Here is a 67818-nt window from a genome sequence, read left to right as displayed (position 1 = left end):
GTTTAGTTTTTAAGTAAACTTTTTACATACTATACACATAAATTTACTAGACTCAATTCAGGGCTTTTTGGGGGGACATAAAAAGATCAAAATATCAACCTTTCCCATAATTATGATAGTCTGTAGAACCCTTCAGGTTTTTTTTTCTGTGATGTTGACTGATTTGTTCTTTTGATGAAAGGTGAAAAGTGCTGGGATGACCTGGGCTGTTCCACCCGTCTTCCTTCTGTCTGCGCTAAGGAAGTCTGATCAGTCTGATGTTCAAAAAGATGCTTAAAACAGAATCCAGTCGAAGATCATTGTTACATGTTTCTGTTAACCTGCCTTTTTACAGCTTCATTGCTATCCTAAAAGCTCTTTCTGCTTCTTTGACTTAATATAATTTCTCATTAATGTTACCCAGTGAATACAGCCACAAATAAACAGCAGGTGGTTTTCTTCTTTCTAATTAGAGCAGACTGGGGGTAAAAATTATCATTTAAAACAAACTTTCTTGTTTTCTTTGGCCTTGCAAAAATAAACCTTTGAAGCATGAAAATGATTGTGTGTGGTTTATTTCCCCCTTTGATTTATGATTTTTTTTACCTATATTATTATTTCACCTTTGCACACAAACAAAACATTTACACAAATATTTTGCACCTGTGTGGGTAAACGCCACTGACTTAACCTTTTTTTTATCCCTTTCAGTAACCAAAAAAGAAAAGAAAAAATCACAATATCTCCTTTTAGTTTAAACTATTAGAAAATATCTACTAGTTTCAAAAGCCTGTTTTACAATATTGGATTAATTGAAGGGTTCACTGTTCTCACGTGTAATACAGGGGCCAGGGGGTCCGTTCTTCGTACGTCGCTAACTCAGTTAGCTGGATTTCATTGTTGACGATTTGGCATGATCTTGGATCGTTTGGTTCTTCGAAAGACATCCTGCACTTGTTATCATAGCAACATGTGCGCCAGTTTAAGCCTGCTCGAGAGCAGGCTTATTTCATGTAAACAAGATTAGATCACGGCTGTATAAGCGGAGGAGATGGGATGTCTGTCGTAGCCATGTCTTGTCCATTTTTACGACAGCAACCTGTTGCGGAAGGTGCAAGAATAATTTCAGAGCTTTATGAATTAATCGCGTATTGCGCAATAGACAGGATCCTTTAGCGCAGCGCAACAGTGTGATTTTGTGACAGAGAGATTTTTTCTTGGTGGCTGTTATAAACAGACAAACATCATTTAACAGTGGCTTTTAAAGAGGAAAAAGTTGTGTTGGAGCTATAAATCTAAAATACTTGTTATTTGTATGATGGTTTGCTTTTTATTTTTATCATATTCAGTAAGAAGTTTTGTTCAGGCTTTTTTATTGGGAAGTTTAGTTTTACTTTGAAAGGCTTGCTTCCTGTCCAGCCGTATATTGTATTAGAAAAAACTATGGATGGATTATCTAGACACGGAGCAATACAGTTTTACCGTGTAAACTGTGTATGACTTGGAAAAGGAAGAACTTCATTTTTTATAGATAAAGAATTTTTTTGGTAAAATTCCCAGTTTGCACGTGTCCTTTACTTCCCACGTCTAAAGAATGACACTGAAATTTTGATCTCTTGACATAACAAGTGCCTTTTTGTGGAGGCTCTGATATAAAAGAACAAAGTAAATATGAAATTATTAAAATGCTAAAATTCATACTGTAGAAAGTAATAGAAACATCTACCATGGACAGCACTTATGCATTAATTTGTCTGCTACTTTTTGCCAACCCTCTCTCCTGGCTTTAGCAGACTTTGAGGTGTTACCTGTCGTTTTAATTAATGACTCAAATTCGGCATAACCTTCCATTAAAAGCTCATGTTCTGCTAGGGAGAAAAACTGTTGGCATTCTTTGGCCATGCTGAACAGCCAATAGCAGCGTTGCTGATCATTGTTTCTACTATCGATACATTTTCCCTTGTAAAGTGACGCATGAACTCAAAGTTATCTCATATAACTCAATCCAGCCATACTAATCATAAACAACAGGTGTGTTGGAAGAACCCAATTAGCCGGATCATGATTAGCCGGATGAAGTCATCTTGGATGTGTCATTTGATCCCGGATGTTTTAAGCAACGTACGAAGAACGGGCCCCTGGTCAGGGAAAGCAAGGAGGTTCTCCAAGGTTGTTTCCAGATGAGGTGCGATATGGAGGACCAATCCTGCCATAATTCAGAAAACATACACAAATAAAGAAAATGACTCAATAAAAAAAAATCATAAATAGAACACATTTATTCAATAGTTGATCAATTAATAAGTTACCAATGAACATTTCTATTTCAATATTTACCGCCCTATTTTGTCTTTTTAACTTTAGTACATGTCGTTTATTTAAGCCACTCGTTTTTATTCATCTGTTTTTCTTGAACACTGTGCATTTATAACAAGTAATTTTTTTCTTTACACCTTTTTAAATAACCAACCCATTTTCAATCATTAATTTTTTGTGAACAATTTATTTTCTTCTACTGTAATTATGAGAAGTGTGTTTTCCCCCACTCCTTTATAATTTAAACCACTTATTTTCAATCATCCATTTTGCTTGAACATTTTATTTTCACATGATTTCCCCCCCCACCTCTTCTATTTAACACTCATTTTCAGTCATCAGTCTTTCTTGAGTCATTATTCACTCTTAGTATATTTACTACATGTTACTTTTCCTCCCCTCCATTTATTTATTTTTTTAAACCAAATATTTATAAAATAAATGTTATTGTCCCTTTAAAATTTACACACTGACATAATTGCACCTCCAATATATCCCTGGGTCATTTTCTTCCCCAATAGATTTCTTCCATCCCTTTTATTACTGTCCCCTCTTTTTCCTCTTGGACTTTTCACACTTTGTCTTTTTATACTCCATCCTACATGCACGACTGTGCAGCTGTAGATGTAAAAACAGAGGGGGCGGTGTTTGGAACAGCGTCACCGCTTCAGCTTGTTGTCTCTTGGCTGAGCTCAAGCCTGTAGGAAGCAGCCTCATTCCTGTGCTGCATGGAAATGTATCCGGGCTGATTTCACTACTTGTATCTACCTTCTACTAACTAAGGCTGCACCTTTTTCAAGGTTTTTAGCTTGCATACAGTACAGACTATTGTATTTAGACATAGATGTGCACTTATATGTGATGCTTTGCTTAGATTGAATCCAATATAAGCCAGACAGGGAGCTAATGCTTAAAGGATTTATTAAGGAGATGATGGGTCATCCAGGCAAAAAACAATCCACAGAGGTACAGAGCAGACATTCAGATAAAAACAAAAGCTGGGGCAGACTCAAAAACAGGTCGGGCAACAGACAGGTAATTTAACGAAAAAACTGAGGCTGGAATGCTCTTACCATGAGCTTGCGAGTAGAGACATTCTGGCACTGGAGACTGATCAGAACAGAGTTTAAATGGATGTGAGAACAGGTGAAACCATTGAGAGTTAATTGCAGGCAGGGTGGAGACTGAACAGGTCTGCTGAGTAGTAATTAGATCAGCTCCAGTGTCAGAAACGTTTTATATAAATTAGGGGTGTCAATCGATTAAAAAAATTAATCTAATTAATTACATACTCTGTAATTAATTAATCTAAATTAATCACATATAATTTTGCTGTAAAAGTATTTTAAATATTTAAATTCAAATGATTCAATGAGTAATCTGTGATGTGTTTGGATGGACCCAAGGACTACCCGAAAACAGGTTAGAAAACTTAAATAGTTTTATTAAGAGGTTGGCGGCGCGGACTCCCGGTTAGTGCGGCTGCACTCAGCTACTGGTGATTCCTGAAGGCAGAGTGGAGAATTAGTGACCAGCGTAGGCAGGCAGAAATGAGAACTAAAAGCTGAGTCACTAACATGGGGTGCGGGATGGTTTGAATGGACAACGTCCCGGCTTTAGGAAGCAGCAGAGTCCGTGAAGGGGTAATCCAGCGTTCTTTGTCCAGGTACGGTCCGGGTCTTGGAGAGGGGGAGATCCGTTCGATCCAGCAGAGGTATCCAAGAGGGGGATCCAGAGGTGGGTCCAGGTCCAGGTCCAGGTCAGAGTCCACAAAGCTTGAACAGTTAAAGGGGCGAGCAATCTCAGTAACTTACAGGCAGGCGAGGGTCAGAAGCACAGGAAGGCAGTCCAGATCTCAGAGACTGATGAACAGGACTCAGGCGGGCAGACAAATCCAGAGAGGGGTCAGACTGGCTCAAAAAACAGGGGCAAAAACAGGTCGACAGGCAGACAGGTATTCAGGAAAGAAGGCTGGAAGTTCTCACCGTGAGGATCAAGACGTTCTGGCACTGGAGGCTGCGACGAACCAAGCTTATAAGCAGGTAGGGCAGAGACAGCACAGGTGTGCTGATTGCAATTAGCAGCTCCAGTACCAGAAACGTTACATAATCAGCATTAGATACATTAAAGTTCAAAAACTATTTTATTCACATTTTATGCCTTCAGACGTTTTAACATGTGTCGTTGTGGCATGTGTGGCACACAGTAATGTAGGGGACACAATGAAAATAAATGAACACTCCCCTCAATATCAACACTTTACAACAGTAAAGTTACGTCCACGCTACTTCCGGTTTACGCCGGTAGGCAAAAGCAGGACTGTTCTCGCCAAACACCGTGACAAAACAGGTAAATTAGAGCGTGCTTTTAGTTTGTTTTCGAAATGTAAACAATGCCTAAGACTTGTGCTCCCGGTTGCACACAGAGGCATTCCAAATCGTCGGATGTACGTTTCTTTCGTTTACCAAAGGACGAAGAAAGAAATGGATATTTTCAATGAAAAAGGACCCAGGCAGACAATCCCAATGGACTGTGGGAGCCATCATACCCCGACAGAATCTGCAGTCTACACTTCATCTCCGGTAAATACAACTTAATTTTGCACTGGTCATTGTTCTGCTTAAATAAATAAAGCCGCAAGCGGCGTCGATCGGCCCTGCAGCCAAGCGCCTTTGTGCACCGCCGGCCGCCAGCCACCGCAGAAGCTGTCACGCATTTTCCCCGCCCGTCCACACGATACACACGTCCACACGATACACACGAACGTGTTGGGCAGCGCTCGCCCACGACTCACAAAAAATCTAGTGCAGATCGGTCGATGCAGCGAGGAGATACAGCCGTTGAATAATGATAATGCTAGATGGTGGAGCCCCTGAAACCACTGGACGGCTACAATTATTTTATATCGGGAAAAAGGCTTCAGCAATGCCCGCGACGCCATGAGGGATTAAGCGGGTCAGAAAATGGATGGATGGATGGATGGATGGATGTTGTTCACACGTTCGTGCAACAGCACAAAGCGGCGTCGGACACAGACCGCATCTCAGCAGAGAGGAAGACCTGCCCAGTAGGTTTAAAAAAAAACATTGTTCACTACGGATTATTTTGGTGTTTTTGTCTTGTTAAAATGGGTGGGGGTGTCGGCAACATTGCAGCGTAAACACAGAAGTACTAGCGCCCGTGAACGGGGGCGTAATGCAGCCGCTGTCTGGAGCAGCAGCCTGCTGCTCCAGACAGCCGGAGAAGCGATCGCCACCTCCCCTCCGCCGCTATTTAAGTAGAACAATGACTAGAGCAGAATTAAGTTGTATTTACCGGAGATGAATGTAGACTGCAAATTCTGTTGTAGTATGATGGCTCCCCCAGTCCATTGGGAGTGTCTGCCTGCGCTCTTTTCATTGAAAATATCCATTTCTTTCTTCGTCCTTCCTCCTTCGGTAAACAACAGAAACGTACATCCAACGATTTGGAATGCCTCTCTGTGCAACTGGGAGCACAACAAGTCGTAGGCATTGTTTAGATTCCAAAAATAAACAAACTAAAAGTACGCTCTAAATCACCCGTTTTGTCATGTAGTAGACGAGAACAGTACTGTTTTTTGCCTACCCGCGGGACCCGGATGTAGCGCTGACGTCATGCGTGAACTACCCTATAGGTAAAGATAACCACCCCCCCCCCACCCACCCACCCCATTCCCAACCACAAACCTACCCCACACAGGTCCGTGCAGTAAATGCATCTTTCTTTTGTGTTCCTGGAATGCTGTGTTTCAAAAACAACTGAAAGCCCAACACATGTTTTTTTTTAATTGTATTTCTTTTAACAAAGTACATTCATAAAAAAGGCCTATTCATAAAATATCCATCCAAATATTTCCATCTTACATGCTACTTTTACTGAAACATCACGGACAGAGGGCTTAGTTTTAAAATTGAGCTGTCATTAGAGCAAATTCATAAAGAATTGTTTTCAACAGCAGACAAACTGAACTAAACAGACGCCAATGTCAAACTGAACTCATATCAACAGGAGACATTAACTGAAATAATAATAAAAAAAAGATAACCTGAATTTAACAGACGTTAACATATTCCATATTCCAATCTACTTTTTAGGCTAATTATACACAATTTAGACCTATTGCTATTTTAACAAACAAGAATTTTATTAGTTATCTCTTATCTGATGTATTTCTGAGGTTTGGCACTTTGTTTTACCTCGTGTTAAAGTGCTCTTTAAATAATGATGACATTCATGATGATTATGATCAGAATAAACTTTTCCATCACCTCCAAGAAGCTGGAAAGAAAAGAGACAAAAACATTTAGTCTCTTTTTCACACCTCACTTAGTAACTCTAATATTTTAGTCTAAATACTTTAGCCTAAATATTTTAGGCTAAAATATTACACTTTTTATTTGTTTTTCTTCATTCCCTCGGTGATGTTTAGTAATTTCTGCCGAAGGCTGCAGCATTTTGATTTAATTCATCTTAATGCAGTTTGGATGAAAAAAAAGCTGTCTGTGGTTGGCTTTAACAGCCGAGCGAGCGCACAGCTGGTGTTGAGCATGGAATGAGCAGGTGTGCGCGAGGACAGTGGGTTGAGAAGAGTTTTCAAACCGTGCCAGACCCGTTTTGAGTGATGAAGCTGAAACGAAAGTTCAATCGAAGAAACTCATCGCCTGCTTCCAATGAGAGGCCGATCAGCCTCTGATGTGAGCCAATAAGCTTCGGACCGCACCTCCATGAAGCCCAATCAGCACTATGCGCTCATCTTAAAAGCAACTTCAAATCCACGTCTCAGCCTGCTAACCAGCAAGCAAACAGCATTGCATCATGTCTGATTTCAAATCAGATGTCTGATTTAACCCGCCCCCAACCCCTTCTCCACCATCTAGCTCCATGACGTTCCTCCATCCTCAACCCATCAGAGTGTTTTCTCCCAGTGTTCAACACTTGCTATCTCCTCGTTATTGGCAGAAGACCACCATGTTGGGCCCGGTTCTGCCAGAGGTTTCTTCCCAAAGGGGAGTTTTTCTTCTCCACAGTCGCTTCAAGCTTGCTCATCATGGACAGTTCATGCAAACCTGTGTTTATCACGTTGGACATTTCTCTTAAACAGATCATCATATGGACTGAACAAACTTCTTCTATCTCCACTCCACCACCAGTTTCAGACCTGGGGGGAACATCCCTGTTCTCATACATCTACTTATGCATATTAAAGTATAATTCAGCATTAATGTTCCTGCCGAGGTCTGAGCGCCAAAGACTTAAATTATTGTGTCAATAAAATTCTTCTAATTGCCATTTCTTTCTCTGTGAGTTTTTCAGATTGAATTGAGAGTTGTCTCACTGCGTGCTTGGATTGGTTCCTGCGCGCTCAAACAGAAGGCACGAATATCGCTACACTGTTTCACAGAGTTGAGCGGCAGCGCTTTCTTCTTCTTTGTCTTCTCGCGCCTCCCCTGTGACTCTTTGCCCCCCCCCCCCCTCCAGGGGAGGCGCACCTCACAGATTAATCTGCGTTATTTTTTTTTAACCGCTATTTTTTTTAATTAATTAATCGAAATTAACGCGTTATTTTTACAGCCCTAATATATATATATATATATATATATAAAACGTTTCTGACACTGGAGCTGATCTAATTAGTACTCAGCACACCTGTTCAGTCTCCACCCTGCCAGCAATTAACTCTCAATGGTTTCACCTGTTCTCACCTCCATTTAAACTCTGTTCTGATCAGTCTCCAGTGCCAGAACTGGAGACTATATATATATATATATATATATATATATATATATATATATATATATATATATATATATATATATACACACACACACACACACACATACATACATACATACATACATACATGTATGTATGTATTATTCACAATCTGTAGCACCACGGAAAACTTCTCATTGTGACTGAGGTCTGCGGTGCTGTCCATGATAACAGCATAATATCTAGCTTTCTTTACTTTCTCCACAGTTGTATCCATTGTGCACTTTACCACAAGGTAGACAAGTTATTTTGAATGCGTTTATAACAGGTTTTCCCTTCCTGTTAGTGGGGAGTTTTTCTTTCCACTGTCGCTTCATGCATGCTCAGTATGAGGGATTGCTGCAAAGCCAACAACAATGCAGACGACTGTCCACTGTGGCTCTACGCTCGTTAAGGAGGAGTGAATGCTGCTTGTCAAGACTTTGATGCAACCAACTGGGTTCCCATATCCTCCTGGATATCCTCCTGGACATGTTTGACCAATCTGTATATTCTGACCCAATCTGTTGAATATGATTGATTTTGACTTTGAAAAGTGCATTGAGATGACATGTTGCAGGAATTGGCGCTATATTAATACAATTGAATTGAACTGAAATTGTAACTCATGTTTTGCGGATGAACCTGAACATAACACACACAGAGCTTAGTTTAGAAAGTTTTTTGAAGGTAGTGGATAGTGGAGGATGAAAAACCAACAGTCTGTACTGGGCTGGAGCAGGAGGGTGGTGATGGCAGGAACTGGCAAGATAGACGGACCAGGTGGATGGGCAGGAGCTGAAGGACTGGAGAGAGAATACTTGGAGCCCTCGGGTAGCAGGAGAACCAGCAGCAAGGCAGAGAGAATACTTGCAGGCGGAAACTGGGAGTTGGTTCGACAGATGAACTCTGAAACTGACTTCAAATCTTTAAACAGGTCAATGCTAATACTGCTAATACTAACGTTTTCCAGCATTTTCTAAATACACTGATTATGCATAGATCTGTAATAGGTGTGGGTCTTGTTCAAGAGGACTTTTTTAAGTAAAGGCTCAAATTAAGTAACCCTAAAACAGAATTATTCAAATGAACCAATCTTTTAATTAGTAATGATATAAAGTTAGCTTCAAACTGGCTGTTTAATTTTGCAGGTTAACATTTTTTGAATGCTTGCAAAAAATTACTCAAACTTCAAATATGAAGTATGATAAATGTATTAAATATGCACACTCAGATGCCACACCATGTAGACCTTAGTAAGGATGATTTAGCGATTTGGAAAACCATCAGATGAACAAGCATAAAATGACAGTTCTGAATTAATATTTTCTTAACCTTACACCAAAACATAAAGGAACCAACTGTAGATAAGCATGTAGAGAATTCAACAAAAAGTTACCAAAATTACCCAAAGGGAAATTATTCCAAATGATTCTGTTTCTGACAGGACACTTTTCAAAGATTAACAGATATAGCTCAGAGTTACCTAAGCCACTCGAACTATAAGCTTTGTAAGAAAAGGAAAGTTTTAAGTCTAGTCTTAAAAGTAGACAGGGTGTCTGTCTCATAGACCAAAACTGAGAGCTGGTTCCACAGGAGAGGAGCCTTATAACTTAAGAATCTTTTTTCCATTCCACTTTTAGAGACTCTGGGAACAACCAGCAGACCTGCAGTCATCCACAGATTCTGGAGGAATACACTTGGCAGAAGCGACGTTTATTAAAGAATAACATCATGTTGTTATTTTGTCATGCCAAAAGTCCCTCGTTGGTAAAGGGTTGGTTGCAGTAGTGATATGCAGCTCTACTAAGTTTAATTCATGCTGACTGGCTACAACCATATTTGGAAAACTGGTCAATCATGCCCCCCCCCTGCCCCCCAACCCCAAAACCTCAGAAAATTGAATATTGCCATTGCCCATTTAAAGAAACCTGTGGGTAGAACATTGATACAGCAGAAGGAGGAACTAAATTGGTCTACAATTTATTCTACATTTTTGTAATTTATTTGGCTTAATTTGGACATTAGGTCAAGATCAGCTTTATAGTTTTGGTACATGGTTGTTCAGACTGCCTCTCTAATCTTTTGGATTTTCTCAGTAGAGAAGTTAACAAATTTGTTGCAGGCCCTGGTGGAGTGGAGTTGAGATTTCACATGGTTTTTTAACCTGTTGATCGCAGCATATAAGGCACAAGATTACTGATACATGTTAACATCAAGCCTCCTGGTTAATCGGTCACTCTGCCATAATAATTATGAGAATAATCTTCCCTTGCATTTTTAAGTTGTAAATTATGTCTGTAAAATATTTCTTTATAAGTGTAACAGTGAACCTGGAGTCCAGTTTTTCGCCACCTTCGTTCTGCTTTTTGACACTCCATTTTTACACTACAGACTTGTGGAGCCCTTATCCACGGGTGTGACAGTACACTTGTTTGTCCTGAAGAATTCCAGTTCAACACTGCCATTTTTCTATGCACACTTAGCAAACAAACACAGCACTGATTGTACTCAAACACATCCAGAATTTTTATGTGAAGAAATATCTGTGCAGAGCAAAAATCTGTAGTATAATTTTAAAAAGTGACACCAATACAAAACAGAGAGAACCAGCAATCACTAAACTCGTCTATTTGGGAATTTTAAGGTTTATCATATGTCTATAGTGTAAAAACATGGTGGACTGAACTAAAGTTTGTATCAGCTTTCACACTTGTCAACATGAAAAGTGTTGGTCCCTGTTTCCCTCTTGTCATCAGACTGTTTAACTCTATACTGGACTCTGCACCACATTTGCATCATTATTTTGGCACTACCAACGCTGCCAAACATTATCCATTTGAATAGCACATAACTCAATGTTTACAGCATTTTTAAACATATTATTTTGTACTGCACTATACTTTTCCATACAAATGCCTTTTTGCACCATTAGTTTTGCACATGGCTGTAAAAGTTGCACAACAACCTTCACAGCCATGACAGGCACAAATTATAAGGTTTGGATTTTGGTCTATGTTGGATTATTAAACAAGTTCAGAACCAGATCTGATCAAGGAGTGAAATTCTATAGAATTAATTTGTGTCATTTCCTCATTTTGTGGAGGATTGCATGTTTAGAAGCTGTATAAGTAGCCTGTGATTCCATGGTCAAGGCAAGCTGGTGCTGGCTGATTCAGGAAACAGATCATTCTGCATCAGGTTGGCTGATAACATTTCTGCTGATCTTTTTCATTCCATTATGAGATTGAATGCTTAACATGTTTGCTTGTTTTCAAATCTGCATCATCTCATCACGTCATCATGAAGCTGCTGGCTGTGTGTGTCCTGGTTTTCTCTGTGATGGCTCTGACCAGAGCTGACCGTGAGCATTTCTTAAGTATTCAACTTATGTAGCGAGACTAAGACACAAATAATCTCACTAACTCCTGTTTATAATGTCCACAGCTGAACCAGATGATGGTTCCACTGATCCAGGTCAGTGGGTCTTTTTTGTCATTGTTTTATTTCCTCAGAGTGAGGATTAGGAACCCTAACTAATCCATAATAAATAGAACATTTGTGTCTCCTTGTGTCATCTTCAGATTATGCAGTAGATTTATCTTAAAATGTATTCTCTGATGCTTGCAAACAACATGCAAACTACTGTGTCTCTGGGTTCTTTGCTTTAACTGAGAGATCATTTTAAACAAAACAAATTAAGTTGTTTTATTATTGATTGTGACTAACTAATTTAACCTTATTTTTATTATTACTATGCAATCTCTTTTATTATATTAGATTTTATTTTGTGACAGGATGTCATAACCTGTCACAAAATAAAGTCAATACAAGACTAATGGAACATAAATTTTCTTTAACCGAGAATCTCCATCTTTTTATCATCAGAAGCAGTTGACTTGGTCCAGAGATCTTCTTGTCCTCCCGGCTGGTCTCCAATCAACAATCGCTGCTTTCACTATGTTGCCAAACCCATGTCTTGGGCTAGAGCTGAGGTGATTGTGCTTTCATTTTCTTTCACTCCCTTTTTTCAAAGTTCTTTATGAACAACACCCAGCTACTAATTCACCACATCATGGTGTGTTTGTCTGTAGAGACACTGTGTGTCCATGGGAGCAAACCTGGCATCAGTTCATGACACGAGCGAGTACCATCAGGTTCAGTCTGTGATAAGAATGGCAACTTACGGGTCTGGAAGAACATGGATTGGAGGCACTAACGCACAGGAGGTATTTTAACCAGTAAAGTTTATATATTAAGTATTTTGTGAAACATTTGATGAAACATGTCATCTACTGAATTCTTTCTTTCAGACGAGCGTTTGGTTTTGGAGTGATGGAAGCCCTCTGCACTATACAAACTGGTGTCCCGGAGAGCCTAATAATTGGAGAAACAATCAGCACTGTTTGCAGATGAAATATTCTGGTAAAGGAACGTCTCACATGACTGTTTTTTTAGATGGTAAAATGACTGGTTTAGCCTTTACGTAAACTTTTTATAAACCATACACATTTATTAGATTAATTTCATAGGCTTATATTGATTTTTGGGGGGACATAAAATGTTTCAGTATATCAACCTTTCCCATAATTATGATTTTGTTTCTGTGATGTTGACTGATTTGTTCTCTTAATCAAAGGTGAAAAGTGCTGGGATGACCAGACCTGTTCTGTCCGTCTTCCTTCTGTCTGTGCCAAGGAAGTCTGATCAGTCTGAGGTTAACAAAAATGCCTAAAACAGAATCCGGTCGAAGATCATTGTTACATGTTTCTGTTAACCTGCCTTTTTACAACCTTGTGGCTATCCTAAAAACTCTTTCTGCTTCTTTGACCTAATATAATTTCTCTTTAATGTTACCCAGTGAATGAAGCCACAGATAAACAGCAGCTGGTTTTCTTCTTTCTAATTAGAGCAGACTGGGTATAAAAAATTTAATTTAAGACAAACTTTCTTGGACTTGGAGTTTTGTATTATAATCCCCACAGTGTGAATATCAAAACATGTGTGCTGATCCCATTAAGTATTTTTTGTACCACCCGCCATTTTGGGTTACCGTGGCGACGTTATACATGATGTATTTTCTCCCTATTTGAGGCACATCCCTTTACAGGATTTGGACCAAACTGACAGAGTACAATCACCCGGTGATACTGAACACAACCATGCTAGTGGCTAACAGTTAGCATGTTGCTAACCGGAAGTAGCTCTAGGAAGCTCCTACAAACTTCTGCTTTACAGATTTGGTGAATTTTAGGATTTTCTCTCTTTGTAGGCACTTCTCAGTACAGGATTTCAACCAAACTAACAGAGTAACATCACCCGGTGATACTGAACACAACCATGCTAGCGGCTAACCGTTAGCATGTTGCTAACCAGAAGTAGCTTTAGGAAGGTCCTATCAACTTCTGCTTAGCCAGGGTTCTTCTGCCTTTACAGACAGAGAGAGGGCTGTCAGTGAGTCTCCATGACAACGCTGCTAGCAAGAGGCTCCTAGAAGGTCCATTAACTTAACATGGCACCTTTCAACGGCCGCTGCGGGGGCTGTGAAGACCGTAGGAAGCTGAAATTCGCAGTGTTGCTTCCTGTTGCTATTTCTGATGGTACGGTACGCACCAAGTGGCAGGCACCTTGCTAAATTTCTTCAAAAACTTTCTAGTTTCTTTGGCCTTGCAAAAATAAACCTTTGAAGCATGAAAATGATTGTGTGTGGTTTATTTCCCACCTTTGATTTGTGAATTTTTACCTATATATTTATTTCACCTTTGCACACAAACAAAACATTTACAGTAATATTTTGCACCTGTGTGGGTAAACGCCACTGACTTAACTTTTTTTTATCCCTTTCAGTAACCAAAAAAGAAAAGAAAAGAAAATAACATTATCTCCTTTTAGTTTATCGTTTAAACTATTAAAAACCATCTGGTAGCTTCAAAACCCTGTTTTACAATATTGGATGAAGTGAAGGGTTCACTGTTCTCACGTGTAATACTGGTCAGGGAAAGCAAGAAGGAGGTCCAAGGTTGTTTCCAGATGAGGTGCGATATGGAGGACCAATCCTGCCATAATTCAGAACACATACAGACATAACGAAAATGACTCAATAAAAATAAATACAATGCCAACAAGTAGCTAAAATATAAAATTGTGTGCCATTAAAGGCAGAAAAATGATAAATAGAACACATTCATTCAATAGTTGATCAATTAATAAGTTACCAATGAACATCTCCGCCGTATTTTATCTTTATAACTTTAGTACATGTCGTTTATTTAAGCCACTCGTTTTTATTCATCTGTTTTTCTTGAACTCTTTATTTATTTTTTGTGCATTTATAACAAGTGATTTTTTTTCCTTACACCTTTCTAAATAACCAACCCATTTTCAATCATTAATTTTTTGTGAACAATTTATTTTCTCCTAGTGTAATTATGAGAAGTGTATTTTCCCCCACCCCTTTTTAATTTAAACCACTTTTTTTCAATCATCCATTTTGCTTGAACATTTTATTTTCACATGATTTTTCCCCCCACCTCTTTTATTTAACACTCATTTTCAGACATCAGTCTTTCCTGAGTCGTTATTCACTCTTTGTATATTTACTACATGTTATTTTTCCTCCATTCCTTTTTTTATTTATTTGAAACCAAATATATTTAAAATAAATTGTATTATCCTTTTAAATTTTACACACTGACATATTTGCACCTCCAGTATATATTTAGGGCATTTTCTTACCCAATAGATTTCTTCCAGCCCTTATTACTGTCCCCTCTTTTTCCTCTTGGACTTTTCCCACTTTGTCTTTTTATACTCCATCCTACATGCACGACTGTGCAGCTGTAGATGTAAAAACAGAGGGGGCGGTGTTTGGAACAGTGTCACCGCTTCAGCTTGTTGCCTATTGGCTGAGTTGGGATAGACATAAACATTATATACATAGACGTATCATTGGGCGCAGGATCGCACGTCACCGTCACCGCCATATTGTATGTGGCAGAAAAAAGTTAAGTCCTGTTGTAGTGAACGTGGATCAGAGAAGATGCCTCATTCCTGTGCTGCATGGAAATGTATTCGGGCTGATTTCACTACTTGTATCTGCCTTCTATAAACTAAGGCTGCACTATGTTGCAAAACTGGACACACTAAAGCTGCAGAGTGGCAACACTAGAAAAAAGCTGTGCAAGACCATTCTTTTTCAAGGTTTTTAGCTTGCATACAGTACAGACTATTGTATTTAGACATAAATGTGCATATATAGATTTTCAAGTATTACAAATAAGCCAAATAAATAGCTGTGTGATTATATATAACTATAGGCCAAGATTATAGCTGTCTATACATATCTATATGTTGTGAACCTTTAGGAACAGACTTTTTGGGGGAGTATTACTCCTGGAGTAATAGGGCCAGGTTAGATTATTTTAATTATTTTTATTCTTTACGAGAATAAATTCAGGAGAATCAAGCTAAAGGGATATGAAAATAAACTTGTAATATTACAAAAATAAAAATATTACGAATACAAAGTATAATCTGAGATTAAAGTCCCTCTGATACTGTTTAAGTGACTGAGTAGTTGCAGATTTGCCACATCTAACATGGCGGACGCTCTGACGCATCGCAGCATAGGCAGAACCCGCCAAACGACGCATCTACGTATATGATGTCTATGGGGATAGAAAGGAGCTAGCTGTAGCGGGTAACATCTCTCACGACTGTTAATGGATTTAGAAGCGTTGGATTTGGCAGTAGAGTAGCACAGTCAGCAGCAGATAGTGCAGTTGGTCGCTTTCAAAATAAAAGCATACAGTTAGCCACAGACTTTTTTCACATCTAATCAGACAAAACATTATTTTCATAATCAGCTCAATGACTATCTTAAAGCTTTGTGAATATATAAAAAATACCAATTAATGCCATCATTCAAGGATGATTCCTGCCCTGATAGCCGAAAGAGTTTAGTTTTTAATACATATTTCATATGGAATTTTATGATTGTCATGGTTTTCAGGTGACGAGTCCACATGCAGATACGAACGAGAGGCAATGCACAGTTTTAAGATATTTTATTTGAAAAACAGGCAGGTCTACGGACGGAACTACAGGTGAATCGGCTGGGTCAGAACATCACGGCTGGAAAGTCTGCAAGAGAGAGTGAGTGAGTACTCTGAAGGAAGAACCCGGAGAATTGCTAGAAGTAGCGCAGCTTACCATTAGGCTGGGCGGACCTAACCGGGAAGGAGTAGCGTCAGGAGAACTCTATGATACTACTCTGCTGGAGATAGGCGGCTAGTGGCTGAGGGCGGCTGATGTAGCTGGCGAGGAATCCTGAGCGAGCCTCATCGGCAACGGTTGACAGATGGATTGACCAGAGTGAACACAGAACCAACAGAACCCGGGAGAGGGGATCTCAGGCCTCGCTGGGTAACTTCCAGGAAGTATGAGGGGAGCGCCAGAGCAAAATCTGAGCAGGCAGGTTCCGCTGGTCTGTTTCTTCGGACGAGACGTCAAGACAGGTGAGTGCATCCAAGCACCAAAATCTGAAGCAACAGAGAGGTTCAAAAATTAATCCAAAAATGAAGAGTAACAAAAACTCACAAGCTGGTCTCCGAGAGTTGGGACTGAGGCCACGTCGTACCACGACTGGTTAAGGCTCCGGCGTCTTCCATCTGTCAGCGCTCTGCTTAAGACGCCAGAGGAAGCCGCCTGCAACGAGCTGCAGGTGTGGACCACGCCTCCTCAGCCAACTAGACACACCTGAGGAGTAGAGTTAGAGCAGCCAAAACACAGAGAACCCTGACAATGATTATATAGATAAGGTACGAAGTACAAGTGTACATTTGCAACGTTGACTTTGCCCCACGGTCCATGTTCTCTCTGTGGTTGTAAATAACAACACAGCAAAGAGAGGGGGAAGTTTTCCTTCCATGCCTATCACTGAGTGGGTCACCGGTGCTGAATTCACAAGAAATTCAAAATCTCTCTGATGGTCTATATTGATATGGAAGTTTGGTTGTGTTTTCTTTGTCCCTTGATCATGTTGACTCTCTCCCATTTAACCTCAGTCCCTTTTACTCATTGTCTTCTCTTTTTTTCTTTCTACATATTCTCTTCCAGTCTTTTTCTCTGTCTTTGAATTTCTCTCCCTTTTGCCCTTAGGCCCAGTTCCACTGGCTCGTGATGGCCATGCAGCGGATGGCTCCGCTCACTTATGAGTGTTTCAAGAGCACTTTTTTCAGGGCCAGCCCCGTTCCTGTGACTCTGCAGAAGACCAGGATCTAGCTGTGCTAACTCGAGGGGAGTGAACGCCCTTGTTTTCGGTGATTGGTTCAGGGGCAAGGAGAAATTAGGTTTTCTCTGAGGAAGTCAAGAAAAACTCAACGTTGACGACTTTAATATTAAAGACCACTATAAACAGAGAATGTCATACTGAAATACAAAACCCATGGACTGCGGAACGCATTTCAAATTGGTCGGGCCCATCAGGCAATACTCACAATACCACTACCCATCACATACGCACGTGCCAACATACACATAAAACACCAGCATGCCCTTGATCACGCAACTGATTAGCGTCACATGACATTTATAAGAATTATTATTCTGAAGTCACTATAGCCTCACGCCACTCGGACATTGGAGGCCTGGAGACATGATGGCTGTGTATAAGATCCACTGTTTGCTGAGTGCAAGGCTGAATGCTGCGTAGAATGATTATTGTCTATGATAGACTGTCTTTGTTATGTCTCAAACCAAGGCCATGGGGCAGTATTAGGGGAAGCCCGAAAAGCGAGGCAGGCAGAGACAGGGCAGACGCCGACCGCAGCAGAACCGTGGGGTGCGATTACTTTCCATCTATGTGATCTCTGTTTCTCAATAAAGGTGCTGGAACGTCATTACCACCGTCTCGTCATTTAGTAAAGATGGGAACTCAGTTACTATTGTTTAGAATTCCACCAAGAACTCCCATAACAATTTGGCGTCAACGAACAAGATCTCCGACCGACGGGCCGGGGAGTCCGAGGACAGGAGCTGCTTTGGCCGGCCCGAAGAGGTTATCCGGCCTCTGGTACCCCAAATGGATTTTCAAGGGATGTGGAGGAGCTCCTGGTCTCGGAGCGTATCTGGGACGTCGGCTCTAACATCCAAACCTTTCTTTCATGAGACGGTAAGGGGATTATTTTCCAGCTCTTTTAAAAAAACAAACGCAATTGCTCAAAAATGCTTGCAAGCTTTTAAAATTTAAACCCCATTTTAAAGAATACCTCAAGAAATTTTCAAATTTAAAACTGTAAACCTAAAAGGTAGTAAAAGTAAAAGCCGGTAGAAATAATTAATTATATTATATAAAACAGGATGCGCAACACAGAACAGTGACTAAGGTTTTAACATTAAACTAAAATTCAAAATTTAATTAAAATACGTTTTCAGCTGAAATGCGGACTCTCATACTGGGAGGAGGAGGGGCAGAGTGATTTTCACCTGGAGAACGGGTGATCGGCTGAGCAGTTTGCAGCTGGTCAATTAAAGTCCTTTTGTCTTGGTTTTTTACAAGAGGCTGTCCACTTCTGTTGTGGATGAAAGCGGCAGGGATGCTTAAGTTCTTGACTGTTGCAAAGACGTTCGCAGCTTTGATAAGTGGGGACCTTGACCATTATACCAAAAAGGCGACCATCAGATGTGAGGCCTTTCATTTTAGTTGGTCGATCGTGCCAAGGACAAGTAGAAATAATAATAAAAAAAGAATAAAATAAATAAAAATAAATGAAAAAAAAGGCTGGATGCAGAAGAGTCCGTGTAATGGGTCAAAGGCAGATTTCTCAGGGTCAAGCCTAGCCCCAGGGTGGGACGTTCGATTTCATGCTGAAAAAATAGGGGCCCAGAAGCATGACATGCATAAATGATTTGAAATGATTTGATTAAACATGGACATTTCTCACATAGGGGTTATCATTACTATTACTATTATTTTATTTTCTTGCAGTACTGCTACTAAATAATAAAAATAAAATTAAGAGAAAAAAAGAAAAGCAAAAATTGAATAAAATTAATAAAAACAGGAAACGGAAATGGAACTAAAAGGACGTTGCACCGGGGAAGCATTTACAGGGGGACTGACAAGATACACTTCAGTTATGGGTAAAAGTGTTCTGAACTGCTAATAACGACATATAACTTTCAAAAATGGGTAAGCGTCCAGGTGTCTGCGTGACACAGAGTTGTATTCTTGCGGGACTGAAGCGTAAAACTGTGTGTGGACGAAACATTCGGGGGTCGTAGCCAGCGCACGCTCTCCACCTTTTAAACTAAGCGGGAATTTAACACGTTGAAAACATCTTTCGGCATTGCCATAGACGTTTAAAAAATATGAAAAACACAGATCTGTGTAAGATAGTGAAAAAAGCAGGCCTGCACGTGTTTGTCTGTCTGAATGTCATCATTTCTATGTAACTATGTATGTATCGCATGTAACTAAACGTTCATCTGTGGGAATTAATTCGGTTAAAATTAATGTTCATGGTTTCAAAATGTTGATTTGTTTTGGGAGAACTGCAGCTCCGTAATTCAAATGACATTTTAAGCATGGACTACGTTAACAAAAGGTAAAGAAAGAGAGACTTCAATAACAACGTTTGTTTTTTCACATTAAATATCCAGACAAAATTAAATAGATACAAGGAGAGATTAACATGGCTTGAACGGAAATATTTCAGCTTTGTTAGTAAATTGGAACTGGTAATAAGCTTTACATAAAGCTTGTTCAGTTTACTGTTTTACAAATTTAGGCAGAGATACTATACCTTGTTTTTAGCCCTAAAGTTATTTAAAATTACTGAGCTCTCATTGCTTGTAATAATAATGATTCATCACAAACCAGTCCATGTGAAAGAAGTTTAGATATACATGATCTTTGATTTAAATGTATGTAAAAAAACTGTGTTTTGGCTTTGAACAAATTGTATGAAACTAAAAATGGTTGCTTTTCTAAGGGTTTTCATTTATTTTATTTCTTTTTACTTGAAATTTGAATGCAACTAATTAGAATTTTGAAAACCGTCAGAGTATCAGAAGGCCACGTTACACGTGTCATCAGTTACAAAATCATCTGATGTTATTAGTTATGCTGAGCTGAGGTGATCCTCGGAGGGACAGTTTAACCTGAAACAGGACAAAAGATATGATAAACAAATCTGACCATGATGTAAACATCTGAATGCTTATGGCGAGGCTGGGTCTGTGTGTTCTGGCCTGGGAGCACGAAAACTATGTCAGGGGGAGAAATAAAATAAAGCCAGCTTCTGAAGGGTTAAATTCTAATTCTAATTCTAATATCGGTTTGTTTTGGGTAGCCTTCTCAATGTGCTGAATTACGGGGAAAACTCTTATCATTTACAGAAAAACACTAAAAAGTCAAAAACCTAAAAGAGAAAATCATTGCTTTAAAGTTTCACCCTTGACCAATTTAGATTGAAAAGTTATATATGAATAAAAGTATTACTAATAGCAAATACACATGGTCAAAGGACCAGAAGGATATCAAAAAAGTTTGTAATAAGTCAAAAACCCTATGTCATATTGGAAAAGACATAATTGTGCTCCTTGCAAGACAATTTTGTTTTAGTTTTTTGGTTAATTTCTTTTTTTTCTTTCTTTCTTTTGGAGGTGTTTTGAACAAAGTTTCAAAGGAAAGGTGAGAATAGATCTAAGAACAACATCACGTTAAAGTGACACTAAGGCAGTGCTTCTCAATTATTTTCTGTTACGCCCCCCCTAGCAAGAAGAAAACTGTTCGCGCCCCCCACTCCCCACCCTGACTATCCATCCCTGCGTAACATTTTATCCTTATTAACATTAAAGAAAAAAAGAAAGACATATGGTCAAACTTACAAAGAATAACTTTATTAAATCGTGTTTTAAGAAATTAAAAATAAATAAATCCTTGTTTAAACTGTAAACATGTTTGACATACTAATTGCACCATTGCAAAATTAAATCAGATCAATAAATATTTAATTATTATAATAACTAATAAACTACAAAAACTATATACTATATATATACTATATATAGTATATACTATAAAAATAATAACTAATGTATATTCATTTCAGCAACATTAACTCAGGAGCACAATATATAAAACACTTGAACCTACAAAACCAAAATTAATTAAACAATTTGTGCTCATTTTTTCTTTCTTTTTTTGATCAAAATGAGGAGGCAGTATCAGCTCCTCTGCTATGGTGTGGGGCTGTTTGCACTGCGCAATTTGGTACGCCACCTTATATGATGCTAACAGCGCTCAATGGTTTACTGAAGTAGCCTTCACAAAGCGGGATAACCGTTGGCAATATTCAGCACGTTTTCGCTGAAAAAACTCTAGCGGCTTATTGGCGTGATTGGGGTGTAACGTATTTAGGTGACGCGCTAATTTATTTGGCTTCATGCTGTCCGCTGCGAGCATTTTTAGAGACCAAACACAGCGGTCTTTCCTCTTCTCCAACTGTAGTCACCGTGAAGCCAAGCGCTAAATACGCTTCGTCGTATTTCCTCGTCTTAGCTTTCGGGTGACTTTCTTTCGTCTCATTATCTGTGTCTCTCTCCGCTTTCCTTTTCATCCCTGTTAAAAACTTTTTCATGTTGGCGGTTGTTTTGTTGAATAACGGAGGCTGTAGACAGAACGCAGACGGAGCTTTCTGTTGACTCAACACTGGTAACCAAGGCAAACCTGTAAGTCGTAAAATGTTGCACTGTCGCAAACGTGACAAAAGTAACAATGAGAGCGCCACTGCCCCTACTAGTACGGCCAAAAAAAAAAAAAAAAAAAAAAAAAAAAAAAAGCCTGTTCCCCAGGGTCACACGCGCCCCCCCAGGTATTGCACCACGCCCCCCCTAGGGGGCGCGCCCCACCATTTGAGAAGCACTGCACTAAGGGAACCAGGGTTTTAACTGCATGCTATTAACACTCTTGTTTTTCTCTGAGTTATTGCTTTCAGATTAAAGGAGACGCCACCTTTCTGCCAACAGAAGGCTCTGAGAAGACAGTTTTAGCAGTGCGGTAAAGAGTCATAATTTTGACACTAAATTATACTTAGTTTTGACCACGTTATGCCAGAAGATCTTCCAGCGGGAAAGGTGGTGTCTTAAAATTGTTGCTTTCTGCTATTAACAGCTCTATCTTTTTGCTTCTTTTTCTTTGCAAAGAAACCTGGTCAATATGTTACGAATGTGCTAACATGGAGATTTAGTCTCATTTTAGACATTCTCAGATGCGAGAGAATACAGAAACAGTGCCGCAGTGCCATGGGGACTGATCCTTGGGACAAGGAGAAAAGGTGATGTCATTGACTTCAGTCTGGTCCAGTTCTGAGTTTTATTTTGTCAGAGACAAAGTTTTATTTATTTGTTTTTTATCCTTTTATTTCTTTTATGGTTGTCATTTTAGAGGGAACACTGTAGTTAAAATGTTTGTGACTGCTTTGCTGTAATTTCTTTTCAACCTATGGAGCGTTTCTTTGGCAAAAAATGCTGGCAGAATTAATTCTGTTTGCAGGCGTGAGGACTGGAGGATGGACTCTTGAAGGGAAGGAGAATGTTGGGCTGCTGAACACAGACATGAGTTCAGCAATGAAGGACTATGACTGAGGCATCGGACAACCTTCGACAAAAACACAGATGAGTTCTGCAGACACGACTCCATGCATTTCACTTCAGATTTTGTTGTACACAATTAAAACAAAACACACATTACGAAACACATCAAGATTATGTAAAGGTGAAAAAACTTTTAAAGAAGCAGCTTGATTGAATTAGAGAGCAACTTAATAAATTAAGTGGGTATCATATCAACAGTTGAATAAATAAATGAATTAATTAGTTTCACTATATACATAGAGTAATCTGAACTATTAAATAGCATTTCATTTAATGAACATCTTAGAGTAAGCTGATTTCTGCTATTCTGGCAGGCTTCAATAAAACGCAAAGAAAAGGTTACTGGCTAAAGTGGATAAGGTTGCAATAAAATTAGCATAATGACACATTCTACTAATTAACATGGGTAAATTTAGGATTAAAGCATCAGTGTACAATGGTTACATTATTTAAGAGATTTAATATCTCTCGGCTAGAACAAAAACACATAACACTGAGTTTTAGCTAACTGTTAACCTGAGGGCTTTTAGATCAGGATAATTTAATGGTTATTGTCTTACATACAGAAAATAAGTAAGATTCATTTAATTAGATTAAATTATGGGGACATTTTGGATCTGGTCAGGATGGTTGGGGGGCTGTGATGATAAAAGGGTAACAGCTTGAAGATGTATCAGTGACTGAAGGTTTTCTCTGAGGAACATCAAAGCAGTAAAGACACCCCACATTGGAACTCCTGTTGTGTAAAGAACATCTTGAACGGGACATAAGGTGAGATCCTTACAACGAGAGACGTTCCACACACACAGTGGGGTGTGGAGACCCCTGGGGCATGACACCCAGGGACGAGCTGCTGTGGTTTGACGCTGTTGTGGACTTGACACAGCTGGTGGAACCAGAGAGACGACAAGGTGGTCCCACAGGTTACCTGACACCTAACGCTGACTGTAAAGGATTCGGGGTTTTCAGGGTTGCTGAAAACAGAAAGCTTCAGAGAACCTTAACCCTTCCTGACCGGGCACTCAGAATACATAGATCATAGATCAGATTGCAGAGGCCTAGACAAATAGGAACACAGAGACGCGTTCATCCAAGAACTTCTTAATCAAAGTCATCAATCCTCAGTTTAAGAAGGTAAATAAATAAATAATCACAATGTACACAATGTAAGGTTTACTTTATTTTAGGATTAATTTGGGAACTAATTCTGATTTGCTTAAGTAGCTTTGGTTGTTCCACAATGTTATAACATTTTCAAAAAGCTCCTGTTCTCTCCTGCTCACTGCTTTGTTTTGTTTTGTAGAACCTTGGCATCCTTGAACAGTAACAGCATGGTGTAAATATTTTGTCTTTTCTGTGCAGAACAGCACCTCACTTTCTTTCTTTAAAAAAAAGAGAGAGAAAGAGGGAAACTTTCACAGGGAAAGGCTTTCTTTTTCTCAGTTGGGTTTTCAAAATAAAATGGGAAATGTCATGAAACAATTATGTTGATGAAATTATGTTGCAGAGAACTTCAACTGTCAGGCAACAGCAGTTAAGACACACATTGAAAGCATTCTGTTAAGAATTATTATGATTTTACTGCAGATACATTTAAAATTAAAGATTATACTTTTAACTAATAATTAAATTGAAGAATTCTGGGAGCTAATTAATTGTGCACAGAAATATCTTGAATGTGAAAGTGCTTGGAGGATGTTTTAATAAATGACACATGACTGGGGGTTTTGATAAGAGCACTAATTACACCTTTTTTCTGTTCCCCAGTGGGAACAAGGACTCGTGTCTGCAGACCATCTTCACAAAGTGTTTTATTAGAGAGAAATGCAAAATAAAATGCTCAGTGCCCCATCCAGAACTGAACGCTTATTACCATCCAGCTCAATTGTCCAGCCTGAGAGGGGGAACCAGAAGAGGACTGGGGATGAAGAAGCCAGAGAACTTTGATTCCTTATTCTTCAACTCGAGGAGTTGCCTGAAGAGACCCTAAGCGCGATTAGATTAATTTCTGCCTTGTGCCATGTAAGGCCTGAAGGCTTCCTTAACTTTGCGTTCTTGACATTTTGGAATCTTCTCCTATTGTGTTGCTGTTTGTTTAACTGCTCTGTTCCACTGACTCACATGTTTGATTTTTTTGTGTTATGAGATCTACACTTTAATGTTACATCATGTTGTTCAATATGGGTTTATGAAAAAATGGAAACTGTTTGCTTCAGACACACAAAGATCTATGGTTTATGCACCTTTTGATTTGATATAGGAAGAACCAGGATCAGATTGTCTCTAAAGATCCTTTAATACTAGCTGGTAATGTTAACACTTAGATTCAATACAGGGTTTTCAGGCTCAGATTGGCCGAGAGCAGATCTCCCTGGGAGGGGGGCCTTGCCAGTTTTTATTACCCCCTAGGGGTAGCGTTTTCTGGTGTTCCCCTGCCCGCACTGAACCTCTCCTGCCTTTGCTCCTGGTGTTGTAAGTTTGGAGTGGTGGATTATTGTCCATCGGACGGGTGAGTGGAGAAAGGAGTAGGAGGATATTCAGGGTGGGGAAGAGAAGACGGATTCGACCTTGGTTACTGAACAGGTTTAGCTTATCTAGTCTAATGTAAATTTAAAATAATGTGCGCATAGGTACCTAAAACAGGCATTACCTAATTAGATGAACCCTAAATTGTAGATAAAAGCTAAACCTTTGATCTTGTGTGTTAAAGATCTTTGAAGCATTCATGTTGATTTGTACTAAAAGTTGCAGCACTGCCCGGTTCCAACATGGGAGCCTTTTGGGTCCCACTTTATGAGTTTACAGAAATAGTTCCTCTGTGCTTTGTTCACATTTTCAAGTGATGGGCCATCTTGTTTTGTCTTGATGCTGACAACGCCATCATCAAAAAAAGAGAGGAATGTTATAAGAATTATTATTCTGAAGTCACTATAGCCTCACGCCACTTGGACATTGGAGACCTGGAGACATGATGGTTGTGTATAAGATCCACTGTTTGCTGAGTGCAACGCTGATTGCTGCGTAGAATGATTATTGTCTATGATAGACTGTCTTTGTTATGTCTCAAACCATGGCCACGGTGCAGTATTAGGGGAAGCCCGAAAAGCGAGGCAGGCAGAGACAGGGCAGACGGAGACCGCAGCAGAACCGTGGGGTGCGATTACTTTCCATCTATGTGATCTCTGCTCTGTTTCTCAATAAAGGTGCTGGAACGTCATTACCACCGTCTCGTCATTTAGTAAAGATGGGAACTCAGTTACTATTGTTTAGAATTCCACCAAGAACTCCCATAACAATGACACAAGACAAGCCAATCCATTTTTAGACACCAGAATTTATTGCTTTCTCATAGGCTGTGGTCCCTGAGCATGATAAATGTGTCTGCCATGGTATAATTAAAATCGGCACCGAATTTTTATTTAAATTTTTTTCTGACGTTGCAGCACACACGCCCCGGATTTATTTCCACTTACAATCATTATATTACAGCTAACAAAATATTTACAGAATAAAAATACTTTAAAAAGAAAAGTCAAACTCACCCCTGCTCTAAATATTCACGAAAAACTGTCTCCGTCTGTCATTGTGCTGGATGAAGTCCCTGGCTATCCTCAAATCATCCACTGTGGTCAAAAGATCCCTGTGTGTGTGGGCGCACATCAAGCTATTTAGTCTTTTCTGGGTCATTGTTGATCTCATATATGTCTTGATACGATGGAGGGACGAGAAACACCTCTCAGCACTTGCAGTGGACACAGGGATGGTGTAGAATAACTTTAACAGCTTATGCACCTCTGGCAGAAGACTTTTTACTAGTGGCAAACCAGCTAGGTGGAGCAGCAGACCTTTCTTCTAAAGCTTCCCCAGGGGGTTCACGGTCAGCGTTGAGTGAAGTGACAGCAGCTCCAGTTCCCAAACAAAACATTTACAGTAATATTTTGCACCTGCATGGGTAACACTTTCAGTAACCAAAAAAAGAAAGGAAAAGAAAAACAAACAAAAAAATCACAATCTCTTTTTAGTTCATCTTTTAAACTATTAGAAACAGACAAGAAGTTTCAAATCCCTTTTTCTGTTGTTAAACTCTGTGGAAATAGGAGACAAGGCATGAAACTGAAGTTCTGGGGATAAGGTACCTTGAGCAAATGAGATACCCATGGTATCTCATTTGCTCAAGGAGGTGTCTGTGAAGGAGATGTAAAAACAGATGGGGTGGTGTTTGGAAAAGCGTCACCGCTTCAGCTTGTTGCCTATTGGCTGAGCTCAAGCCTGTAGGAAGTAGCTGCTGAGTGCCTGGTTGGGGTACAAAGGAGCTAGCTGTAGCGGGTAAAATCTCTCACCATTGTTAATGGATTTAGAAGCGTTGGATTTGGCAGTAGAGTAGCACAGTTAGCAGCAGATAGTGCAGTTGGTCCGAATATTTCACAGCATCGGGTTGACTAACTGAGAGAAAGCTCGAGTCTACAGGAGCACGGATTATCGCGGAGGCTTTGAGTAGCTTTCAAAATAAAAGCATAGGGTTAGAGACGGACTATTTTTCACATCTAATCAGACAAAACATTATTTTAATTATCAGCTTAAACCCTTTGTTGTTCAATTATACACTGTTTAAAGTTACTTAATGTTTATTAAATAACCCTCTGTCTGTTAGGTATTGTCTGGTGATGATAAAAAGAAGCTAAGGAACTATTTACATGCAAAAACAAACCAAAGACAAAACAAAAATGGTTGGTCATAATCAAAATAATCCGGTGAATCCTTGTTCACTGCAGATCTGATAAGAGGAAAACATGGAGTGAATTTAAAAACATTTGGCATGTGTTTCAATCCATTCACAATGCAAAGCCCAAGTTAAACAAAACATTATTTTGTCAGTTCTTTTGCGGACTTCCTGTTTGCGGTAAGGCGTATTGTGTCACTTCCTGTTGTTGCTGTGTGAACGACGGAGCTTTGCTCCAGGCTCTCTCGCTTTTTATCTTTAAACCTCTTTGCTGTAACATCTGTTTCCAAACATAAGCACTTTTAAAACATTGTCTGTGGCTGCTCATCACGTTTGGGAACTCCTCGTGTTTCACACGGTTTGTTCTTTGGCGTGATAATAGGGCGCTAGCCTAGCTTTAGCCTAGCGTTAGCCTAGCGCTAGCCAAGCCTTAGCCTCATAATGGCTTCTCCGTCTCTGACTAAGTCTCCTATCTGGTGCTCTCTGTGTCAGATGTTCAGTTATTCCTCTGCCTCATTTAGTGATAATGGTACATGTAATAAATGTAGTGTTTTTGTAGCTTTGGAGGCGAGGGTGTCAGAATTGGAGACCCGGCTCCGTGCTGTTGAAAAACCAGCTGATAGCCGCTCTTTTGCTAGCACGGAGCCGCATAGAGTAACTTCACGTAGCGAACCTAAAGCAGTAGCACCCGAGCAGCCTGGTAACCAGGCTGGCTGGGTGACAGGTCGTAGGAAGCATAGCTCTAGATTACAGTCCCCAGATCACCACCAACCCATCTGCGTTTCTAATAAATTTTCCCCTCTGAGCGACAGTCTCGCTGAGGAGCCAACCCTAATTATTGGCAGCTCCATAATGAGAAATGTGGCACTAAAGAAACCAGGGACCATAGTTAAATGCCTACCAGGGGCCAGAACAGGCGACATAGAATCCTACCTAAAACTACTGGCTAGGGATAAGCTTAAATACCGCAAAATTGTTATTCACGCTGGCGGTAATGACACCCGGTCACGCCGATCAGAGGTCACCAAAGTTGGTGTTGCTTCGGTTTGTGAGTTTGCTAAAACTATGTCGGACTCTGTAATTTTCTCTGGTCCCCTGCCTGATCTGACCAGTGATGACATGTTTAGCCCCATGTCATCATTCAACCGCTGGTTGTCTAGGTGGTGTCCAGAAAACGACGTGGGCTACATTGATAACTGGAGAACTTTCTGGGGAAAACCTGGTCTGATCCGGAGAGACGGCATTCAATCCTACTTTGGAGGGTGCAGCTCTTCTTTCTAGGAATCTGGACGGATTTATTAGTTCTCCTAAATGCTGACAACCCAGGGTCCAGACCAGGAAGCAGAGCCGTAGTTTAACACACCTCTCTGCAGCTTCTGTACTGTTACCCACCCATTATCCTATTGAGACAGTGTCTTTCCCACGGCCAAAACTTTACAGATCAAAAACTGATCTAAAAGGAACAAATCATAAAAATCTAATACAAATCCATACAGATCACTTTGAGCCAAAAAATAAAAGAATTAAATGTGGTCTATTAAATATAAGGTCTCTCCCTCCGAAGACTTTGTTAGTTAATGAATTGATTTCTGATAATCAGATTGATTTGTTTTGTCTCACAGAAACCTGGCTACAAGAGGACTACGTTAGTATAAATGAGTCAACCCCCTCCAGTTATTCAAATTTCCACATTCCCAGATCTGTGGGAAGAGGAGGAGGAGTGGCAACTATCTTTCAGTCTGATTTATTAATTAGTCCCAGGCCAACTAATAATTACAGTTCTTTTGAACATTTAACCCTCAGTTTCCCTCATCCAAACTGCAAAGCAATAAAACCTCTTCTGTTTGTTGTTTTGTATCGTCCACCAGGTGATTTATTTATTATTGGCCTAATCCTGCTTCGCTACTAAAGGCCCATTTTTACCCCGGTTTAAGATTTGACAATAAAATAAGGAATCATTGATCAGAGGTAGAACGGTTTGAATACATATTTAATTCATAGAAATTAAATATGGAGACAGAGTACATACCATTACAAGATGTTGTTCTCACCGCGGTGGATAAGTCTGTCTGTCTGAAGTAAGTTTTACCAAGACATTCCTTTTATCAACTTTAAAACTCCTCCTGCAAGCTCAGAGGGAGGATGACTGACCCCCTCTCCTGCTGACCACCCCCTCAGGACAATAAAACTCCATGTTTATCTTACGCTGGAGCAGGAAAAGACAGACCCAACTCTGCTTTCCTCAGTAACCCCAACTGAGATATATTTTTAATTCTCAACAACCCCTCTGTTTTGATCCCTCAAAGATCAAACCAATAACTAGGCTAAACTAAGTCTATGTCTTGAAACCCTTAAACAAAATGTAAATAGTAAGATGTAATATTGTAACCCACTGTCCCCTCTGTTGGCGACTTATGAAATCAAATGAAGTTCAAATGTTCCCCTTAAATGTAAAATAACCCAAGTATAAGCTAAAAAGCTACTAAACCTATCTGAATCTCTAACCTACTAGAATTAAGAAAAGTAAGCACCTTTATCCGAGAGGTGCAAGGCTAAGATAAATGTGCAACTACCAGAAACTATTATATGATCTAACTATGACTTTAAGAGTCCTAACCTAGATTAACAAATTGCTTCTTAGAAATAAAGATAACCCATGAAAGCACTACACTCAGATCAAACCACAGAATAAAAAACAGATTTTCATGCAATACAAAACCAAGATTCTAACGATACTAATATTGAACACCTTAGGAATATGGAACTTATAAGACATATGCAGTGATTACAAAAACTCTCATTTTCTTTTTTCTCTTTTACAAAATGCATTCAATTGTTGTCATGATGTCTTGCATCTGGAGATGTCTTCTTCTCGCCTTTAAAGAAGATGGTGTAAAGAGTCAGTGTTCCAACCGCGGTCTCCACAGAACTGTATGTTAATCTTTATTAAAAATAAAAAACGAAAACAAAATAAAATTCCAGCTGCCCCTCCGTGGGTGGCTCTGCAAGATAAGTTGTTCCGGTGATGTCTCCTGGAACTTCTGTTTGGCTGGTACACACGGCTCCTGGAGTCTGATGGGCCCCTGACCTCTGGCCCACCACATCTGCTTGTCGATAACCTTAGCGTGCACTCCGTCGAAGTCGGGGGTCAGTGGACTCCCCCTCCCATTCCTGAACTCTCCTAATTTTATGTCTCCAATACAACCTGAAACTTACACGACAATCGTTTAAATATCAAATGTCGTGTGCTACCTGTAATTCCGGAGGTTGACTTCGGTCCCGAAAAGCTCCTTTCAGTCATATGGAATCATATCCTGTAATGAAATTAACTGAACACTCCCACAAGAAAACACTTCACAGCTTTTTTCACCCCAATTTCAATGTAGTCTGTGCACAGAATTATAGTCAATTGTGTTTAGAATTTTCCCCATTAATCTGAACCAACCTTCTTGTTGTTTCCCCTCCAGCCTATGAGAAACCTATTTTAGAAATGTAATAGTTAATGATACATTTTATTGCAATTCCTCTTTCCTGATGCTGGGCCTCTGATTGTCCTGCAAAAGAATGCCTGCACAAAAACTTTATACCTCCGGTGGGAATCGCCATGTCTGTGGAATCCAAAATTAGTTAATTTAATTTGAAATCAAAGTACATTTTCCTGTAAGAATGTCAGAATGTTCTCTGGATTAAAGATTAAAGATTACCATTCAACAGTCACCACACCTCACTTCTGTACCATTTCCTCCATACTCAGATGTGTATGCTGCGAAAAAGTTCCTATTTTTTTCCTATCATTTTATCCAGTTGTTACAAATCCTGATCCAGTTTACTGCAACAGATATACGTGGCTTTGAATCCTTAACAAACCTTCCTGACACACCAATGGTTTTTAAAGTAAACTAAATATGCATAGCTCTCAACTCTCACGCATTGACCGTGTGACACACGCATTTCATCAATTGCACACGCTCACACGCATTACTTTGAAAATCTCAATCTTACAATGAAAATCTCACTCTTGAAACGCACGCGTACGGACGCTTAGCGTCACGGCGGAACCAAATTGCGGTACAATGGTTTCCGCACGTCCAGTAGTAGAGGTAACACAGCTGCAAGGACCGCCGCCGCGCAAACAAGTTTCCCTCATCCAAAGTGAAACAGTTGTACGGTCCGCGTCGTGTGCGAATTAAATGGTAAGTCTGCATGTGTTATTACAAACTGTAACATGAAAGCGAAGTCCGTCTGAAATAGTGACCGTCATGAATGGAACAACAGCGCCCCCCCATCCCCCCCCCCCCCGGTCAACAATCGACCAACAGCACCCAACCCCGTCAACAATCTCAACAATCTCACTCCCAACAGTCGTCAAAAGTTGAGAGGTATGTAAATATGCATTAAGTTACCCTCTGTTTAATCCAGTTTTACCCTCTGTTTATCTCTGTTTTATCCAGTTTTTTGTAGTTTATGTAGTTTTTCTGTTTAATTTAACATTCACTTTATTGTCCTGCTTAAACTGTTTAAGCCTTTGTCCAAGAACCCCCTCATATAATCTATCTCTAGCAGATACGTGGTGTCTGACACTCCGCTAATTAAATGTAATGTATGGTTCTGGTCTGTTTTGGGAGTCACTTAACAAACATTCCAGAGAGCCATGGGTAAGGTCTTTTGTGGGGGGTTTCTTTTTGTTTAAACAATCTGATTTACAATGCAGTTACATACCTCCGTGGTGTCCTGCACAAGAATCCTTCCTCCGAATTACTTGTGCCAAGGGTTGATATAAAGTTTAAGATCTATATAACTTTACGATATAGTGTTATCATATAAATGTTTATGTCATATCCCTCTGCTTGGAACAAAATTAATTTTGTTACAAAACATTAACAAAGAATAGTATTAGTCACCACAGGGAATCAATTAACTGCAAATAATTATCTGAATAGAAGTATGAAAAACACTGCCCTATATCCCGGATTCAGATCAAAACTTAATGCAATTTCATAATCCCACAGATCTACAAGAAGTCCTCCAAAAAGTTGTATAAGATCAGTGTACCCATTGAAATAATAATTCTAAACTAATATGCTCACAGCAAGTTGATGGTATGAGAATGCTGAACGTTCCAAGGTACTTACATACTGATAAAATATTGGGTTTTACCTGAATAAAACACCTGGTAACTGCAAAGTCTGGTGAAAATCTGATAAGTTTTAGCATGCAACAGTTATATTGTACAATAGAAAAATCTCAATACTTATGAGTTATCAAGAGATAGCCTAACAGATCCGTTTAACCTAAAAAGTGTATCTCTGCAATGAATAGGAAACAAGACGTCTCACCCAAATCACCCCTTTGCCTGCTAGTGAGAGGTCCCCTGCGTCATAGAAGCTGATAAGAACTTCCAGTCTGTAAATTTATGGCATGCAGCTGTGAGCATGCAGCATCACAGAACCCTAAATGTGAAAAATATCCCCACACCAGTGGATTTTCTGCTAATAATTGCGATGGTAAAATACACCTTCTGCTGTCAATTATGAGCAATACGGTCCTGGACATAATAGAATTAAAACTCATGTTTAAAAGGAACATATCAGTTATATAGTAAAAAATTTTAAGAGACAGTAGTATATTTTTCAAAACCGCAAACCTGTAGTGTTCGTATCTGCCCAATCGGCTGCCTTAAGAAGTTATTACCTGCACCAATCCATTTACCTAGAAGCTCAAGAGTTGGAGACACAGAAAAAATATTAGAAATCACATTCCATTAAATTTGGTCAAAAGAATATTGGTAGAAATAGAAGTCTGAATTACCTTAACAAAATGTTTGATACCAGGCTGCGGCACCTGAGATGGACCCGGAATGACATGTGACAGATCAAGCAAACTCGAGATGGAGGTGAGACTTCATATTCAAAGGCTTCCATGCATGGAACTGTACATCTCTTCCCCCAGTGTGGCAGTAGGTCGCTGCAACGTCTCTGCAAGCACCTCAGTGACAAAGTCTCAGTCCACAACTCAGTGTTTGATGAAACAGGTGGCTCCAATGTGCGCAAAAATTCATACAGTCACTTCCCTTGACAGCTTGGGATCTGCGCTGTTCATGAGCGCTGGCCACTTCTCCAGGGTGAGGAAACATTGTTCATGGGAGCGTTATCCCTTTTCTGGGGTACTGACCTTCTTGAAGGTGAGGTGGTATTGGGACTTCTTGCCAGGATTTAGTGATGTGAAACAGTCCCTGGCCCAGTGCCCAGAGAGACCACATTTAAAGCAGATGTCTGTAGATGGTCGAAAAGTTCTGACATGTCCGCCCCGTCTACTCGGTCTCCTGGTCCTGTCTCCATGTCTGCACTGACTGTCACAATGAGATCCGCGTCCATACACAGGAACAGCAAATCTGGAATCAACTACAGAACAGAAAAGCGGAGGAGGTGGCCCCCCTCCTTGAATGAAATTAGACTGTGGTAGAACCGTCAGGGTCTGAGCACCACGATACACCCGCAGAGACAGTTCTTTGTGTCATCTCCTGCTTTCTCTTGGTCACTTTCCGCTTTGCTTCTAGTAACTGTAATTTAAGTAATTGAAGTTGCAAGTCCTCTAAGTCCTGCTTCGACTTCCTGTCCTCCCTTTGAGCCACATGCAAATAGTCGATCAAACAGGTTTCCCAGCGAGCATAAGAACACCCAGGTATATCAGGATTTTGTTTCATAAGCAGGGACACTAAAGAAGGAACCCCATCCAAAACTGCCCCTCTAAATAATTCACCCAGATTGGAGCAATTTGTTTTAGGATCCACACCCGTGTGTTTGATCCATGTCTCTGCAGCTTGAGTTATGTAATCTGCAGGACGCTGTCGTGGGTCCCAGTCAAATTTAGGAAGCTCAATTGATGTGTACAATGAAAAGTGTTGTACAATTGCAACTTCCAAGGAAGAAATTACTGAAGACAATAAAGTTTCATCAGGCATATGAAACGTTTGAGCAGCCTTTTCAATATCCGTTATTACAGGTGCAGACACAGAAAGTCTTAAAATGGCTCTAAACTCACCGAGAGCCAGTTGTGAGCCTTTGGTTAAATTTTGTAATTCAGCCAGCCATGTTCGACCACCAGCACTGATACTGGGGAGTTTATTCACCAGAAGTTGCATGTTACCAAGTGAACAACTAGAAAACTCCTGTGTTCTTAAATAACTGTGTGACAAGGGCATCTGCATTTCGTGGGACTATGAAAATGTGATTACATACAATGAATAATGTGGGGACCGTCCTGCGATGATCCCGTAATATTTTCTGAATCTACTAGTTTCTGCCGTTCTGCAATATCAGTATCTATAATAAAACAATGCAAACCAATAACATTAGTCATAAATTCCTCAATTTTAGCTGCTTCATTTGAGGATAACTTCAAAACTGACTCATGACTAAATGCAGTGTTAACAAAATCTGTCAAATTAACCGCAATATCCGTTTGTACACACTATTAAGGTACAGTTTAACCTTAACTTCTAACTCTGTGTAGTTCTGCTTACTTGTGTTTTTTCCCAGGCCTGCAAGCGAGCAAAAGTTTATAGGGTGGCTATTTTCTGCTCCCTATTAATCAGCCAGATTTAAGTCTGATGAATTATATTTATTTATTTATCTATTATAACTAGGGCTATCAAACAATGAAAACCATTTAATCACTATTTAATCGCAAATTATATTTCATGTCTGAAAGTATATATATTCATTAGGCATTTTAAAACACTATTTTGCAATAGATAATGCTAGTTAAAATTACACTCTAACAGAAGGCATTTTCCCTTTTTTGTGTTTTCCCAATTTATAATGCCTCAAACAGATGTTCAATGTTCAGCCAAATTTTCAACAACTTTTCCAAACTTCTAACCACTTTCTAACTTTTAGGCTACAGTTCAAAATAAAAAGTTTTCTCCAGAACTCACCAAAATGCAGCTGTTCATGCTCTCCAATGCAACTCACCCATACAGCTTGCAGCCAATACCTCAAACGTTTTACTGCATTGAAAGTTCTCCTGCACTTTAACAAACATTATTAATGCACCGACCTTTTTTCTAATGATGCCCAAATTCCCCTTAGTTTTTCACCCATACTTTTACTTATCACTTTTACTTAACAAAATTAAACTGCTCCCCAGTCATTGCTCTAATCTTGAGGCCCATGCACGCGGAGAAATTCACACCCTCATGAAGACACACACACACACATACACACCCCCACTCTCCGCTGAGTTGCAGGGTCCAACCAATCTCTCCTTCTCTCAAAACCATGGATCCCATATTACCGAGACATTCAAAACATCAGACAAGACATAACAAATATAACATTTAAGACAGACAGCCTTGCGCGCGCAGAGGGTCTCCTTTTAATACCCTTCCACTCGACGAAACGTTTCCTTATGTTAAAATCTCCTCGTCTAATCGTCGTGTTCTCGAAAAACCCCGTTTTTCGAAAACTAGAAAACAAACTTCTATTGTCTCCCTGGGGCCCCTTTTTTAATCTCTTATCTTTCTATAACAGCTCACTCTTAAGGTCTTGCTGCTGTTAGCCTCAACTTAAAGATGTTACGTATTCTCGGCCGTCCTATTCCCTGCTACTTTTTGAGTGTCCCTAATTCTCAAGAGGCAGCGCACACCTCAGCCATAAAATTACCAGTTTGTCAGTCTGGTTGTCGTTTGGCCAATCCCAGAACATATCCCTTTTTTTTTGTCTATGTTTTTATCTTTTTTATTTCGTTTTATTTTATTTTTCGCCTCACCATTTCAAGGCTTCTTGGCATTTAGGTTAATATCCAATTCTAAGTTTTTCTGACGTAAACAAACACATAAATCCCATTCAGTCATTTCTCGGTTTCAACATAAATTCCATTCAAACCTAGTTATACCGTTCAGCCTCTGATATTTTGAGAAGAAAGCTTCTCATTTACAGCAACACTTGATTTAGCCTACATCTAATCTTTAGCCAATAGGAGAATCAAAATCTCCTTACTTTTTTTCGGGTCGACCCTGTTTTGCTGTAAGTGATTACTTCTTCGTGCCCAAATTCTAAATGTTCCTCCATTTTAATGTTAAATCCGGGTCACGGCTGACCAAATTGTGATTTATTTATTATTGGCCTAATCCTGCTTCGCTACTAAAGGCCCATTTTTACCCCGGTTTAAGATTTGACAATAAAATAAGGAATCATTGATCAGAGGTAGAACGGTTTGAATACATATTTAATTCATAGAAATTAAATATGGAGACAGAGTACATACCATTACAAGATGTTGTTCTCACCGCGGTGGATAAGTCTGTCTGTCTGAAGTAAGTTTTACCAAGACATTCCTTTTATCAACTTTAAAACTCCTCCTGCAAGCACAGAGGGAGGATGACTGACCCCCTCTCCTGCTGACCACCCCGTCAGGACAATAAAACTCCATGTTTATCTTACGCTGGAGCAGGAAAAGACAGACCCAACTCTGCTTTCCTCAGTAACCCCAACTAAGATATATTTTTAATTCTCAACAGTTGTCAGATTTCTTATCTGATTTGGTGTTAAATACTGATAAGGTTATTATAGTGGGTGATTTTAACATCCATGTTGACACTGAATGTGATAACCTTAGTGTAGCCTTTAAAACTATCCTAGATTCAATTGGTTTTGCTCAAAATGTGCACGAACCGACGCACTCTCGGCTCCATACTTTAGACCTTGTTCTGACATATGGCATTGATTGTGAAGAATTAACAGTATTCTCTCACAACCCTGTCCTGTCTGATCATTTTTTAATAACATTTGAGTTTAATCTAACTGAGTTCTCCACCCCAAAAGAGGGTTCCATTATAGTAGATTTTTATCGGATAATGCTGTATCAAAACTTAAAGAGTCTGTCCCCTTTTTAATATCCTCAGTATTGCAGAAATGCCCTGTAGATGGCAGCATTGCTGTTTCTTCCCATTCACAAATCGATACCTTTGCTAACAATCTGACTTCGTCATTGCGTTCTGCATTAGACAATGTAGCTCCCTTGAAAAAGAAGGTGATTATTCACAGGAAGCTGGCTCCTTGGTTTAATTCAGAGCTGCGTTTCTTGAAGCACAATGTTAGGAAATTGGAGAGAAAATGGCGCTCTACACACCGAGAGGAATCCTACTTAATCTGGAGGGACAGACTATTGTTGTATAGCAAGACCCTCCGCAGAGTTAGAGCAGCATATTTTTCATCATTAATTGAAGAGAATAAAAATAATCCTAGATTTCTCTTTAGTACAGTTGCCAAACTTACCCAGAGCCACAGCTCTGTTGATCCATCCATTCCCTTAGCTCTTAGTAGTAATGATTTTATGGGATTCTTCATAAATAAAATTGATGCCATTAAAAATAAAATAATTGGCATCCTCCCAAACATGATTACCTCGTCCTCAGTAAGTGAGGCAGCATTGGAGGAATCTTTACAATCTGCGCAGTGTTTGAACTGTTTAGAAGCAGTAGAGCTTTCTGAGCTATCTAAAATTTTAGCTTCATCTAAACCTTCTACCTGTATGTTAGACCCAATCCCAACCAAGTTGTTTAAGGACATATTCCCTTTGATCAGTGGCACTATTTTAGACATGATTAATCTATCCTTAGTAAATGGATATGTACCACAGGTTTTGAAAGTAGCTGTTATTAAACCTTTACTTAAGAAACCTTCTCTTGATCAAGATGAGTTAGTAAATTACAGACCTATATCTAATCTTCTTTTCTTATCTAAAATTCTTGAGAAAGTAGTTGCTAATCAACTTTGTGAACATTTACAAAGTAATGACCTACTTGAGGAGTTTCAGTCAGGCTTCAGACCTCATCATAGCACTGAAACAGCTCTGGTGAAGGTCACTAATGATATTCTCATGGCCTCAGATAATGGACTTGTGTCTATACTTGTCCTGTTAGATCTCAGTGCTGCGTTTGATACAGTTGATCACAATATTCTCCTACAAAGACTTGAACATACTGTAGGGATTAAGGGGAAAGCATTAGGCTGGTTTAAATCTTATCTGTCAGACAGATTCCAATTTGTTCATGTTAATAATAAATCTTCCTCAAACTCTAGGGTCACCTGTGGAGTACCACAGGGTTCAGTCCTTGGACCAATTCTCTTTACTATATATATGCTTCCGATAGGCAAAATTATCAGACAGCATTGGATTAATTTCCACTGTTATGCTGATGATACTCAGCTATATTTATCCATAAATCCTGATGAATCCAATCAATTACTTCGACTGCAGTCATATCTTGATGACATCAAAAGCTGGATGACTTTAAATTTCCTGCATCTAAATTCTGACAAGACCGAAGTTTTAATCTTTGGGCCAGAGTCCTCAAAAAATAAACTTCTTAACCAATCACTTAATCTGGGTGGCATTAACCTGGCCTCTGGTAATAAAGTAAAAAATCTTGGTGTTATTTTTGACCAAGACATGTCATTTAAATCCCATATTAAACAGGTTTCCAGAGTTTCCTTTTTTCACCTCCGGAATATCGGCAAAATTAGAAACATTCTGTCCAGGAGTGATGCTGAAAAACTGGTCCATGCATTTGTTACTTCAAGGCTGGACTATTGTAATTCTTTACTATCAGGAAGTCCACAAAATGCAGTTCAAAGCCTTCAGCTGATCCAAAATGCTGCAGCAAGAGTTCTGATGAAAATCAACAAGAGGGATCATATTTCTCCAATTTTAGCTTCCCTTCACTGGCTTCCTGTTAAATCAAGAATATAATTTAAAATTCTTTTTCTAACGTATAAAGCCCTTAATAATCAAACTCCATCATATATCAGAGCTCTGATTACCCCGTATGTTCCTAACAGAGCACTTCGCTCTCAGGCTGCAGGTCTGCTGGTGGTTCCTAGAGTCTCTAAAAGTAGAATGGGAGGCAGATCCTTTAGCTATCAGGCTCCTCTCCTGTGGAACCAACTCCCAGTTTTGGTCCGTGAGGCAGACACCCTGTCTACTTTTAAGACTAGGCTTAAAACTTTTCTTTTTGACAAAAATTATAACTAGTGGCTCATGTTACTCTCAGCTACCTTTATAGTTTTACTGCTATAGGCTTAGGCTACTGGAGTATATCAGGATCTAATTTTCTCACTCTATTGAGTTCTACTGTTCTTTAATTATGCATTATGTGTTGTCATTTCTGCTTTAACTTTCTGTTCTCTCTCTTTTCTCTTCATAGTAGGTACACCTGGTCTGGCGTTCTGTTAACTGTGACATCATCCAGAGAAGACGGCTCACCCGCTACTACCATCTAATGTAGAACAGATTACTAGATCAATGTGTGCTTCTGTGCTTTTTTGTTTCTCTTGTTGTGTCTCTGTTCTGTCTTCTGTAACCCCAGTCGGTCGAGGCAGATGACCGTTCATACTGAGCCCGGTTGTGCCGGAGGTTTTTCCTTCCCGTTAATGGGTGGTTTTTCTTCCCACTGTCGCTTCATGCTTGCTCAGTATGAGGGATTGCAGCAAAGCCATGTACAATGCAGATGACTCTTCCTGTGGCTCTACGCTTTCCCAGGAGTGAATGCTGCTTGTCGGGACTTTGATGCAATCAACTGGTTTCCTTATATAGGACATTTTTGACCAATCTGTATAATCTGACCCAATCTGTATAATATGATTGAACTTGACTTTGTAAAGTGCCTTGAGATGACATGTTTCATGATTTGGCGCTATATAAATAAAATTTAATTGAATTGAATTATTTGATGAAATAATATTTTGTTTAAGTTAAAGAACCAAAGTTCACCTTAAAGAATGTGAATCGTGGTTAAATTAGCTTAACTAATTCAGAACAACATTTGACATGTGTTTCAACCCAATTTACAATGCAAAGCACAAGTTAACCAGAACATTATTTTGAGAAAATAACATTCTGGTTACTGATTTAGCCAGTAAAATCCTTTAAACCCTTATGACCGAGTTTGTTAATGCGATTCTCTCTCTGGGCGTCTGGGGTCGCTGTAGCAAATCAGTGGCTAAAAGGTTACAGCATAAAGTGATCAAAACTGCCTTTATACCAACATTAATATTCAATATTAATGTGGGGATAAGGCTCATAGCACCATCGAAGGATGGCGGAGCCCAACGATTAAGCTTTGTGCTTTAAAATGACTCCTTTTGAAATGTCCGGGACCGGATGTTAGCGAGGCTAATAGCATTAAGTCTAGCGTGAGCTACCTGTTAGCTCACGCTAACTTTGTTCTAAAGTTCTAAACCCTTTTACACATGGTGCTTTGTTCTAAAGCACCATGTGTACAAGGGTTTACAAGACAATTCCCAATAAACCTTTTAACTTCACCCTCAGCTCGCTGCCCAACCTGTTGATGCCTCATGTGTGAGTTTTGTCCACTTTGGCCGTTCCAGGAAGGACGTTAAAGCAGGGAGAATTGTTGGTTTCTTCTTTGCAGGCTAGCGCTTAGCTCTCCAGCTCTGAGCTAACCAACAGCGTGTGGAGGGAATGCTTGGAGTTTCTGCGGTCTAGCAGAAACACGCATGTGTGGTCGGAACCGATGTCCATTCAATAGTCTGATCGCTCAGCTAGTCTGGTGAGGGGAGGCATCCACCATCTCGCGTCTGCTCTCCTGCAACAGCTGACAAAATAAAACAAGGCTGTTTCGGCAATCTGTGCTTTGTGGCTGGTTTGCTCAGCGGTCAGAGTGAAACTTAGCTCTGTTACAGTGTGTTATTTATCCAGATTGAGTCAGGTCCTCTGCTTCCCCTTGATCATTCCATTGAAACAGCAGATGAGTTCAGCAGAGTCTGGGTCAAGCATGGCTTGTGTACAGTTCATGGGCCTGTGCAGGGCCCATAGTCTGAGCTGCTTGGAGAGGGTCGCGGGTCGCAGAAGAGAAGAGCTGAAGAGATCTACAGAAGTGAGAGAGGGGCTCTGAGAAGGTCTGAAGCTGCAGAAGTTAAAGAGTCTCAGAAGTGTGCTGTCACTTTATCTGTGGGGAGTGGTCACAGCTGGCCTCCTGCTGAGAGAAGGGCAGTCCCAGCTGACTCCCTCTCCTTTGCGGCTGTGTCTCCTTATGTTTGCAGCAGTATAGAATTATTTTTGTCACCTATTCCCTACTTTTCAGAATCCTATCTGAGATCAATTATTCATCATGGTGTTATTATGGCATAACACCTTGTAAATATGTATGTAGCAAATTAATGATATCATCCAAGGATGATTTCTGGCCTGATAGCCAATAGAGCTTAGCAGCGTTGACTTTGCCCCACATGCTCTCTGTGGTTGTATATGACAACACAGCAAAGAGGGGGAAGTTTTCCTTCCATCCTATCACTGAGTTGGTCACTGGTGCTGAATTCACAAGAAATTCAAAATCTCTCTGATGGTCTATGTTGATATGGAAGTTTGGTTGTGTTTTGTTTGTCCCTTGATTATGTTGACTCTCTCCCTTTTACCTCTGTCTATTTTACTCATTGTCTTCTTTTTTTTCCTTTCTACATGTTCTCTTCCTGCCTTTTACTTTATCTTTGAATGTCTCTCCCTTTTGTCTCTATGTCCACTTTCACTGGCTCGTAATGGCCGTACAGCGGATGGCTCCGCTCACTTATGAGTGTTTCAAGAGCACTTTTTTCAGGGCCAGTCCTGTTCCTGTGGCTCTGCAGAAGACCAGGATCTCTTTGTGCTGAATCAGGGGAGTGAACGCCCCTCTTTTTAGTGATTGGCCCAGGGGCAAGGAGAAATTAGGTTTTCTCTGAGAAAGTCAAGAAAAGCTCAACGGTGACGACTTTAATATTTTTAGTTTTATTTTTTATTTTTTCTTTAACAAGTAGAGCAAACAGCTTTCACCATCGTGCTCCGCTTGATTTATGCATGTAAATAGCTTTATTGTAATTCCTGAAGGGAGAATTTCAAATTATATGGATACTACAATAATAAAGTAGGAGAGAAAAGGAAGAACAAGAAGAGAAAAAAAAGAAAGAGAAGAGGTGAAAGAAAGAAGAGATAAAAGGGAGAGAATGACAAAACGTCCTCTGTCTGCTTCATCACCTGGGAAGAGAGATGTAAAAAGAACAGCACAACCAACAGACATAAAGCAACAGATACAATCGAGTAACACCTTGATGCAATTGCTAAATCATATGTACTATTATTTAAGCTGACATGTGTAAAGTGATACCTGAAAAAAGAAAGGGAAAGAAAATAAATAAATAAATTACAGGCTTTCTGTATGTAAGTGAACACTTAATACCTGGAACCCTGCACCTGTGGGAGTTTGTGAGAGTGCACTAGTTTAGGTGAAAATTATCCAGAAGGAAATAGCTTGATAGTGGTTGTGGAGAACCAAAGGCCTGCCTTCCCCGAGCACAGAGGCAGGGGCCAGGGGACCCATAACCCCAGACTCCCAAAGGGGCCCCCAAAGCAGGGCGCCCTAGAGGGGCCATCACAGGAAATCTGCAACCCCCCCCCCCCTCAGGACGTGGAGGTATGGGCTCCGCACCTAGCGGAGATGTTCTTGGGAGAGGGAGCGGACCGGGCCCATACCTGAAAAAAAAAAATCATTCACACCATCCCTCCCTAGTGCCCCACTCACCACACACTTACAAAAAAAAGGACGCTGTACACACATTACCACATAAAACTCACATCCAAAAATCCCAAGTGGGGGGGGGGGGGTCACCACAATTCAACTATATGACTGCCTGTGCCCGACCCCCGGACCAGACGCCCCCCTGACCAGGCCCCCCAAAGAGGGGGGGCCAACACGACCCGTACGGGCCACCCAACCAGAACCCCCTTCACCCCCTAAATACCTAATAAACCCCCTCACTCCCCCACCTTACCATAGCCACCCCTGCCCCACACCCCTTTCTAGGGAGAGCAGAGGTGTCAGCCCCAGACCCAGCAAGCCGCTGGCTACCCAGAGCAGCCCCTTGCCCGCACCTCCTCCAGGCCCCAGACTCCTTGCCGCGATCGGAGATCGGGGGTGTGCAAAAGACCCCGATCCTCCCTACGCCCGCTCAGATGTTGTGTTGTTGCATGTTTATCTCAGGTTTGTTTAAAACTGGGAGCGCCGAAGAGGGTGCACGGCACAGCCCACCCCCCCTCCGGAAGGAAGCTGGTGCCAGCGCCCCCCCTCCAAGCAACTGCCCAGATGTCTAAATGCGAGAGGGGGTGAAGGGAGCCGTCCGAGGCGAGGCTCACACAAAATAAGCCACCCCCCCCATACCGTGGCCTACATGAATGTGCGTTGTGAATGCATGATAAAATTGGGGAGAGGGATGTCACCAGAAAGTGGCAACCAAAAGTAACACCCCCCTCCCCAAGGACCTACATGTGTGGTGGCATGATGAGCAGGCAGAGGGAGGAGTCCGGGATGGAGAGCAAAGGACTGGGGAGCCAGCCCAGGGAGCCAGCCCCACCCGGAGAAAGGGGCCCCGCCGGCGGCACCACCATAGCCCGGGGGCCAGGGAGGGGCCCGGGGTCTGCCAAAAAAAATAGAAATGAATAAATAAATAAATAAAAAAAACGAATAAATAAATAAGAGGGGGGACCCTGGCCAGCCAGCCCGCACGAGTCATCCCAAACCCCACCCCCCAGGCAACTTTAATATTAAAGACCACCGTAAACAGAGAAGGTCAAACTGAAATACAAAAGCAACAAAGTGCTCATGAATGGAGATGCTTTTCAGTTTTCACAATTCAAAATCTGTAGCACCACTAAAACTGCTCATTGTGACTGAGGTCTGTGGTGCTGTCCATGATAACAGTATAATATCTAGCTTTCTTTACTTTCTCCACAGTTGTATCCATTGTGCACTTTACCACAAGGTAGACGAGTTTATTTTGAATGTGTTTGCTTAAGTAATTGTCACGTAGCTCTTAGACGTGACAGATGCGCTCTCATATTTGGGTGAAAAGAGTTGAATTAGCTCAAGCTAATACCATCATCATCATCATCATCATCATCATCAAAGCCTGGCTGGCTAATTTTGGACCTCTCATTATCATATCCCATCCCTGTCTCATTCTGATAACAGATACACAGAAAATACACAGCAAGGCTCTGACCCATATGGGACATGTAGGGATATTTACTCAATTGCTAATGTAGAACTTTTAGTATTTCATGTAACTTCAATTTTGTGTGCTCCGTTGTATCTCAGAGGCAAATACTGTACTTTCTAGTCCACTACTTTACTATACGTTTACATAGTTAAAAGGAGCAGAGACTCAAAAAAGCCCAGAAGCACACATTGATCCAGGAATTCCCCACACAGAACATTTTGAAGAGTAAAATTTACACAATTTGAGTAAAATTTTACTCCCAAAAAGCTAGTATTTGGTACCAGTCCAAAAAGAGAGAAATTTACTCCCATCATAGAGTTACATTTTCAGTTATTTCCACTCTCTTTAGGGTTAATGTTTTACTCCAAAAGATTAAAATGTACTCAATTTAGCATAAAGTGAGAACAACTCCAACACCATTTCACTCAATACAGATTTGTATTTTACTCTGCAGAGTAGTAACTGCCTCAAAATAGAGGTCCAATTCTACTATTAATTGAGTTGTATTTTACTCTATACAGAGTAGTGATAAGACTAAGATTAAAACTTTCCTGTTTGACAAAACTTATAGTCAGAGTGGCTCATGTTACCCTGAGCTATCTCTGTAGTTATGCTGCTATAGGCTTAGGCTACTGGAGGACATCAGAGTCTATTTTCCTCACCCTACTTAGTTCTTCTGTTCTCCAATTTGCATTGCTTGTCGTCATTTTAGCTTTAAACTTTTTGTTCTCTATCTTTTTTTTCTTCATAGTAGGTACACCTGGTCTGGAGTTCTGTTAGCTGTGACATCATCCAGGGAAGACAGATCACCGGCTATTACCATCTAATATAGAACAAATTACTGGATCAATGTGTGCTTCTGTGCTTTTTTGTCTGTCTTGTTGTGTCTCTGCTCTGTCTTCTGTACCCCCCAGTCGGTCGAGGCAGATGACCGTTCATACTGAGCTCGGTTCTGTTGGAAGTTTTCCTTCCCGTTAACAGGGAGTTATTCTTTCCATTGTCACTTCATGATGCATGCTCGGTATGAGGGATTGCTGCAAAGCCATGGACAATGCAGACAACTCTCCCAGTGGCTCTACGCTTCTTCAGGAGGAGTGAATGCTGCTTGTCAAGACTTTGATAAAATCAACTGGGTTCCCTTATATAGGACATTTTTTGACCAATCTGTATAATCTGACCAAATCTGTTTGATTGATTTTGAATTTGGAAAGTGCCTTGACATAATAATAATAATAATAATAATTATAATAATAATAATAATAATAATAATAATAATAATAATAATAATAATAATAATAATTGAACTTTATTGATCTCACAATGGAGAAATTCACTTCTGCATCTTAACCCATCCCCTTGGGGAGCAGTGGGCTGTCACTGTGCGGCGCCTGGGGAGCAATTGGGGGTCAAGGGTCTTGCTCAGGGACCCAGAATGGCAGCTTGTGGGAGTTGAACTCAGAACCTCTGGGACCAAAGCTCTGTGCTCTAACCACTAGGTCACCACTCCCCACCCAGGAGATGACATGTTTCATGAATTTAAGCTGTATAAATAAAACTGAATTAAAATTGTAACTGTCATGATGAACCCGAACATAACCACACACAAAGCTTAGTTTAGAGAGTTTTTTTTGAAGGTAGTAGATAGTGGAGGATGAAAAATCAACAGTTTCTACCGAGCTGGAGCAGGAGAATGGTGATGGCAGGAACTGGCAAGATAGACGGACCAGGTGGACGGGCAGGAGCTGGAGGACTGGAGAGAGAATACCTGGAGCACTGGGGTAGCAGGAGAACCAGCAGCAAGGCAGAGAGAATACTTGCAGGCGGGCAGGCAGGCGTAGATGAAGGGAACTTCGGCAGGACAAGGAGAGAGTGCTCGTGAGCAAAGGTGAGCATTGGTAGACAGTAATGAGCAGATGATCCAACGGAGAAGAGCTGAATGAAGGGAGCTTAAATAGGGAGGATGGCAGGTGAATAGAGTCCTGGCTTGATTAAGGCTAACAAGTGTAAGTGATACAGAGGTGTGGAACTGGCACTGTATGGGAGGCGGAGAGTGCCATGAAATGTCCATGGTGGAGCAGGCAAAGCTTCACCATGACATCAACTCTGAACAAAGTTCTCTTCAATTTTTCCTGTGCACTAGGTTGTATGGTAATGGCAGAGGACCTGCTTCTCCTGGATGATGTCACAGCTAACAGAATGCCAGACCAGGTGTACCTACTACAAGGAGGAAAAAAAAACAGACAGATCATAAATTTAAAGGTTGAAATAACAACAAACAATGCAAATCGGAGAACAGCAGGAGAACTCAGCAGAGTGAGAAAAATAGACCCTGATGTCCTCCAGTAGCCTAAGCCTATAGCAGCATAACTATAGAGGTAGCTCAGGGTAACATGAGCCACTCTGACTAGAAGCTTCCTCAAAAAGGAAAGTTTTAAGTCTTGTCTTAAAAGTAGACGGGGTGTGCCTCATGGACCAAAACTGAGAGTTGGTTCGACAGACGAACTCTGAAACTGACTTCAACTCTTCAAACAGGTCAATGTTCTGTAACTGCTAAGACTAAATTTTTCCAGCATTTTCCAAATACACCTATTATCCATAGATCTGTAATGGGTGTGTTTTTTGTTAAAGAGGAGTTTTTTTTAAGTAAAGGCTTAAATGGGAGGGGCTGGGGGAGTGCTGGCCTAGTGGTTAGAGCAGCGCGCTTGCACTCAGAGAAGGATGCGAGTACCCGGTTTGATCCCCAGTGCCGGCACTCTGGGTCCCTGAGGAAGACCCTCAACCCCACATTGCTCCCCGGGAGCCGCACATGGCAGCCCACTGCTCCCCAAGGGTGATGGGTTAAAAGCAGAGAACACATTTTGTTGTAATGTATGTTTCAATGACAATAAAGATGATATTACTATTACTATTACTAAATTAAGTAACCCTAAAACAGCATTATTCAAATGAACCAATCGTTAAATAAGTAATTATATAAAGTTAGCTTCAAACAGGTTGTTTCATTTTGCAGGTTAACATTTTTTGAATGCTTGCAAAAAATTACTGAAACTTCAAATATGAAGTTTTTGCAAGAGAATGATACATGTATTAAATATGCACACTCAGATGCCACACCATGTAGACCTTAGTAAGGATGATTTAGCGATTTGGAAAACCATCAGGTTAACAAACACTAAATGACAGTTCTGAATTAACATTTGCTTAACCTCTGTTATTTCCTAACATAATTTAACAAGTTACCTTGTATTTTTCAGTCGACATTTCCAGAATCCAAAACCCAAATGGGGAAGTATGCCAAATTATTCTGTTTCTGACAGAACACTATTCAAAATGAACATTACACTGAAGAGGTTTAATTTTTTATTAAAGGCCTGTTTTTTCCGTCAATCTTATCAGCAACAATAATATTGTGTTTCTTTTCTACTCATATACCAACCAGAAGAAATATGATACACTAATCAGGGGGGGCTTTGGACTGCTCAGGCTCAGAGTAAAGATGGGGAAAACTCCAATGAAAAAGAACAGTTTCTCATGTGAAGCCCACAGGGGAAGGCATATCAGCAAATTGCAATAAAATAACAAATTAAAAGCAGCCAATAATAAATGTAAGCACTCAAAAGTATTTGTTCTTTTTGGAAATCCACATGCAGACCAATTTTGGGATATAAACAATTCTATTAGTAAGTAACCAAAAGAGGTGTTTAAAATGGTCACTAGAACATAACGTGTGTAGGGATCATAATTGAATGGAAACTTTACCAGGCTGTCCCATTACCACAGTGAATGAGCTGGAGGAGAGGACACTGGTTAGACCCACCAGAGCAGAAGTTGTACATGGACTCTGGCTCAGCCACTGACAGCTCAGCCAGATTTGGCTCAACCACCAAAAGCCTTTGCAGGATGCAAGGAGCGGGCTAGGAGTGTGTCTCTGCAGTCTTCTGTGCAACACATCCTTTTTTCTGCTTCCCAAAAGTACTCAAAAATCTAAACAGCTGAGTGACTTGCTAACTAGGCAAGACTAATTGGAGGGATGCTGAAAAGCCTGGTAAGAACTTAAGGAAAGGTTTTGGAGAAAAACACAAAAGGAATACAAAGCAAAAAGAAAAACAGTGGTGCACATGTAATAGTATCTGTTCACCAGGTTTGTCCTTCCTTAAGGATTTAAATAGTTTGAAAAGGGTATAACAAATAATCTGCAACATTCTTGTTTCTCCCTTATGGTGTTTACATTGTTCCCGAACATCTGTTACCATCCACAACTCTGAAACAATCGTCTTCCGTGGCAGCTGACCTTTTACTGGTGAAGATCACTCTTCTTTCCGACTCATTTAGTTCCTCTTCTTGTAACAGCATTGCTGAAACCCTTCTTGCAACAACCTCCACAGCCATGAATGGCACAAAATATATGGTATGGATTTTGGTCTATGCTGAATTGCGAAACAAGTTCAGAACCAGATCTGATCAACGAGGGAAATTCTATAGAATTACTTTGTGTCATTTCCCCATTTTGTGGATGATGGCATGTTTAGAAGCTCTATAAGTAGCCTGTGATTCCATAGTGAAGGCAAGCTGGTGCTGGCTGATTCAGGAAACAGATCCTTCTGCATCAGGTTGGCTGATAACATTTCTGCTGATCTTTTTTAACATTATGAGATTGAATGTTCTTAACATGTTTGCTTTATTTTGACTTGATTTCAGTTTTCAGATCTGCATCATCTCATCACCTCATCATGAAGCTGCTGGCTGTGTGTGTCCTGGTTTTCTCTGTGATGGCTCAGACCAGAGCTGACCGTGAGCATTTCTTAAGTATTCAACTCATGTAGCGAGACTAAGACACAAAGAATCTCACTAACTCCTGTTTAAAATGTCCACAGCTGAACCAGATGATGGCTCCACCGATCCAGGTCAGTGGGTCTGTTTTGTCATTGTTTTATTTCCTGTATTCTCTGATGCTTGCAGATGACGTGCAAACTACTGTGTCTCTGGGTTATTTTTTGTGATTATGTGAGCAAACCTTTTACCCCTATTATAAGTTTCTAGTTAGCAGTCCAGCATATCACCATCAGCGGATCTTTGCTTTAATTAAGAGGCCATTTTAAACAAAATAAATCAGGTTGTCTTATTATTGTTTGTGACTAACTAGGAATTTAACTTTATTATTATTATTACTATGTAATCTTTTTTAATACATTAGATTTTTCTTTTGTGACAGGAGGTCATAACCTGTCACAAAATAAAGTAAATACAAGTCTAATGGAACATAAATTGTTTTTAACCAAGACTCTCCATCTGTTCATCATCAGAAGAAGTTGACTTGGTCCAGAGATCTTCTTGTCCTCCTGGCTGGTCTCCAATCAACAATCGCTGCTTTCGCTATGTTGCCAAACCCATGACCTGGGCTAGAGCTGAGGTGATTTCTATCAACATTTTCTTTTCTTTCACTCTCCCTTTTTTCAAAGTTCTTTATTAACAACACTCAGCTACTAATTCACCACATCATGGTGTGTTTGTCTGTAGAGACACTGTCTGTCCATGGGAGCAAACCTGGCATCAGTTCATGACACGAACGAGTACCATCAGGTTCAGTCTGTGATAAGAACGGCAACTTACGGGTCTGGAAGAACATGGATTGGAGGCACTAACGCACAGGAGGTATTTTAACCAGTAAAGTTTATATATTAAGTATTTTGTGAAACATTTGATGAAACATGTCATCTATTGAATTCTTTCTTTCAGACGAGCATTTGGTTTTGGAGCGATGGAAGCCATCTGCACTACACAAACTGGTGTCACGGACAGCCTAATAATTGGGGAAACAATCAGCACTGTTTGGAGATGAACTATTCAGGTAAAAAAACATCACACATGACTGTGTTTTTTTTATTGGTTTAGTTTTTAAGTAAACTTTTTACATACTATACACATAAATTTACTAGACTCAATTCAGGGCTTTTTGGGGGGACATAAAAAGATCAAAATATCAACCTTTCCCATGATTATGATAGTCTGTAGAACCCTTCAGGTTTTTTTTTCTGTGATGTTGACTGATTTCTTCTCTTGATGAAAGGTGAAAAGTGCTGGAGTGACCTGGGCTGTTCCACCCGTCTTCCTTCTGTCTGCGCTAAGGAAGTCTGATCAGTCTGATGTTCAAAAAGATGCTTAAAACAGAATCTGGTCGAAGATCATTGTTACATGTTTCTGTTAACCTGCCTTTTTACAGCTTCATTGCTATCCTAAAAGCTCTTTCTGCTTCTTTGACTTAATATAATTTCTCATTAATGTTACCCAGTGAATACAGCCACAAATAAACAGCAGGTGGTTTTCTTCTTTCTAATTAGAGCAGACTGGGGATAAAAATTATCATTTAAAACAAACTTTCTTGTTTTCTTTGGCCTTGCAAAAATAAACCTTTGAAGCATGAAAATGATTGTGTGTGGTTTATTTCCCCCTTTGATTTATGATTTTTTTACCTATATTATTATTTCACCTTTGCACACAAACAAAACATTTACACAAATATTTTGCACCTGTGTGGGTAAACGCCACTGACTTAACCTTTTTTTTATCCCTTTCAGTAACCAAAAAAGAAAAGAAAAAATCACAATATCTCCTTTTAGTTTAAACTATTAGAAAATATCTACTAGTTTCAAAAGCCTGTTTTACAATATTGGATTAATTGAAGGGTTCACTGTTCTCACGTGTAATACAGGGGCCAGGGGTCCGTTCTTCGTACGTCGCTAACTCAGTTAGCTGGATTTCATTGTTGACGATTTGGCATGATCTTGGATCGTTTGGTTCTTCGAAAGACATCCTGCACTTGTTGTCATAGCAACATGTGCGCCAGTTTAAACCTGCTCGAGAGCAGGCTTATTTCATGTAAACAAGATTAGATCACGGCTGTATAAGTGGAGGAGATAGGCAAGTCTGTCGTAGCCATGTCTTGTCCATTTTTACGACAGCAACCTGTTGCGGAAGGTGCAAGAATAATTTCAGAGCTTTATGAATTAATCGCGTATTGCGCAATAGACAGAATCCTTTAGCGCAGCGCGACAGTGTGATTTTGTGACAGAGAGATTTTTTCTTGGTGGCTGTTATAAACAGACAAACACATAATTTAACAGTGGCTTTTAAAGAGGAAAAAGTTGTGTTGGAGCCATAAATCTAAAATATTTGTTATTTGTATGATGGCTTGCTTTTTATTTTTATCATATTCAGTAAGAAGATTTGTTCAGGCTATTTTATTGTGAAGTTTAGTTTTACTTTGAGGCTTGCTTCCTGTCCAGCCGTATATTGTATTAGAAAAAACTATGGATGGATTATCTAGACACGGAGCAATACAGTTTTACCGTGTAAACTGTGTATGACTTGGAAAAGGAAGAACTTCATTTTTTATAGATAAAGAATTTTTTTGGTAAAATTCCCAGTTTGCACGTGTCCTTTACTTCCCACGTCTAAAGAATGACACTGAAATTTTGATCTCTTGACATAACAAGTGCCTTTTTGTGGAGGCTCTGATATAAAAGAACAAAGTAAATATGAAATTATTAAAATGCTAAAATTCATACTGTAGAAAGTAATAGAAACATCTACCATGGACAGCACTTATGCATTAATTTGTCTGCTACTTTTTGCCAACCCTCTCTCCTGGCTTTAGCAGACTTTGAGGTGTTACCTGTCGTTTTAATTAATGACTCAAATTCATCATAACCTTCCATTAAAAGCTCTTGTTCTGCTAGGGAGAAAAACTGTTGGCATTCTTTGGCCATGCTGAACAGCCAATAGCAGCGTTGCTGATCATTGTTTCTACTATCGATACATTTTCCCTTGTAAAGTGACGCATGAACGCAAAGTTATCTCATATAACTCAATCCAGCCATACTAATCATAAACAACAGGTGTGTTGGAAGAACCCAATTAGCCGGATCATGATTAGCCGGATGAAGTCATCTTGGATGTGTCATTTGATCCCGGATGTTTTAAGCAACGTACGAAGAACGGGCCCCTGGTCAGGGAAAGCAAGGAGGTTGTCCAAGGTTGTTTCCAGATGAGGTGCGATATGGAGGACCAATCCTGCCATAATTCAGAAAACATACACAAATAAAGAAAATGACTCAATAAAAAAAAATCATAAATAGAACACATTTATTCAATAGTTGATCAATTAATAAGTTACCAATGAACATTTCTATTTCAATATTTACCGCCCTATTTTGTCTTTTTAACTTTAGTACATGTCGTTTATTTAAGCCACTCGTTTTTATTCATCTGTTTTTCTTGAACACTTTGTGCATTTATAACAAGTAATTTTTTTCTTTACACCTTTTTAAATATTTACCCATTTTCAATCATTAATTTTTTGTGAACAATTTATTTTCTTCTACTGTAATTATGAGAAGTGTATTTTCCCCCTCCCCTTTTTAATTTAAACCACTTATTTTCAGTCATCAGTCTTTCTTGAGTCGTTATTCACTCTTAGTATATTTGCTACATGTTACTTTTCCTCCACTCTGTTTATTTTTTTTTTAAACCAAATATATCTAAAATAAATTTTATTGTCCTTTTAAAATTTACACACTGACATATTTGCACCTCCAATATATCCCTGGGTCATTTTCTTCCCCAATAGATTTCTTCCAGCCCTTTTATTACTGTCCCCTCTTTTTCCTCTTGGACTTTTCCCACTTTGTCTTTTTATACTCCATCCTACATGCACGACTGTGCAGCTGTAGATGTAAAAACAGAGGGGGCGGTGTTTGGAACAGCGTCACCGCTTCAGCTTGTTGTCTCTTGGCTGAGCTCAAGCCTGTAGGAAGTAGCTGCTAAATACTTGATTGGGATAGACATAGACATTATATACGTAGACTCGTCATTGGGCTCAGGTTCGCATGTCAACTTCACCGCCATATTGTATGTGACAGAAAAAGTTAAGTTCTGTTGTAGTGAACGAGGATCAGAAAAGACGCCTCATTCCTGTGCTGCATGGAAATGTATCCGGGCTGATTTCACTACTTGTATCTACCTTCTATAAACTAAGGCTGCACCTTTTTCAAGGTTTTTAGCTTGCATACAGTACAGACTATTGTATTTAGACATAGATGTGCATATATATATGTGATGCTTTGCTTAGATTGAACCCAATATAAGCCTGACACGGAGCTGATGCACAGATCCACAGAGGTACAGAGCAAACATTCAGGTAAAAACAAAAGCTGGGGCAGACTCAAAAACAGGTCAGATCAGGTCAGGCAACAGACAGGTAATTTAACGAAAAAACTGAGGCTGGAATGCTCTTACCATGAGCTTGCGAGTAGAGACATTCTGGCACTGGAGACTGATCAGAACAGAGTTTAAATGGATATGAGAACAGGTGAAACCATTGAGAGTTAATTGCAGTGGGGTGAAGACTGAATAGGTGTGCTGAGTAGTAATTAGATCAGTTCCAGTGTCAAAAACTTTATATACTTTTATAAACTTTTATAAACTTTATATATATATATATATATATATATATATATATATATATATATATATATATATATATATATATTAGGGCTGGGCAAGTTAACGCGTTAATTTTGCGTTAACTCATTCGACTATTAACGGCGATATTTTCTTTAACGCGCATTAACGCATGTTGCTCACATGCTTTTATGCTCTTACCATGAGCTTGCGAGTAGAGACGTTCTGCCACTGGAGACAGATCAGAACAGAGTTTAAATGGATGTGAGAACAGGTGAAACCATTGAGAGTTAATTGCAGGCAGGGTGGAGACTGAACAGGTCTGCTGAGTAGTAATTAGATCAGCTCCAGTGTCAGAAACGTTTTATATAAATTAGGGGTGTCAATCGATTAAAAAAATTAATCTAATCAATTACATACTCTGTAATTAATTAATCTAAATTAATCACAATAATTCAAATGATTCAATGAGTAATCTGTGATGTGTTTGGATGGACCCAAGGACTACCCGAAAACAGGTTAGAAAACTTAAATAGTTTTATTAAGAGGTTGGCGGCGCGGACCCCCGGTTAGTGCGGCTGCACTCAGCTACTGGTGATTCCTGAAGGCAGAGTGGAGAATTAGTGACCAGCGTAGGCAGGCAGAAATGAGAACTAAAAGCTGAGTCACTAACATGGGGCGCGGGATGGTTTGAATGGACAACGTCCCGGCTTCAGGAAGCAGCAGAGTCCGTGAAGGGGTAATCCAGCGTTCTTTGTCCAGGTACGGTCCGGGTCTTGGAGAGGGGGAGATCCGTTCGATCCAGCAGAGGTATCCAGGAGGGGGATCCAGAGGTGGGTCCAGGTCCAGGTCCAGGTCAGAGTCCACAAAGCTTGAACAGTTAAAGGGGCGAGCAATCTCAGTAACTTACAGGCAGGCGAGGGTCAGAAGCACAGGAAGGCAGTCCAGATCTCAGAGACTGATGAACAGGACTCAGGCGGGCAGACAAATCTAGAGAGGGGTCAGACTGGCTCAAAAAACAGGGGCAAAAAACAGGTCGACAGGCAGACAGGTATTCAGGAAAGAAGGCTGGAAGTTCTCACCGTGAGGATCAAGACGTTCTGGCACTGGAGGCTGCGACGAACCAAGCTTATAAGCAGGTAGGGCAGAGACAGCACAGGTGTGCTGATTGAAATTAGCAGCTCCAGTACCAGAAACGTTACATAATCAGCATTAGATACATTAAAGTTCAAAAACTCTTTTATTCACATTTCATGCCTTCAGACGTTTTAACATGTGTCGTTGTGGCATGTGTGGCACACAGTAACGTAGGGGACACAATGAAAATAAATGAACACTCCCCTCAATATCAACACTTTACAACAGTAAAGTGACGTCCACGCTACTTCCGGTTTACGCCGGTAGGCAAAAGCAGGACTGTTCTCGCCAAACACCGTGACAAAACAGGTAAATTAGAGCGTGCTTTTAGTTTATTTTCGAAATGTAAACAATGCCTAAGACTTGTGCTCCCGGTTGCACACAGAGGCATTCCAAATCGTCGGATGTACGTTTCTTTCGTTTACCAAAGGACGAAGAAAGAAATGGATATTTTCAATGAAAAAGGACCCAGGCAGACAATCCCAATGGACTGTGGGAGCCATCATACCCCGACAGAATCTGCAGTCTACACTTCATCTCCGGTAAATACAACTTAATTTTGCACTGGTCATTGTTCTGCTTAAATAAATAAAGCCGCAAGCGGCGTCGATCGGCCCTGCAGCCAAGCGCCTTTGTGCACCGCCGGCCGCCAGCCACCGCAGAAGCTGTCACGCATTTTCCTCGGCCGTCCACACGATACACACGTCCACACGATACACACGAACGCGTTGGGCAGCGCTCGCCCACGACTCACAAAAAATCTAGTGCAGATCGGTCGATGCAGCGAGGAGATACAGCCGTTGAATAATGATAATGCTAGATGGTGGAGCCCCTGAAACCACTGGACGGCTACAATTATTTTATATCGGGAAAAAGGCTTCAGCAATGCCCGCGACGCCATGAGGGATTAAGCGGGTCAGAAAATGGATGGATGGATGGATGTTGTTCACACGTTCGTGCAACAGCACAAAGCGGCGTCGGACACAGACCGCATCTCAGCAGAGAGGAAGACCCGCCCGGTAGGTTAAAAAAAAAACATTGTTCACTACGGATTATTTTGGTGTTTTTGTCTTGTTAAAATGGGTGGGGGTGTCGGCAACATTGCAGCGTAAACACAGAAGTACTAGCGCCCGTGAATGGGGGCGTAATGCAGCCGCTGTCTGGAGCAGCAGCCTGCTGCTCCAGACAGCCGGAGAAGCGATCGCCACCTCCCCTCCGCCGCTATTTAAGTAGAACAATGACTAGAGCAGAATTAAGTTGTATTTACCGGAGATGAATGTAGACTGCAAATTCTGTTGTAGTATGATGGCTCCCCCAGTCCATTGGGAGTGTCTGCCTGCGCTCTTTTCATTGAAAATATCCATTTCTTTCTTCGTCCTTCCTCCTTCGGTAAACAACAGAAACGTACATCCAACGATTTGGAATGCCTCTCTGTGCAACTGGGAGCACAACAAGTCGTAGGCATTGTTTAGATTCCAAAAATAAACGAACTAAAAGTACGCTCTAAATCACCCGTTTTGTCATGTAGTAGACGAGAACAGTACTGTTTTTTGCCTACCCGCGGGACCCGGATGTAGCGCTGACGTCATGCGTGAACTACCCTATAGGTAAAGATAACCCCCCCCCCCCCCCCCCCCCACCCACCCCATTCCCAACCACAAACCTACCCCACACAGGTCCGTGCAGTAAATGCATCTTTCTTTTGTGTTCCTGGAATGCTGTGTTTCAAAAACAACTGAAAGCCCAACACATGTTTTTTTTATTGTATTTCTTTTAACAAACTACATTCATAAAAAAGGCCTATTCATAAAATATCCATCCAAATATTTCCATCTTACATGCTACTTTTACTGAAACATCACGGACAGAGGGCTTAGTTTTAAAATTGAGCTGTCATTAGAGCAAATTCATAAAGAATTGTTTTCAACAGCAGACAAACTGAACTAAACAGATGCCAATGTCAAACTGAACTCACGTCAACAGGAGACATTAACTGAAATAATAATAATAAAAAGATAACCTGAATTTAACAGACGTTAACATATTCCATATTCCAATCTACTTTTTAGGCTAATTATACACAATTTAGACCTATTGCTATTTTAACAAACAAGAATTTTATTAGTTATCTCTTATCTGATGTATTTCTGAGGTTTGGCACTTTGTTTTACCTCGTGTTAAAGTGCTCTTTAAATAATGATGACATTCATAATGATTATGATCAGAATAAACTTTTCCATCACCTCCCAGAAGCTGGAAAGAAAAGAGACAAAAACATCTAGTCTCTTTTTCACACCTCACTTAGTAACTCTAATATTTTAGTCTAAATACTTTAGCCTAAATATTTTAGGCTAAAATATTACACTTTTTATTTTTCTTCATTCCCTCAGTGATGTTTAGTAATTTCTGCCAAAGGCTGCAGCATTTTGATTTAATTCATCTTAATGCAGTTTGGATGAAAAAAAAGCTGTCTGTGATTGGCTTTAACAGCCGAGCGAGCGCACAGCTGGTGTTGAGCATGGAATGAGCAGGTGTGCGCGAGGACAGTGGGTTGAGAAGAGTTTTTCAAACCGTGCCAGACCCGTTTTGAGTGATGAAGCTGAAACGAAAGTTCAATCGAAGAAACTCATCGCCTGCTTCCAATGAGAGGCCGATCAGCCTCTGATGTGAGCCAATAAGCTTCGGACCGCACCTCCATGAAGCCCAATCAGCACTATGCGCTCATCTTAAAAGCAACTTCAAATCCACGTCTCAGCCTGCTAACCAGCAAGCAAACAGCATTGCATCATGTCTGATTTCAAATCAGATGTCTGATTCAACCCGCCCCCAACCCCTTCTCCACCATCTAGCTCCATGACGTTCCTCCATCCTCAACCCATCAGAGTGTTTTCTCCCAGTGTTCAACACTCGCTATCTCCTCGTTATTGGCAGAAGACCACCATGTTGGGCCCGGTTCTGCCAGAGGTTTCTTCCCAAAGGGGAGTTTTTCTTCTCCACAGTCGCTTCAAGCTTGCTCATCCTGGACAGTTCATGCAAACCTGTGTTTATCACGTTGGACATTTCTCTTAAACAGATCATCATATGGACTGAACAAACTTCTTCTATCTCCACTCCACCACCAGTTTCAGACCTGGGGGGAACATCCCTGTTCTCATACATCTACTTATGCATATTAAAGTATAATTCAGCATTAATGTTCCTGCCGAGGTCTGAGCGCCAAAGACTTAAATTATTGTGTCAATAAAATTCTTCTAATTGCCATTTCTTTCTCTGTGAGTTTTTCAGATTGAATTGAGAGTTGTCTCACTGCGTGCTTGGATTGGTTCCTGCGCGCTCAAACAGAAGGCACGAATATCGCTACACTGTTTCACAGAGTTGAGCGGCAGCGCTTTCTTCTTCTTTGTCTTCTCGCGCCTCCCCTGTGACTCTTTGGCGCCCCCCCCCCCCCCAGGGGAGGCGCACCTCACAGATTAATCTGCGTTATTTTTTTTTAATCGCTATTTTTTTTTTTATTAATTAATCGAAATTAACGCGTTATTTTTACAGCCCTAATATATATATATATATATATATATATATATATATATATATATATATATATATATATATATATAACGTTTCTGACACTGGAGCTGATCTAATTAGTACTCAGCACACCTGTTCAGTCTCCACCCTGCCAGCAATTAACTCTCAATGGTTTCACCTGTTCTCACCTCCATTTAAACTCTGTTCTGATCAGTCTCCAGTGCCAGAACTGGAGACTATATATATATATATATATATATATATATATATATATATATATATATATATTGTCTCCAGTGCCAGAACAAGAGACTATATATATATATATATATATATATATATATATATAGATATATATATATATATATATATATATATATATATGTGTATATATATATATATATATATATATATATATATATATATATATATATATATATATACACACACACACACACACACACACACACACACACACACACACACACACACATACATACATACATATATATATGTATGTATGTATTATTCACAATCTGTAGCACCACGGAAAACTTCTCATTGTGACTGATGTCTGCGGTGCTGTCCATGATAACAGCATAATATCTAGCTTTCTTTACTTTCTCCACAGTTGTATCCATTGTGCACTTTACCACAAGGTAGACAAGTTATTTTGAATGTGTTTGCTTAAGTAATTGTCTCTTAGCTCTTTGACGTGACACATGCACTAATAATTGGGTCAAAATGACCCAAGAGTTGAACTTGCTCAAAGAAATTCTATCATCCTCATCAAAGCCTGGCTGGATAATTTTGGACCTATCATTATCATAGCCGATCCCTGTCTCATTCTGTTAACAGATCACATGATAACAGGTTTTCCCTTCCTGTTAGTGGGGAGTTTTTCTTTCCACTGTCGCTTCATGCATGCTCAGTATGAGGGATTGCTGCAAAGCCAACAACAATGCAGACGACTGTCCACTGTGGCTCTACGCTCGTTAAGGAGGAGTGAATGCTGCTTGTCAAGACTTTGATGCAACCAACAGGGTTCCCATATCCTCCTGGATATCCTCCTGGACATGTTTGACCAATCTGTATATTCTGACCCAATCTGTTTAATATGATTGATTTTGACTTTGAAAAGTGCCTTGAGATGACATGTTGCAGGAATTGGCGCTATATTAATAAAATTGAATTGAACTGAAATTGTAACTGATGTTTTGCGGATGAACCTGAACATAACACACACAGAGCTTAGTTTAGAAAGTTTTTTGAAGGTAGTGGATAGTGGAGGATGAATGACCAACAGTCTGTACTGGGCTGGAGCAGGAGGATGGTGATGGCAGGAACTGGCAAGATAGACGGACCAGGTGGATGGGCAGGAGCTGGAGGACTGGAGAGAGAATACTTGGAGCCCTCGGGTAGCAGGAGAACCAGCAGCAAGGCAGAGAGAATACTTGCAGGCGGAAACTGGGAGTTGGTTCGACAGATGAACTCTGAAACTGACTTCAAATCTTTAAACAGGTCAATGCTAATACTGCTAATACTAACGTTTTCCAGCATTTTCTAAATACACTGATTATGCATAGATCTGTAATAGGTGTGGGTCTTGTTCAAGAGGAGTTTTTTAAGTAAAGGCTCAAATTAAGTAACCCTAAAACAGAATTATTCAAATGAACCAATCTTTTAATTAGTAATGATATAAAGTTAGCTTCAAACTGGCTGTTTAATTTTGCAGGTTAACATTTTTTGAATGCTTGCAAAAAATTACTCAAACTTCAAATATGAAGTATGATAAATGTATTAAATATGCACACTCAGATGCCACACCATGTAGACCTTAGTAAGGATGATTTAGCGATTTGGAAAACCATCAGATGAACAAGCATAAAATGACAGTTCTGAATTAATATTTTCTTAACCTTACACCAAAACATAAAGGAACCAACTGTAGATAAGCATGTAGAGAATTCAACAAAAAGTTACCAAAATTACCCAAAGGGAAATTATTCCAAATGATTCTGTTTCTGACAGGACACTTTTCAAAGATTAACAGATATAGCTCAGAGTTACCTAAGCCACTCGAACTATAAGCTTTGTAAGAAAAGGAAAGTTTTAAGTCTAGTCTTAAAAGTAGACAGGGTGTCTGTCTCATAGACCAAAACTGAGAGCTGGTTCCACAGGAGAGGAGCCTTATAACTTAAGAATCTTTTTTCCATTCCACTTTTAGAGACTCTTCGTTCTGCTTTTTACACTCCATTTTTACACTACAGACTTGTGGAGCCCTTATCCACGGGTGTGACAGTACACTTGTTTGTCCTGAAGAATTCCAGTTCAACACTGCCATTTTTCTATGCACACTTAGCAAACAAACACAGCACTGATTGTACTCAAACACATCCAGAATTTTTATGTGAAGAAATATCTGTGCAGAGCAAAAATCTGTAGTATAATTTTAAAAAGTGACACCAATACAAAACAGAGAGAACCAGCAATCACTAAACTCGTCTATTTGGGAATTTTAAGGTTTATCATATGTCTATAGTGTAAAAACATGGTGGACTGAACTAAAGTTTGTATCAGCTTTCACACTTGTAGAAAGTAGAAATAATAATAAAAAAAGAATAAAATAAATAAAAATAAATGAAAAAAAAGGCTGGATGCAGAAGAGTCCGTGTAATGGGTCAAAGGCAGATTTCTCAGGGTCAAGCCTAGCCCCAGGGTGGGACGTTCGATTTCATGCTGAAAAAATAGGGGCCCAGAAGCATGACATGCATAAATGATTTAAAATGATTTGATTAAACATGGACATTTCTCACATAGGGGTTATCATTACTATTACTATTATTTTATTTTCTTGCAGTACTGCTACTAAATAATAAAAATAAAATTAAGAGAAAAAAAGAAAAGCAAAAATTGAATAAAATTAATAAAAACAGGAAACGGAAATGGAACTAAAAGGACGTTGCACCGGGGAAGCGTTTACAGGGGGACTGACAAGATACACTTCAGTTATGGGTAAAAGTGTTCTGAACTGCTAATAACGACATATAACTTTCAAAAATGGGTAAGCGTCCAGGTGTCTGCGTGACACAGAGTTGTATTCTTGCGGGACTGAAGCCTAAAACTGTGTGTGGACGAAACATTCGGGGGTCGTAGCCAGCGCACGCTCTCCACCTTTTAAACTAAGCGGGAATTTAACACGTTGAAAACATCTTTCGGCATTGCCATAGACGTTTAAAAAATATGAAAAACACAGATCTGTGTAAGATAGTGAAAAAAGCAGGCCTGCACGTGTTTGTCTGTCTGAATGTCATCATTTCTATGTAACTATGTATGTATCGCATGTAACTAAACGTTCATCTGTGGGAATTAATTCGGTTAAAATTATTGTTCATGGTTTCAAAATGTTGATTTGTTTTGGGAGAACTGCAGCTCCGTAATTCAAATGACATTTTAAGCATGGACTACGTTAACAAAAGGTAAAGAAAGAGAGACTTCAATAACAACGTTTGTTTTTTCACATTAAATATCCGGACCAAATTAAATAGATACAAGGAGAGATTAACATGGCTTGAACGGAAATATTTCAGCTTTGTTAGTAAATTGGAACTGGTAATAAGCTTTACATAAAGCTTGTTCAGTTTACTGTTTTACAAATTTAGGCAGAGATACTATACCTTGTTTTTAGCCCTAAAGTTATTTAAAATTACTGAGCTCTCATTGCTTGTAATAATAATGATTCATCACAAACCAGTCCATGTGAAAGAAGTTTAGATATACATGATCTTTGATTTAAATGTATGTAAAAAAAACTGTGTTTTGGCTTTGAACAAATTGTATGAAACTAAAAATGGTTGCTTTTCTAAGGGTTTTCATTTATTTTATTTCTTTTTACTTGAAATTTGAATGCAACTAATTAGAATTTTGAAAAGCGTCAGAGTATCAGAAGGCCACGTTACACGTGTCATCAGTTACAAAATCATCTGATGTTTTTAGTTATGCTGAGCTGAGGCGATCCTCGGAGGGACAGTTTAACCTGAAACAGGACAAAAGATATGATAAACAAATCTGACCATGATGTAAACATCTGAATGCTTATGGCGAGGCTGGGTCTGTGTGTTCTGGCCTGGGAGCACGAAAACTATGTCAGGGGGAGAAATAAAATAAAGCCAGCTTCTGAAGGGTTAAATTCTAATTCTAATTCTAATATCGGTTTGTTTTGGGTAGCCTTCTCAATGTGCTGAATTACGGGGAAAACTCTTATCATTTACAGAAAAACACTAAAAGGTCAAAAACCTAAAAGAGAAAATCATTGCTTTAAAGTTTCACCCTTGACCAATTTAGATTGAAAAGTTATATATGAATAAAAGTATTACTAATAGCAAATACACATGGTCAAAGGACCAGAAGGATATCAAAAAAGTTTGTAATAAGTCAAAAACCCTATGTCATATTGGAAAAGACATAATTGTGCTCCTTGCAAGACAATTTTGTTTTAGTTTTTTGGTTAATTTCTTTTTTTTTTCTTTCTTTTGGAGGTGTTTTGAACAAAGTTTCAAAGGAAAGGTGAGAATAGATCTAAGAACAACATCACGTTAAAGTGACACTAAGGGAACCAGGGTTTTAACTGCATGCTATTAACACTCTTGTTTTTCTCTGAGTTATTGCTTTCAGATTAAAGGAGACGCCACCTTTCTGCCAACAGAAGGCTCTGAGAAGACAGTTTTAGCAGTGCGGTAAGGAGTCATAATTTTGACACTAAATTATACTTAGTTTTGACCACGTTATGCCAGAAGATCTTCCAGCGGGAAAGGTGGTGTCTTAAAATTGTTGCTTTCTGCTATTAACAGCTCTATCTTTTTGCTTCTTTTTCTTTGCAAAGAAACCTGGTCAATATGTTACGAATGTGCTAACATGGAGATTTAGTCTCATTTAAGACATTCTCAGATGCGAGAGAATACAGAAACAGTGCCGCAGTGCCATGGGGACTGATCCTTGGGACAAGGAGAAAAGGTGATGTCATTGACTTCAGTCTGGTCCAGTTTTGAGTTTTATTTTGTCAGAGACAAAGTTTTATTTATTTGTTTTTTTATCCTTTTATTTCTTTTATGGTTGTCATTTTAGAGGGAACACTGTAGTTAAAATGTTTGTGACTGCTTTGCTGTAATTTCTTTTCAACCTATGGAGCGTTTCTTTGGCAAAAAATGCTGGCAGAATTAATTCTGTTTGCAGGCGTGAGGACTGGAGGATGGACTCTTGAAGGGAAGGAGAATGTTGGGCTGCTGAACACAGACATGAGTTCAGCAATGAAGGACTATGACTGAGGCATCGGACAACCTTCGACAAAAACACAGATGAGTTCTGCAGACACGACTTCATGCATTTCACTTCAGATTTTGTTGTACACAATTAAAACAAAACACACATTACGAAACACATCAAGATTATGTAAAGGTGAAAAAACTTTTAAAGAAGCAGCTTGATTGAATCAGAGAGCAACTTAATAAATTAAGTGGGTATCATATCAACAGTTGAATAAATAAATGAATTAATTAGTTTCACTATATACATAGAGTAATCTGAACTATTAAATAGCATTTCATTTAATGAACATCTTAGAGTAAGCTGATTTCTGCTATTCTGGCAGGCTTCAATAAAACGCAAAGAAAAGGTTACTGGCTAAAGTGGATAAGGTTGCAATAAAATTAGCATAATGACACATTCTACTAATTAACATGGGTAAATTTAGGATTAAAGCATCAGTGTACAATGGTTACATTATTTAAGAGATTTAATATCTCTCGGCTAGAACAAAAACACATAACACTGAGTTTTAGCTAACTGTTAACCTGAGGGCTTTTAGATCAGGATAATTTAATGGTTATTGTCTTACATACAGAAAATAAGTAAGATCCATTTAATTAGATTAAATTATGGGGACATTTTGGATCTGGTCAGGATGGTTGGGGAGCTGTGATGATAAAAGGGTAACAGCTTGAAGATGTATCAGTGACTGAAGGTTTTCTCTGAGGAACATCAAAGCAGTAAAGACACCCCACATTGGAACTCCTGTTGTGTAAAGAACATCTTGAACGGGACATAAGGTGAGATCCTTACAACGAGAGACGTTCCACACACACAGTGGGGTGTGGAGACCCCTGGGGCATGACACCCAGGGACGAGCTGCTGTGATTTGACGCTGTTGTGGACTTGACACAGCTGGTGGAACCAGAGAGACGACGAGGTGGTCCCACAGGTTACCTGACACCTAACACTGACTGTAAAGGGTTCGGGGTTTTCAGGGTTGCTGAAAACAGAAAGCTTCAGAGAACCTTAACCCTTCCGACCGGGCACTCAGAATACATAGATCATAGATCAGATTGCAGAGGCCTAGACAAATAGGAACGCAGAGGCGCGTTCATCCAAGAACTTCTTAATCAAAGTCCTCAATCCTCAGTTTAAGAAGGTAAATAAATAAATAATCACAATGTACACAATGTAAGGTTTACTTTATTTTAGGATTAATTTGGGAACTAATTCTGATTTGCTTAAGTATCTTTGGTTGTTCCACAATGTTAGAACATTTTCAAAAAGCTCCTGTTCTCTCCTGCTCACTGCTTTGTTTTGTTTTGTAGAACCTTGGCATCCTTGAACAGTAACAGCATGGTGTAAATATTTTGTCTTTTCTGTGCAGAACAGCACCTCACTTTCTTTCTTTAAAAAAGAGAGAGAAAGAGGGAAATTTTCACAGGGAAAGGCTTTCTTTTTCTCAGTTGGGTTTTCAAATAAAATGGGAAATGTCATGAAACAATTATGTTGATGAAATTATGTTGCAGAGAACTTCAACTGTCAGGCAACAGCAGTTAAGACACACATTGAAAGCATTCTGTTAAGAATTATTATGATTTTACTGCAGATACATTTAAAATTAAAGATTATACTTTTAACTAATAATTAAATTGAAGAATTATGGGAGCTAATTAATTGTGCACAGAAATATCTTGAATGTGAAAGTGCTTGGAGGATGTTTTAATAAATGACACATGACTGGGGGTTTTGATAAGAGCACTAATTACACCTTTTTTCTGTTCCCCAGTGGGAACAAGGACTCGTGTCTGCAGACCATCTCACAAAGTGTTTTATTAGAGAGAAATGCCAAAATAAAATGCTCAGTGCCCCATCCAGAACTGAACGCTTATTACCATCCAGCTCAATTGTCCAGCCTGAGAGGGGGAACCAGAAGAGGACTGGGGATGAAGAAGCCAGAGAACTTTGATTCCTTATTCTTCAACTTGAGGAGTTGCCTGAAGAGACCCTAAGCGCGATTAGATTAATTTCTGCCTTGTGCCACTGTAAGGCCCTGAAGGCTTCCTTAACTTTGCGTTCTTGACGTTTTGGAATCTTCTCCTATTGTGTTGCTGTTTGTTTAACTGCTCTGTTCCACTGACTCACATGTTTGATTTTTTTGTGTTATGAGATCTACACTTTAATGTTACATCATGTTGTTCAATATGGGTTTATGAAAAAATGGAAACTGTTTGCTTCAGACACACAAAGATCTATGGTTTATGCACCTTTTGATTTGATATAGGAAGAACCAGGATGGATTGGCTCTAAAGATCCTTTAATACTAGCTGGGTAATGTTAACACTTAGATTCAATACAGGGTTTTTCAGGCTCAGATTGGCCGAGAGCAGATCTCCTGGGAGGGGGGCCTTGCCAGTTTTTATTACCCCCTAGGGGTTAGCGTTTTCTGGGGTTCCCCTGCCCGCACTGAACCTCTCCTGCCTTTGCTCCTGGTGTTGTAAGTTTGGAGTGGTGGATTATTGTCCATCGGACGGGTGAGTGGAGAAAGGAGTAGGAGGATATTCAGGGTGGGAAGAGTAGACGGATTGGACCTTGGTTACTGAACAGGTTTAGCTTATCTAGTCTAATGTAATTTAAAATTAATGTGCGCCATAGGTACCTAAAACAGGCATTACCTAATTAGATGAACCCTAAATTGTAGATAAAAGCTAAACCTTTGATCTTGTGTGTTAAAGCTCTTTGAAGCATTCATGTTGATTTGTACTAAAAGTTCCAGCACTGCCCGGTTCCAACACGGGAGCCTTTTGGGTCCCACTTTACAAGTTTACAGAAATAGTTCCTCTGTGCTTTGTTCACATTTTCAAGTGATGGGCCATCTTGTTTTGTCTTGATGCTGACGACGCCATCATCAAAATAAAAGAGAGGAATGTTATAAAAATTATTATTTTGAAGTCACTATAGCCTCACGCCACTTGGACATTGGAGACCTGGAGACATGATGGCTGTGTATAAGATCCACTGTTTGCTGAGTGCAACGCTGATTGCTGCGTAGAATGATTATTGTCTATGATAGACTGTCTTTGTTATGTCTCAAACCATGGCCACGGTGCAGTATTAGGGGAAGCCCGAAAAGCGAGGCAGGCAGAGACAGGGCAGAGGGAGACCGCAGCAGAACCGTGGGGTGCGATTACTTTCCATCTATGTGATCTCTGCTCTGTTTCTTAATAAAGGTGCTGGAACGTCATTACCACTGTCTCGTCATTTAGTAAAGATGGGAACTCAGTTACTATTGTTTAGAATTCCACCAAGAACTCCCATAACAATGACACAAGACAAGCCCAATCTATTTTTAGACACAGAATTTATTGCTTTCTCATAGGCTGTGGTCCCTGAGATGATAAATGTGTCTGCCATGGTATAATTAATAATCGGCACCAAATTTTTATTAAAAAAATTTCTGACGTGTTGGCACACACGCCCCGGATTTATTTCCACTTACAATCATATATACAGCTAACAACATATTTACAGAATAAAATACTTTAAAAAGAAAAGTCAAACTCACCCCTGCTCTAAATATTCATGAAAAACTGTCTCCGTCTGTCATTGTGCTGGATGAAGTCCCTGGCTATCTCAAATCATCCACTGTGTCAAAAGATCCTGTGTGTGTGGGCGCACATCAAGCTATTTAGTCTTTTCTGGGTCATTGTTGATCTCATATATGTCTTACGATGGAGGGACGAGAGAACACCTCTCAGCACTTGTAGTGGACCCAGGGATGGTGCAGAGAATAACTTTAACAGCTTATGCACCTCTGCAGAAGACTTTTTACTAGCGGCAACAACCAGCTAGGTGGAGCAGCCGACCTTTCTTCTAAAGCTTCCCCAGGGGGTTCAC

At 39.9% G+C, this 67818-nt stretch overlaps 2 protein-coding genes across 4 annotated transcripts in view; both read left to right on the top strand.

Moving 5' to 3' along the window:
• The window catches only part of LOC118558732 (type-2 ice-structuring protein-like), a 1820-nt gene extending 1362 nt beyond the window's left edge, over positions 1–458 (top strand). For both annotated transcript variants that reach the window (XM_036129283.1, XM_036129282.1), the window contains exon 7: positions 182–458. In XM_036129283.1, the coding sequence (XP_035985176.1) occupies positions 182–249 (68 nt within the window). In that variant the 3' untranslated portion in view covers positions 250–458. The remainder of the gene's footprint in view (positions 1–181) is intronic.
• Positions 459–11221: 10763 nt separating this feature from the next.
• LOC118558734 (ladderlectin-like) lies at positions 11222–50914 on the top strand. 2 transcript variants are annotated; one of them, XM_036129290.1, is made up of 8 exons: positions 11222–11268; positions 11339–11356; positions 49218–49284; positions 49368–49397; positions 49797–49903; positions 50011–50145; positions 50230–50341; positions 50561–50914. In XM_036129290.1, the coding sequence occupies exons 3-8, from the start codon at positions 49224–49226 to the stop codon at positions 50626–50628; spliced, it is 513 nt and encodes a 170-aa protein (XP_035985183.1). In that variant the 5' UTR covers positions 11222–11268; positions 11339–11356; positions 49218–49223; the 3' UTR covers positions 50629–50914. The 2 variants fall into 2 exon arrangements, with proteins under 2 accessions (XP_035985183.1, XP_035985182.1); XM_036129289.1 differs by lacking the exons at positions 11222–11268; positions 11339–11356 and adding an exon at positions 48994–49103 and having other exon boundaries at positions 49192–49284.
• Positions 50915–67818: the final 16904 nt, after the last annotated feature.

Source organism: Fundulus heteroclitus, unplaced genomic scaffold, assembly GCF_011125445.2.
Source record: "Fundulus heteroclitus isolate FHET01 unplaced genomic scaffold, MU-UCD_Fhet_4.1 scaffold_153, whole genome shotgun sequence".
Classification (NCBI taxonomy): domain Eukaryota; kingdom Metazoa; phylum Chordata; class Actinopteri; order Cyprinodontiformes; family Fundulidae; genus Fundulus; species Fundulus heteroclitus.
The sequence above is the reverse complement of the archived record's forward strand: the minus strand, read 5'-3'. Positions and strand labels throughout refer to the sequence as shown.

Excerpts from the sequence above, each read along its gene's own strand:
- LOC118558734 (XM_036129290.1), top strand. The coding sequence starts at position 49,224 with ATGAAGCTGCTGGCTGTGTGTGTCCTGGTTTTCTCTGTGATGGCTCAG. Across the intron at positions 49,398-49,796 it reads TGATGGCTCCACCGATCCAG|AAGAAGTTGACTTGGTCCAG; the intron begins GTCAGTGGGTCT and ends GTTCATCATCAG. Across the intron at positions 50,146-50,229 it reads GAGGCACTAACGCACAGGAG|ACGAGCATTTGGTTTTGGAG; the intron begins GTATTTTAACCA and ends TCTTTCTTTCAG.